Here is a 60,948-nt window from a genome sequence, read left to right on the forward strand (position 1 = left end):
AAATTTCAAGATTAAAACAAATTTTAATACGTTTTTCAAATATTTAAAGTTGTTAATTTTTGTGATTTATAGTGTTTTTAATTATGTTCTTTCAAATACTATATATTTTTAAAATTATTTCATTTTAAAATATATGTGCAACACGCAAGTACATATACTAGTTTACTTAATAAGGAACTGTGACAATTTTTTTTAAAAATTCGCTAAAACAAAGTGTATCATATAAATTGAGAGTCTGTTTGAATGAACTTATTTTAAGTAACTTATAAGTTAAAAACAATAAGTATGTGCTGCCCAACTTATTTTTATTGACTTATAAGTTGTTTTCAACTTATAAGTTGCTTAAAATAAAGAAAAATTTACATATCTATACATCCCTATTTATCATATTTTTTTATTATTCCCTACCATTTTAAATATTTCAAAATTTTCTCTTTTTCCTCCAAAACCCCACAGATCAGGATACATCACTTCTTATTCTCTCTTTCTATTTTCATTCCTATAATATCTCATATTTTTACTCCCTCAATTAATAGATACTTTATTCATTACAATTTTGAATTTCAAATTTATTCTCTTTCTAGTCAATCGATTTCAACTTTCTGAATAGATAGTTTTTCGTCTTCTCTATCTGAAAATTCATACATCTGTATTTTTATTTATTTTTTTATTTTGCATATTCAAAGTCTTGATACATATGGATGATGCTCCTTCTTTTAGCATTGGGAGTACTCACTTAAACTTACCTAATATTGATCGTGTTTATAATTGATCTGATGATGAAGATTGGGCTGAAAACAGATCAAACAATTGGACAATTCATTATCAATGACGAATCAGAAAGTTGAGAAGGCGAAGCCGAACAAGGATGTATCTTCGTTTTTTAAAGTGACTATGGTAAAGACCCCCCACCCCAAAAACAAGGGATAGAATAGTTGAGCTTTTTTCTTTTGCATTCAGCAGATCAGATTATTTTTTTTCCGATTTTTGTTGTTCATCTTTTTATGATACATATAGATTTGAATTTTTAATGTATCTAGTTGTTTTTGTTTCTTAAATTAATGTGTAATGTCTTCGTTTCAACATTATGATACATTAAATTTGAATTGTGTTTTCGAGATGGTTAACTTTATCATGATACATTACTATTTATGTATCTTATATAAATTGATAATTATTATATATGTACTAGATACATTAAATAAGTAATTATTGCCTATAAAATGTTAGATTTGAGATAGATACATTACTGTATAGTAGTCTCTATGTTTCAGATACATTTATTATAAATTTGAATTTACGTAGAATGTCCAAAAAAATAGTGCATGATACATTACTATCTATGTGCATTATTTTTTTTTGAAAACTACTATATTTTATAAAAGATACATTATAAATGTAATTGTTACCAATAACATTTTTTTTGTGTGATACATAACACAGCTGTGAGTTGATATGTATATGATACATGTAATAAAGTTTGAAACTGTTGAATTTTAATATATATTATGTATGAGAAAATAGCCAAATGTCCCCTCAATCTATTGCCGAATTTTCGACTACACCCATACTTTACGGGGGTCCTATTACCCCCCTGATTTTTTTAAAAACAGAATATATACCACCCTAAAACTAGACAACCACATTTTAAACATATAGTGATGTACACTCGTTGCCAGCTATCATTTTAAATTTTTTATATTTATTTTTCTCTCTTTATCAAATTTTTTATTAATTACAAAGAGATCTTTATTCTTATTTTATTTCTTTTTTTTCTCTCTTTTGTTTTTCATTCCCTTCTTCATTTATATTGTTTCATCACTTTATACCATCCTTCAAGCACCTTAACGAGTTTAATTACCTGTCTCTTTTTTTATTAATTTTTTTTGTTGTGTTCCTTCTTTTCCTTCATCACACCAAATTTGCAATACTTTATTTACGATTGCTGATGGTTATATTCTTGGGTCTCCACCAAATAATAATACAAATTGAAAATAAGATCGGAAGTTGATGAATATATGTTACTGATCCAAAATTTATATAGAATAACTAAAAAAAAGAGAGAAAAAAATTGCGTTGAAATTTCTTTTCCGGCGAGGAGGTATATTAATGGTGTTGATTTTGATCAAATATGAGTTTGATAAAATGAAAAAGAAAATGGATGAAGACTCATATCATACACCCCATAACTCATTTTTAGCTTACTTTATGAAATTCTTGATCAAAAACTTGTTTTACAGTCATGGTGATTTTAATTGGCTGAATTTCTTTGATAATTTTTTTTAAAAAAAAGACTTTAGGTATTAAGTAAATTTTATGATGAAAGGTGTCCAATAAATTTATTCTTTTTTTATTTGTTTTTCATTCTTTCTTCTTCTGATTTTTTTTATCTCTTTTTTGTGCAATTATTTTTGAAGCACTGAAACTAATGACGATTTAATTTTTTCGATAACATGAGTAATTATTATAATAATTATTTGATAATTTTAATAGTGATTTGTAGTGTTAGTTGTGGATAATGGCAAGGCAAATTATGAAAAAATGATAGGGCTGTTGTGGTGATGGTGGTTCAAGGTGGAGGAGATGGTAGTGGGTGAGTGTTGAATTGAGGAGAAAGAGAGGACAAAAAGTAAAAAAATGTAAGGAGAAGAAATTAAAAGAGAAAAGTAAAAAAAAATATGTTTAACAAAAAGTCAAATTTATTATAAAAATATTTTATAAAAAATTAAAAGTAAGATGAAAAATAAGGACAAAAGGAAAAAATAAAGTTTTAAGCCACATAAGCATTTAAGGAGGTGATAATTTCAATTTTAAATAGTTCAGGGAAGTTATATGACCCTCGTAAATATTGAGTGTGTAGTTGGAAATCTGGTTATAGCTTGGGGGGACTTTTGGCTATTTTCTCTATTATGTATCATGTACATATCAATTAATTTGATACACGGTGCTTTAGCTATAGAACATTAGGATTTATATATCGAGTGCATTTTTTGGGTTATGTGCACGGACACCTAACCTTCTAATTTGAATAAATATGAACAAAAATTAAAGACCACAGATACATAACAACAATTGATACGTGGTAGATTATACAATTTTTAATAATTATGTATCAGCTAAATATTTATAGGAATTAATACATAAGTTTAAATAAGAAAATTGACCCGAACTCTTATGTATCAGAAAAAGATTAACAACAAAAATCGCAAAAAAAATCAATCAGTTGCTCAATAATATGGAAAAAGAAAAGGTAAATTTTCATATAATCAAAAATTTGTAGATGAAAAGTTATAAAAAAAATTAAAAATTGATAACTGATGACTAAAAAGAAAAAAATGAATGAAGAAGAAGATGAACAAGAAAATTTGTTACGATTTGGGATAAAGTGGAGAGAAGACCATTTGAAATTTGAATTGTTTGAATTTGGAAGAGATTGATATCAATTTGTTTTGCATAATTTGTGAAATTAACATTTTATTTTACCTTTAATTTTCTTTTTAAACATATCAACCAAGTTGTTTAATGTATTAGAATTAATGTATCCGGATTGCACAAATTTGAAGGGATTTTTGTAAATTGAAAAAGAGTAGGGATATGAAGTAATTTGTTCCTTACACTATGAGATTTATGTAAGTTATGCTAAAATAAATCCATCCAAACAAACCAAATTATTTATTGAGGCTTATTTTAAGCATAAAATAACTTTAAGTTGATCAGACAAACACTCAAAAAAGCTTATAAATAACTTATAAGTCAATCCAAACGAGCTCTGACACGAAAAGCATATTATATTTTATTAATCGTTTGCGAAAAGACCATATTTTAAAATAATGAGTAATGAGAGAAAATTGATCTACCAGCAAAAGATAGTTATGAAGGAGTGAATCAATTTCGTAAAAGTGACCTCCACCCTTAAGTCAAAATAATATTAACAATTTGGTTATGCTCTTCAATTGTTGAGTGAATTGACCTTCTTCTTGGACACAAATTTAATGGTCTATAAAACATACCACAAGGATCAAAATAAGTCGTTTCTCCATATAAACGTTACTATTAGCACAACTTATTTTTGATAGATCTATTGGTCAACATTCCCCATCTTAGATGAAGCATAATTGATCCATTATATTCTACACTATTATTCTTTCTTCCCCCTAACAAACTTGCCACAGTATTCTGTTGATTTGTCTGTTTGATTGACACGTTAAGCATTAGAAAGTAACTGCAAATCCGATCTTAGAACTCATTCCATTTCAATTTACGTGACATTATTTGACTTTTGAAGAAAATTTGCATTCTAATACCTTAACACTTTGTTTGGATGGTTGTTAAGTATTATTTCATAATGTATCGTATTATATTGTATCGTATTGTATTAGTTTAATGAATACAATGTTTGGATATATTGTATCATTTTCTGTCGTTACATAATGTTACACATTCATAATTTTAATGATAAACTTACAAGAAAAGTAAGATACAGGGTAGAGCTTCTATGAAAAGATAGGGTAAAAGATGAAATATAAACAACAACAACAACAACATACCCAGTGGAATCCCACAGGTGGGGTCTGGGGAGGATAAAGTTTACGCAGACCTTACCACTACATCATAGAGGTAGAGAGGCTATTTTTGAAAGACCCTCGTCTTAAAAGTACCTGTTCCAAGAAAGAGAGAGCAATAATATATATATATATACCATATCAGCTAAAACAAAAAACGCTACAAATTCTACAAGATAAGAACAATATTAATAGCAAGAAAATGTTTGTTAGATGGCAGTAACAACACAACTAAATTGGCACGCCTAGGCCTAAGGCCGTCACAGGACAATACCACACTCTACCTCTACTAGACTTCTATCCTAATACGCGACCTCTACTTATTTATATCTAAGGTCATGTCTTCGGTGATATGAAGTTGCGTCATATCTTGTCTAATCACTTCTCTCCAATACTTTTTCGGTCTACCCCTACCCCTCTACGTATCCCCCAAATCCAACTGCTCGCACCTCCTAACTGAGGTATCGACACACCTCTTTTGCACATGGCCGAACCATCTCAGTCTTACTTTTCTTATCTTGTCTGCCATAGAGGTCGCTCTCACCTTATCTCGAATAGCCTCGTTCTTAATCTTATCACGCATAGTATGTCCATACATCCATCTCAATATCCTCATCTCCGCAATATGCATCTTTTTAACATGGGAGTTCTTGACTGGCCAGCACTCCACACCATATAACAACGACGGCCAAACCACCATTTTGTGAAACTTATATTTAAGTTCAAGGGGTACCTTCTTATCACACACGACTCTAGAGGCAAGCCTCTATTTCGTCCATATTGCCCCAATGCGATGAGTGATATCCTCATCGATATTCCCATTACTCTAGATGACGAATTTAAGATATTTAATGTCTTCTCTCTTGGTGATAGGTTGAGTGGTAAGTCTCACTTCCATGCCCTCTTTTTCCAATGCAATACTGAATTTGCACTCTAGGTACTCTGTCTTGGTCCTGCTCAATTTAACCCTTTCAACTCTAAAGTTTGTCTCCAAACCTCCATTCTATCATTGACTCTGTCTCGAGTCTCATCAATCAAAACTATGTCATCTGCAAATAACATACATCATGGCACTTCCTCTTGAATAGATCGTGTCAGCTCATCCATCACCAAGGCAAAAAGAAAGGGACTCAGCACGGATCCCTGATGTAGTCCCATCTCAACAGGAAAGTTCTCTGACTCACCTCGCATCGTCCTAACCCGAGTCTTGGCTCCAACATACATATCCTACATTGCCTTAATATAACCATCGAAACACTTTTAGCCTCCAAATACCTCTAGAAAACCTCCCTCAGCACTTTGTCATAAGCCTTTTCAAGATCAATGAACACCACATGGATATTCCTTTTTCTTTTCTTAAATTTCTCCACTAGTCTCCGTATAAGATGGATTGCTTCAGCAGTCAACCGCCCCGACACAAACCTAAACTGATTCTCTGAAATTGACACTTTTTTCCTTACCCTCATCTCTACCACCCTCTCCTAAATTTTCATAGCGTGACTCAATAATTTGATACTTTTGTAATTATTACAATTTTGGATATCACCCTTGTTCTTATGCAATGGGACCATAGTACTCCATCTTCATTCATCGGAAATCTTAGTTGTCTTCAAAATAACATTAAACAACCTAGTCAAACACTCTAAACCTGCCTCGTCAGCGCTCTTCCAAAATTCCACTGAAATCTCGTCAGGTCTGATCGCCCTCCCCTTCCTCATCCTACTAATAAAATGTCTAACCTCCTCAACCCTAAAGCACCTCAAGTACCCCAAACCCGAACACTATGGGAGTACACCAAATCACCCATTACAATATCTCGGTCCCCTCTTTCATTTAAGAGTTTGTGGAAGTAAGATTGTCACCTTTGCTTAATAGATATCTCATCCACTATGACTTCACCTTCCTCGTCCTTGATGCACTTTACTTCATCCAAGTCGCGAGCTTTTGATCTCTCTCACTTTGGCGAGCCTAAATAATCTCTTATCCCTACCCTTTTCTCCTAACTCGACATATAAATATTCAAAAGTTATCGTCTTAGCACTCGTCACCGCCGACTTTGCTTTCGTATTCACCGTCTTATAAATACCTTTAAACTTACACTTCTCAGCTTCATCCACGCACTCAAACCACTTAGTATCGGCCATCTTCTTAGCTTTCACTTTGTCTTGGACTTCTCTATTCCACCATCAATCTCCTTGGCGACCATCAAAGACTCATTTCGATACCCCTAGTACCTCGGTAGCTTCATTTCTAATGCAACCAGCGGTCATGTCCCACATGTTGTTTACATCTTCGCTAATACTCCAATACCCCGTACCAATTAACTTCTCCCCCATCTCTCGAGAAATGGTAAGGGGTTAGGCCTCCCCGTCTAATCCTCGGTCGATCATAAAGTGTCTTCTTTCTCTTATTCCTTTCAATCTCTAAATCTATCACCAAAAGCCTATGTTGGACAGTAATATTTTCGCTTAGGATAACCTTGCAATCCTTACAAAGGCCCCTATCCCTTTTCTGAAAGAGTAGGTAATTAATCTACATCCTAGCTACCTTGCTACTAAAGGTAACCAAGTGATTTTCCCTCTTCAAAAAACATGAGTTAGCAATTATCAACTCAAAGGCTTTAGCGAACTTCAGGAGAGATACCCCTCCACCATTCCTTTCCCCAAAGTCGAAGCCTCTATGGACATCATCAAAACCACCAGATATTGTTCCGAGATGACCATTGAAATTTCTACCAATGAAAATCTTTTCGGTGCTCGGTATACCTCTCACTACCTCATCCAAATTCTTCCAAAAGAGCCTTTTGACTTCCTCATCTAGGCCCATATGGGGTGAATACGCACCGATAATATTCACAATAAGTCTGCCTATAACCAGCTTAATAATCATCAACCTATCACTGATCCTTTTTACCTCCACCACACTCTCTTTAAGATCCGCGTCAACTAGAATACCTACCCCATTTCTATCTCTTGAGCTTCCTGAGTACCACAATTCAAACCCATCCACATCCCGAGCTTTGGTACCTACCCATCTAGTCTCTTGAACACAAGTTATATTAATCTTTCTCCTCTTAAAACTCTTCACTAACTCTATGGACTTCCCCGTAAGTGACCCCTATGTTACACGATCCTACTCTCAACTTAAGATACCCCGCCCCCCTCTTACCACTAGTTCCCCTTGCCTTCAACCATAATCAAGGATATGACCTTAGTCCACTAACAGTTTCTAACGCCACTAGAAACTATGAACTATAAAGTGAAAAATTGAGAGCAAATAAATCAAGAGGATACAAGCAACAAGATATATAACTGTATATAATGTATATATAACAATATATAATGTAGACTAGTTACAACACTTCCTAACTAATAGGCAAGTATGCTAACTGAAGAATACTAGCCAATAAGTGCTGAAAGCGGAAAGAAAAGGGAGGACAATAAAGGTAAGACTAAAACAAAACAAGAACAATAGTGGTAGGCAAACTAATCAGAGGCAAAAACAGTAGTTGGGGTTCAAGGGATCCGCTAGAAAAGGAAGATAGAACCTGGCCTTTTGGACGTCGCTGGAATATACTTGGAGTCGTGGAATCTGGGCATCTGTTTCACTAGAGAACGAGAGAAAACGACCAAGAGTTGGTCGGATTGGTAGCCGTTGGAAGCTTGGTGATGCTATGTGTGGTTGCCGGTGATGCTGCTGACACCTGTTTCGATAGTGATGCGCCGGTTCTCTCCTGTTTGTTGCCTAGGGTTGCGTCGAACAGGAAGAAGGGAAGAGAGAGAAGAAGAGGGGGAAGAGGGGAGAGAAGAAGAAGAGAGAGAGAGAATGAGGTAAGGAAGATACCTAGCTGATCCTCGCTGGTCTCCGACGGAATCGACAGTCGTTATCATCTAAGAAAGAGTCATTATCGAAAGAGAGAGAAGATTGTTTCAAACAAAAAGATGACCAGGGTGGAAAGTAGAAAGCAGAAAGCCTTCTAAAAGATGAAATATAATTATTAAATTAAAAATAAATATAAAATAAGAAGAAAATATCAAGGTAACGACGATGGATTTAAACGATACGATACAATAAAATTTAAGTAACAATCAAAACAAATATTGTATTTAAACAAATAATACAATACAATACAACAGGTAACAACCATCCAAACAAGGTGTAAGTAATCTTAAAGTAAAGTGTCATATTAGACATCAAGTATAAATTCACATAATACATACACCCTTTAGGCTCTATTCAACATGTGTGACACAGCAAACAAATCCTTAAATTTATTGGGCCAAAGCGAACAAAACCAACAAACAAATCGTTAAATTTATTGGCTCAAAGTGGACAATATGTACCAATCTTGAAAGTATAGCAGTAAGGGGTCATTTAGTTTGAATACAAGTTGTGATGGGATAAGTTGTGTTAAAATTAGTTATGCTGAGATTATTTCTTATTGAGTGTTTGGTTTGTTGTATTCAAAATAATTTGCATGGCATAAAATTTAAGAATAAATTATTTGTTTACAAAAATATCCTTCACTTTATTTAATTTTTTATATTTTATTTGCAAGCTTTGGTTATTCAATATCCATTTTTTAAAATAAAACATGAGTAATATTTTTTGTTTAAATATTTTTATGTGTGCATTTCATGATGTCCGTATGTATTTAAAAATAAAATTTTCTTCTTATTTAATTTTAAAATAGAATTTCTATTTTAAGTTTGTTAAAGTAAAAAATAATTTATGAGAAATCAAAATATAAATAAACATTAGAATTAGTCAAATAATTTTATAAATAAAAATTATATTATATTGTGTAATTTTTTAATAGAAAAAATATAAAAAATTATCATAAAAATAAAGAGTGAATGTTGTTAAATATGGTATTAAAAAATATATAAATATAGATGAACTTAAAAAGTGAGGTATAAAAAGAATTTAAAGGGATATTTTTGTCATTTCTCTCTTTTATCCCGCGATAAGTTATCCTGAAATTAGAATAATACCCAAGAGGAGAGTTAATTTATCCCATCACTAATTATTAATACCGAGATAAATTATCCCAAACTTGCCAACCAAAAAACATATTAAGTGCTACTATAATTTAATCTCATCACTATATGGTGTTAAACGACCCCTAATGTATTAGAGCCGGACTCTCATTATACGATGTTGAGTCGAATCTTAGCGAGGTTCCTGAAAAAGGGTATATGTGAAACAAAATACAAGTTCTCAAGGGAAAAAATGAACAATTCGTACCATGGTCTTGAGATGGAACAAATATGGCTTTTCTTTATCCTTTTGTCTTGTCCATAAATTAATATCAATGTAATTCATAGCTGTAGGCTGCTCTCCAAATCTATATACATGCTTAAGATTTACCCTGCAATCTATACTCGATTGTATAATGCCTCTTAGACATTTAACAATTTCAGGCCAAAAGACATGTTCAGAAAATTAGCTTATGATACTCAAATCATTCAATGCAACTGACAAAAGTTGTCACTTCAATATTTTCTACCAGGACTTGAAAAAATGTAAAATCTTGACATTTCCATTATTAAGATACCACTGCACCTGTAATTATATCAACAAAGCAAAGACTGAATAAAGCAAGATACCTTGTAATTATTGCTACATTTCTAGAATACGAAACAAATATACACTTAAAGAATCAAATGATGCAACAATTCCAAAATCACAATGGGGAGCTACTCAACACTTATTGCCGGATTCCTTCCTTCTTGTGTCATACTAAAGTGCTGAAACAACTATAAACGTCACTTCCTCAATCTAGGAATCAGGTATATGAAACAGTAGAATCTTGTTGAGTTGCAATGCAACAAGAATCTTTTCTTGTGGAACTTAACTTACCTTCACAATCAAACCTCACATGTCAGATGTTGCTCTACAGCACTGAGTACGTCACCTTGTTGTTGCTGCTAAGTTAAGAAAACGGCCATGAAGTATCTTTTTTCTTTGCAGGGAATTGTTATTAGGTTCATCAAACTCCATAAAGTGGTAACAACATTTTCACAAAGGAGTATGCCAATGCACCCGTAAATATGTAGCTGTCCACCCTGTCCAGTATTCCTCCTGCAAATGCATTAATTTGCTCAAGAAAGACCCAAGAGATTTGCCGCGACGCTAAGATAACAATGCTAAAGGATGATCATTTTGAATTGGGTAAGTATTTCATAAGAATCTAGTATAGCTCTACACAAGGTCATAGCAGATAGGATTTGAGAAAGTTAATAAAGTGAAAAAGACCCTAGAGGAAGTAGTAGGTTTACATTGATTGGACATCCCCTGGGGATTGTTATGCTCAAGTTTGACAACTCAACATATGACCATCAGTTTTTGGATTCTTAAACTACTCTTCGGCCATGCCGACACAAAAAGTTTCAGTTACTGGGTCCATGAGATGATAATGACACCATCCAGAAAATCATTAATTTCCTGTCATTATAGTCCTGTTTATAAGAAATTAAAGGGAAGTCTAAGTTACGCGGACTCTTCATTTTTGCTGCCGCACTCGTTTCGACATGAGACGCGTGTGGGTGTGGGATGTGTGTGGGATTTGGTCAACCCACATCAGATACTTTGACCAAAGAGTCCATGGGTGCAGGTGCAGGTGCGGGATACATGTGGGATTTGGTCAACCCACATCAGATACTTTGACCAAGATACTTTTCCTCTTGGCCAATATTTGTTGCTTCATGTTTCAAGCCAAACAGAGAGATGCTAAATATTCAAGCGGTTGTGTTCTGACTTATGGTAGACAGTAGCAATGATCTATAAGGAGAGTTGGTGGAAGGTCTTGAATGACTTTCTCTTTCTTTTCTGAGGGGAAGAATATATTTATCTTTGTAACTGTATTTTTATAATATTGAATATTTTTAGCCGAATCTCCGCACCCGTATCCATACTCGGATTCGTATACCTGAATCTTAAAATTTAAATTTTGCTGAATCCGACTCTCGGATTCGCATCCGTCTCGGACACCCGCACCCGAATCTGAGCAACTTAGATGGAAATTGATAAATGAAGAATACCAAAACTCCATTCATGACACATTAGTACATCAGCGATTCTTCATGGCTGAATGTCTACAATAGGCTTCTATAGTCATGAATCATCCTTCCATTCTCTTCGGAATACCGTCTCAAAGAAAATCTACTTAGTTCACTGTACTGAATACTGTGGACAAATGCAAGAAATGATGGTTCATATGACATTTATTCCATTGTCTAGGATATAATGACAGTCAAAATGTAAACAATCATATCCTCATACAGTTGTACCTGACTTCAGAGATAACTACATTTTCAAAGCGACATACCAATATCAGCCTATGATACTAAATATTTATATATTTGATATATAAAATTCATGAAGAAACTTATTGACAGGAAGCATAAATGACAAACTTGGTTACCTCTTCAATGAGCAAGGATTATTCTCTCAAGTTTCAAAAATTTATATAGCATCCCTATTTGAAATTCAGAGATTCACAAACTCCACTGTAACCATTGAACATACAATTTCTTGTTATCTCATAGAATGTGTGTTCAATCGCTATCTTTCAGCTACCCACAAATATTTATTTTTTCCATCTATTAAAGCACGGAAGAGAAACAAAGGAAAGAGGGAAATGAATTCACACCAGAGATCATAAACCACGAGAGTGACTGAGAATTATGGAATACTTTCAAGTATCTACACGATAGTCTTAATCTATTGAAATGATCCAGAAAAGTACAAAATAATGTTCCCTCCTTTCCAATTTGTTGCAACATTGTATACAGATTTTTTTAAAGAACGACTTTTGAAATATAACCTGAATATATATAAATTACCAAAAATATCCTTAGTATTAACATTTTGTGGGGTCTCCAACATGTCATGTCAAGGGTAAAATAGGGATATGAAATGTAAAGAGCTTCTAATTGGAATAGGAAGTATAAAGTGCCCGAAAGTCGGGTATAGTTATTGTCTTCATTGTTTAAGTTTGAAATTAAGTAGTGGAGGTGGAAAGCTTTGTCGATCAGGTGAAACAGTAGTGGGACTCCTTTGTGATCACTGAGAAAGCAGACTGCATTTTTGGCCCCAAAATTGGAGAAACTAAAGTTGAATTTGAAGGAAAGGAACAAAAACCCATATGGTAGTTTATAGGGGAAGCTCTGGGTGTCAGTAATAGAAAAAGATTGGATTGGGAAAGACCATGGAGGTTAAGTATTATACAGAGAAGTTACAGAGCATGCAAAGAATCAAGAGGACTGACTGATCTAAAGAGGAAATTGGAGAGAAACAGGAGTTGCAAAAGAAACTGCAGGATATCCTGGAGACAGAAGGTTAGTCGTCTGTGGTTACAACGTGGAGAACAATGAAAACTTTCAGTCAATGGATCACCCTCGTAGGGAGCACAACCATGTTGAGAAACTGAAAGCCAAATTGATAGGGAAAATGTTATAGAGACAAGAAACAAGAGACAGTATTAAAGACTAACACAAAGTTTGTTTCCATGAAGATGAACTATCTCAACCAACACTCAAATATGAAGGATTACCAGAGTTATCTGCATAGAGAAAAGAATGACTATAAACACCATTTTCTGAGGAAGGAGTGGAGAGAGCCACGACAATAATGGGGATGAGGTACAACATGGCTTTCGGATGTGTTAGGCAGTCATTAAAAGACCTGAGAAATGTATTGAATTTCTTTACACTTTGATGAGACTTTTGAGAAGAGTTCCAATACTACATACATATCATAGAAACCAAAGAGAAATAAGGTCACTAAGCTATAGAGAGTCTTCAATATCATTGCCAAAGGGCCACTGGAAGGCAAAAAGCAGTAATTAGTAATTTGATATCTAGTACACTACACATAATACATTTGTTAAAGGTAAGCAGACTACAAATGCGGTCTTGATTGCTAGCGAGTTCCTAGATACAAGGACCAAAGGAAAAGTTCTTGAAGTTAGACTTTGAGAAGGCATGTAACACCGTCAGTTGGGGATTTCTGAATAAATTCATCAAGGGCATGGGTTTTAGGAGGAAAATTGGTGAATTAAATTAAGATTTGCAACTCGAAAGTCAAGTTTTGTGTGCTTATTATGGGTGTCCAGAAGGATCCTTTCATTCTTAGAGGAGTTTGAGGCACAGTAACCTTATATTCTCATTTTTGTTATTTTGTTGGTGATGGAAGGACTAAGCTAAATGAAGAACACGACAAAAAATCCACACTGGTTCAATTATGCTTCAACTTGAAACTATCAGTGGTACACCAGTCACAATGACCCACGTCTTCTACACAGATGACACACTTACATTTTGTGAGGCTAACGAAGCGGAGTTGAGGAATCTCAAAGTATTACTGTTATAAACATCAACCTGAGGAAAAATAATCTCTATAGCTTAATGCATGCCTACAGCCAGTACTTCAAGTAGGCTCCAGGTAGATTCAAAGTTCTTTAATTGATCTCATCAATTACTTTAAGGCATTGGAGTAAAACCATATTACTTTTTTTTTGACAATTATAGTAAAGCCATATTACTTACGAGATGAATTCATCTCTGTTTGCTAAACATTTTGGCGTAGCATGGCTGATGTACATGATTGAGATCCAGCGTGTTTCCGTAGTTCGCTGCAAGTATTGTAGTAATTGTTTTTAGGTAACTGAAATTACGCAGCCCAGTGTCTCCTTTTCGCTGGGCAGTTCTTCAATCAAATAACCTTATAAAATAGGTACAAGAAAAAGCAGTTGAACTTACCTAAACTGTAATTATACTGCATATGTTTCTCGAATTTATACATATTAACCAATTCATTCTGAATAGAGATGTATTACAGCAAGTACTCGATGTGCTGAAAATGAACCCCAACAGCAAATTAGTGGGATGTCTACAGTGATGGAATGTGGGAATGGGACAAGCTGCAGATTCAACATGATGAAGACACTAAGGGGTCGTTTGGTTTGAATATAAGTTATGATGGGATAAGTTATGTTGGATTAGTTATGATGGGATAAGTTATGCTGAGATTATTTCTTATTGAGTGTTTGGTTTGTTGTATTCAAGATAATATGCATTGCATAAATTTTAAGATTATGTTGTTTGTTTACAAAAATACCCTACACTTTATTTAGTTTTTTATATTTTCTTTGCAAGCTTTAGTTATTCAATATTCATTTTTAAGATAAAACTTTCATCTTCTTTAGCTTAAATATTTTTATGTGTGCATTTCCATGATGTCCGTATGTATTTAAAAATAAAATTTTCTTCTTATTTAATTTAAAAATAGAATTTCCACTTTAAGTTTGTAAAGTAAAAAGAATTTATGAGAAATCAAAATATAAATAAACATAAGAATTAGTCCTTTAAATTAATAAATAAAAATCATATTATATAGTGTAATTTTTTAACAAAAAAAATATGAAGAATTATCATAAAAATAAGGAGTGAAGGTTGTGAATGTTGTTATATATGGTACTAAAAATAATGTAAATATATATGAATGTAAAAAGTGAGGTATAAAAAGGATTTAAAGGGATATCTTTGTCATTTACCTATTCTATCCCGCGCTAACATACCACCCAAGAGGAGGGATAACTTATTCCAGTACTAATTATTAATCCCGGGATAAGTTATCCCAAACTTGCCAACCAAACAACAAATTAAATGCCATTATAATTTAATCCCAAGACTTTGGTGTTATCCTTCATACGAAACGACCCCTAAAGATAAGATTAGAGATCTCAATATTATTTTGAATAATAACAGGAGAGACAAGCCATTTGGATCCCTAACACCAATGGTAACTTCACTACCAAATCCTCCTGGGACACTTTTAGACAGAAGAATAACAGTAATAGTTTCATCAAAAACATCTGGCATGAAGATACGCCCTTTAAAATCTCTTTCCTAAACTGGAGAGCAATTAGAGATAAACTTTATACCAATGAAAGAGTCTCCAGATTTGGGATTCAGATTGACCCTATTTGTTATTTCTCTAACAACAACAATATGGACCCTATCATACAAGACATTAATCATCTGTTCTGTCAGGGTGACCATGCTAAAAGAATTTGGAGTTTTTTTTGCAGGATCTCTTGGAATTGATCACACCAGCAGAAGCTACAAGACGATGTTACTCAACTGGTGGAACTACAGGTCCCACAACATCTTTGCAACCTATATAACCAAGATACTACCTCTAATCATAGTATGGGAGCTATGGAAATCAAGATGCAGCAAAAAGTTAGAAAATATGAGGGTATCCTTTTATAGAACCAAAACTAATGTTTTAAATACTCTTGTGCAGGTTCTAAAAAAGAAATTTAGAAGAGCTAACCTAGGAGAGGAATAGAGCACAATATGCAGAGATTGTGAAGCAGACATTGAGCAGAGACTAGAGAGTTTCAAGAGCTGTCAAATGGAGCAAACCTCCCCTTCACACTGTTAAGTTTAATAGTGATGGAAGTTGTTTACTTGGTATATGTGGAGGAGGGGGAGTAGTTAGAAACAACAAAGGAGGAATTATTTTTGCCTAATCTATTCCACTGGGACCAGGAACTTCTAACATGCAGCGGCAGCTTTAATGTTGTTTGGCATAAAGTGGTGTGTAAATAATGGACATAGTGTGATCTTGGGAGAAACTGACTCTGTCCTCATTACCAAATGCATTAGAAGGGAATGCAAAGTGCCTTGGACAATTATAAACATCATCAATGAAATCCAAGAGTTAGTTGAAGAGCATGGATTTGAAATCAACGTTGTTTCCGAGAAGCCAATAGACCTGCTGATAAGTTGACAAGCATGAGCCATAACTTTGAGTCAATCCACGTTTCAACCCTCATGACGAACTTCCCAATCAAGTAAAGGGACTACTTAATATGGACAAATGGGATATACACTCTTTCAGGATCAAAAAGAACAACCCATCCCGTATCAGTTATGATCCTCCATAGGTTTTGTTTATATAGTCACACTTTTGGCTAGGATAGCTTAGTAAACTCCCCTCAATGATCATGCATAAAGTTTGGTATGCCAAACTCAACTTGTAAGTTTTTGCACATCATCAATGACCAATGGAGTTTTTGGAAAAAAAAAAAGTACCCAATGTACTTCATAGTAGTGAGGCTAGAAGTCACCTTAAGATGGAAAATTGTTTAATAGATTAAATTTCCAGGGTGCCCATACTTATTGTTTAGGGACAAAACAGTATGCCTACTATGTTAAGGCATCACTAGATAGATCAATTTATCACTGAAAAGTACAATAAGAGGTACACAGGTAGTTACCGTGTCCAGGAATAAGAGATCCTGAGTCTTTCACGCCCGCATCACGTTTGATCATCGACTCAGTGAGGTCACCAAAGAGAGATCCAAAAAAGTTCAGAAATCCAAAAGCTACAGCACTGAAATGCCATTAAGACACAAAAATCAATTCAGAAAGCCATAATTTCCCAATTTAGAGGTTCATACAGTTTTAAGGCTCAAACTGCACCAACCTAGAATGTGAAAACACCCACAATAAAAGGAAAAAAAAGGCATTTCTTCTATATCATGTGATAGTTTAGAAATTAATGGATGGAATAAATACAAACATGAAATTTCAAAAAATAAGTTGAATTAATAGAACTCCTAATATGTTTTTAAGCGCTTGGCAACTAAAACGCTAATGTAATTACAAGTTCATATGACATAACAGTATCCCACTAGACCTGTAAAATATTCCAACTTTTACATGAATTTACATAATTATATATAGAGTTATAGACTTAAAATTACACTTGAGGAAATTCTATGGAAACAGAGCTTGTGCCAAAAGGTGAAAGAACAGCTGTATATCATTCCGTTCTTTAAATTTTCATCAGAAAAAGTTCTTTAGCTTACCTCCCTAAAATGGAATTAAGAATAAGATAAAGATGAGATCAATCAAATCCTTACACCACCCCTATCTATACTCCCTCCAACAAGGAGAATATTCCTTACTGCAGCTATAGACATATCAAAGGGTCTAAAACAGATGGCACTGCATAATAAAACCATTGAAAAGATTATTACCTTAATGTGGATGTAGGCCAACAGAATGTTTGTGATAACACCACAGAAGTGGCTATACAACCTCCTAAGCCTGCAAGAGCTCCCTCCCAAGTTTTCTTTGGGCTAATGTTAGTAAGTGGTGTCCGACCAAAAGCCTGAAAGGATTTCAACTCTGTTATATGCTTTCCTTCACAGGCCCACCAAAGAGATATCAGAATTACTTGGATTTGTTCCACTACTCCATATAAAAAAACATTTGAACTAACAAAAATTCATTGAACTTCCAGCATGCAATGATTAAAGGAAAATAAGAAGAACGAGATAAGCAAAGGGGAAACCAAGAGATGCATACATCTTCGTATAAGCATTATTACATTACTGTACTCATTTGCTATCATTAGTTTCTAAGTTTCTTAAAGGGTCAATGTCTTTTCCAGGCAACTGCCAGACAAAGCCAAAGAAAATATATCTTCAATATTCAGAATTCATCCAAAATAATCATTCAAATCTATATTAAATATAGCTATTACTTCCATGGTTAAGAACAGCAGAGGATTCAAGACGAGCCAATTCAACGTCTTATCAAGTCTATCACAGTTCTCATGATAGGATGACATCAAAAATAGAATGACATCAAAGACGGATGTACTAAAATTATGATAATGCCAGGTTAAGTTCTGCTTTTTTTAACAAGAAAAACACCGTCTTTGGAGGGTTAGTCAGAGACATCTGAACAAGGATAAAACTGATTTAAAGGAAGAACATCAACAGTGAAAAGTACCTTGCCTCCAATAAAAGCAAATGTATCTGCTGCAATGATACTACTGATTGAAATTAAGGTTGCCACAAGCCCCACGGTCCACTGAGTTGGGCCTCCCAGAATGATAGGCCATGATGCTCCCAGTCCTGTGTAAACCCATTGAAATGCCAATAAAAGTCAGAAGACCAGTAGCTGATCAGCTTGGAGAAACCAACTGCAAAGAATTTTCAAATACTACATCAGATATCAAGTTAAAATTCTAAATAACATATCTCAATTAATTCAATGGATACTTGTTACCTCCCCGCTCCCATAAATAGGCTTAAGATGAGGAGAATGCACCTAGTGACACCTTGCTAGGATTAGAACCTTGGTTGTCAATCTATCTCTTCAATCGTTGTGCTACCCTTTTGTGGGCTTAGATATCAAGTTAAATCACACCTGTAATAGCTAAATGCATGATTTCTTTTACTTCAAAGTCGTCTTTATTTTCACTTAAACAGTAGATTATGCTTTACTTTCATTTCTGTTTAGTATCATATGACTAAGATATGAGGTATTTACATTAAGTCATTTGAATCTGCCTCCCCCTTCTATACCATTGTATATTTCTTTTCTTAGATTCAGTCAATATTTCTTTGATTGCACATTTTTGAGCCGAGGGTCTATCGGAAACAGCCTCACTATCCCACAAAGGTAGGGGTAAGGTCTGTGTATAACCTACCCTCCCCAGACTCCACTTCTGGGATTACACTGTGTGTTGTTGTAGTAGATGATGCTGTTCTATACTTGGACTTGCTCCCCACCCCCCAAAAAATAGTATGATAAGAAATGTTGATAATAAAAACAACAATATTTTTGAAGGACGCAACACTAGTGGCTAAGTTAATATTATCAACAACAATAACTATGCCTTAGCCCCAAACAAATTAGGGTCGGCTAGATGAATCCTCATTAACCAGGTTACTCCATTTAAACTCATCTCATGGTGCTTCAGTAAGACCATTACTGCCATCTTTTGATTTCAATGGCAAGGCTGGCTTACTGATGCAACTGACTAACCATGCTATTCAGGAATTGAGAAAATCAACTATCGATGGTGGGGCCAAGTGGCGAACCCTCCAATATTGGATGATTGTCAAAGTCTTGAATCTCACTCTTGCTACTCCTATCGAAACTTTTCAAATCCATGCTGGAGTTGGATATAATGTTGAAAAAGTTATCTACTCTTGTCAGCCTAAAGAAGAGAACCTCGTGAGGACAGATGTTTATGGTGCTTGGGAGCAGTATTTGGATTAGAGCATGCTGACAATGCTCCTAAAAGGCCATTTGCTACCAACCAGGTAAGCTACTTTTTCTGTTATGCTGGTGATGAGGGGCATAGAAGAAAACCATCCAAGTCTTCAATCATTGAAATGCAAAAACATGACAGCTAATCTTTTTTGAGGTCCTTTTTTCTGAGATGTCTTTTGATGCTGGTTGAGCAACAATTACCCCCATCGGTCAACTTAAGAACTACTGGACCGGAAAACTTTTGTATACCGTATACGTGAATATATATTAACATTCGTGCTTTGATTACACTTTTTTTGAGATGTGGGTCTACCGGAAACAACTTCTCTACCCCACAAAGGTAGGGTAAGGTCTTTGTACACCCTACCCTCCCAAGAGCCAAGACCCTCACTTGTGGGACTATAGTGAGTATGTTGTTGTTGCCAATATCAAACAAAATAAAAATAATAATAATAATAAACAAGTAATGACTCCTATCAGATTATATTTATCCAATAAAGTATCATATCAGATTACACCATTAATATGTTAAATCTGTAATAATAATTTGATGCCTCACTCTTTTGTTCATGCTAAATTGTCTCAATAGGAAACTTGTCAGAGCCCTGGCCCTCTTAAGCTGGGATTTTAGCAGGAAAATTGTAATTTTCTTTAAAGAAAAAGGATATTTTTGAGAAGGCACTTTGTATAGAAAAAGAAGAATTTATTCATAAGAAAGGGAAAATGAGAAGGGTATTAAAGGAAAATCGAATTATATGGATCAAGACATTTTCTATTTTTCTCTATTTTGGAGTATGTATCAAGTGCCACTTTGTAGATTATTAGATGGAAGGCAGAGCTAATCATTCTGTATAACTTATATACAGGGGGTTTTCCCTTTCTTAAATAAAATCATTTACTGAAGATGAGAGAGAGAGAGAGAGAAAGACACGTACGTGATGATTTTGTAGAAGGACCTTCTCACTCTAGCTAACCATTTGGGGTTAAGACTTCCACGTGATGGTTTTTTATTTTTCTCTATTTTTGTAGCAGCATCAAGTGCCACTTTGTACAGATGACTTGATGGAAGGCGGAGCTAATCATTCTGTATAACTTAGATACAGGGGTTTCCCTTTCTTAAATAAAATTGTTTACTGAAAAAAAGAAAGAAGAGAGAGAGAGAGAGAGAGAGAGAGAGAGAGAGAGAGAGAGACGTACGTGATGATTTTGTGGAAGGACCTTCTCTCACTAGCTAACCATTTGGGGTTAAGACTTGCACGTGATGTTTTTTTATTCTAAAGTACTATAATAAAAAATCATGCAAGAGTTACAGTGGGTTCAATAGTCATTAGCCGTATAGAAATATGTATAAATATTCTCTCTTTTTAGAAGGTGAAGAGAAAATTATTTAGGTATACATTATCTTGGGATGACCAAAAGGCAAATTAAACATCATTTTGGGACTACTCAAAAAGGAAAAGTAGGAGGTAAACTTGAAATGAGAGGAGTTTCAAGAGTTCACTAATAACGCAAAATAGTTCCAGTATATTCAGAATAAGAGAAAATGTAAGTGTTTAACTCTAGTGACAATCTCTTTCACCTTTCCACTTTGTGGCTTTTCGACTAAATGAGTTTTAAAATTAGTATACTCACTAGAGTTTTCGGAAAAAAAAAATTAAAATAATGAACTTATATGTTTTTTTATGAAGTAAATTTAACTAAGAGCCCGTTTGGATGGGCTTTAAGTTGGTCAAAACCAACTTAAAGCCCCTTTTTAGCTTTTGTACGTGTTTGACTAATGCTAACTTTAAGCCATAAAGTTCTTAAAGTCAGTCAAAAATGAAAAGTTAGGATTCCTAACTTTTTTTTTCTAAGTGCTTAAAGTCATTTTCTTTGACCATGGAAATTACTTTTATATCCCTTATATTTTAACTAAATTTTCAAACTACCTTTTTTATTCTTTTAACCCTAAAATTCACATCATTTTCCTCATTTAAGCACTTTTATCCAAACACCCAACTGCTTATTTATAAAAATAACTTTCAGCACTTCAAAGTTCTAAAAGCACTTCATACATAAAAGTTATTTTTTTTAAGCCCATCCAAACGGGCTCTAATTTACAAAGTATGGATGTAAACACTCCATTGGAGACTACTCTTGCAGAAAGTTAATAAAAAACTCTACTAGCTGCTCTAGCTCAAAGCAACTATCCAGATTACCCCAAAAGCTACTAATAGAGGACATATAGAGCCTTAATTTCTCTGTAAGAACATTGTTTTTGTAACCAAAGAGAACACTTTTGGAAACAGCAAAAGCTTATTAGAACTCATGTGTGCCCAATAGGGTGACACTAGTGTCTCAATGACATAAGAAAACATACTCCATCAATTTATGGATTCTTAACATCCTGACAACAATTTTTCTTCAATATTTTCAGCTCGATCTAGTTTTTTCTTCATAACTTCAAAAAATTAAGTTAGGTCCATAAATAATAAAGGAAGGCAATACAACAACATACCAAATGTGATCCCATATGTGGGATTTGGGGAGGGTGGGGTGTATGCAGACCTTACTCCTACCTTGTGTTTGTGTGAGGTAGAGAGGTTGTTTTTGATAGACCCTCGGCTAGTAAAGGAAGACAATAAAACACAATATCCTTCGGATGGGCCATTTAGGCATACTTGAGAGAACATGATGCAAAAAAATGGTGAAGGAGAGGAGATTAAGGAACTTTACATTCTATGGAGGAGACACCATGCCTGTAATTTCTTAAGTACATACATGTATGCATGTCCAACACATGTCAGTGTCTCACTGGAGCACATTGATGAGTAACTTGAATTCAGATCATTGTGTGTGTAATTGTTTGCTAACCAAAAAATCCCCGTGAATTACGGTTCGCAGTTTTCGAATTTGTGACATGCACCTAACTCATACATAATGTCTTGTGCACTTACCACAAGATCAAAGCTATGGGGGCTAGCACATATGTATATACTCTACAATTTCTAAACAATAACAAAAAGGGCATCGATTCTTACTAGTGTTAAGAGCTGGAACCGCCAAACCACATCTCAACTTAACCCAGAAACAAGGGAGATAGCCACAATAAAAGAGCCCAAACATGGCACTAGTAAGTTGAGCAAAACGAGGAATTCGCCTTTGCATCAGCAGTGCCATTGCAACAACAAAGGCCGCAGAGGTAACAGAAACATCAATATGACCTAAATATCTGACAGAATTGGAAGAGCAATCAATAAGATCTTCAACTTAACAAATTCCAAAAATAAATAAATCATAAACAAACAAGCAGGAAATAATAACCAAAACAACTCTAAGATATTGCATGCTGCCTTCAAGATTGTTTATCAAGCTACTCGGCATTGCAACCGCTGTCCATTTACTGGGGGAAGAACAAAACCTAATTGTGTAAGAAAATCATATATAGAGTCTGACATTGGAGAAGCATGATGAAAGTATTCTTTCCTTCAAATATATAGCATAGAAAATTTGAAATGGAAGAATTTTGAATCCATCTCGCATTTATTATATATTGTTCTTTCTTTCCAAAATATAACATATACATCTCTCATCTATTTCCACCGTAGAAGACGTCATGCTACATCCCCAGGACAGTTGCAAGTAGAAACTGAGTCTAAATATGGCATATGAAGCATATCCAAAAATAGTGATAGTATGATCAAGAGAATTTCACTTGGTGCATGGAGAAGACCTTCAAGATGACATTCATAGCTCTGTAAATTTATATCTCTTACCTCTTCTTGAAGTGATAAATGACGCCATTTCTAACCTAAAGGGTAAAGCAAAAGATATGGACTGTCTAAGCAAGCAAGTTCAACCACAACAAAAGGGTTTAATCAAGTGGGCAGGTACAAGCCTCCGGGTTTATATTGAGAAGTATACAATGAGTCTCAATTCATAAACCATTGGAGCCCAAAAAGAGTAGAAAAGAAGAGGTTCCACCCAATATTGCCCAGAGCAATCTAATGTCTAATGCATAATGAATGATGGATCAAGTCATCATTTTCTAGCATTAATGGCCTAATTTTCTGAAGACTGACATATACAGTCAAAGTTATGCAGGCCTTTACATACGACCACAAGAAGGAGAAGAGTAAATGGGATGCATGGTGGACATTTTGTAAAATGCAAGGTCTTTCTGCTGCGCAAAATCATTGACCTAATGATAAGAGACTTTGTGTCGTCCATATGTTATGTCAGAATATCAAGATGGTTTAGACTTCTTTCAAAAGATGTTGAGTCTATCCCTTTAGGTTCAATGAGAGAGTACAAAATGAGGGATATGATGTACAAGAGAGATTCATGGGGTTCTATTCCTTGATAATACTGGCAAGGGTTAATGAGACAGCAAATTAATGCTGTGTTAATCTTAATTAACAAAGGATAGGCATAGATATCTAACACCAGATAACAGGAGTCTCTTAATGAAATGGCTTTGGAGATACAACATTAAGAGGCAAGCTTTATGGAGACAGGTCATCAGTTGCAGGTATGAGCATTTGGGACACTGGGGAACCAAACCATTAAGAACAATCATATGGAGTTGGCAACTGGAAATCCATCAGGAATCTTTGGGAGGTGTTTGTAGCAAACAGAGAGTTTCAAGATGCAAAATGGGAGGAGAATTTCATTCTATAATGATGACTGGCTTGGTCATGGAACATAGAAAGACCTCTTCCCTGATCTATTTATCCTTTCAAGTTTCATCTTCACCTAATGCCACAATAGAAGAAGCTTGGGGCTGAAGGGTTGGAACATATCTTTCAGAACAATTCTCAATGACTGGGAAATCACTAGTGTCACTGGATTCCTCAGAATGTTATAGGGCTTTACAGGATTAAATGAGAAGGACTCTCTTACATGAAAAGGACGCAGAAGCTCAAAATTCACCGTACAACTATCTATCATCTATAGGGCAGTCATAGCACCTTCTGGCACTGGAGACAGATTTGGAAGACCAAAGCACCTTTCAAAGTTGTCGGTTTTTCATGGCTAGTTATAAGAATCGCTTGCTCACACAGGAAATTCTTCAGAGAAGAGGCTTTCAGCAGAGTCCCAGATGCTTTCTATGCCAACAGGAAGCTGAAACCAATGGCCATTTATTTCTACATTTGGCCTAATATGCACCTGGAACAGTATAAGGGGAAAAATATGTAACAAAGGAATGGTGGAAGATTGTTCCAGTTTGCATATGGTGGACAATATGGAAGGAGAGGAATGCAAGATGTTTTGAAGGCAAGAGCCGCTCAACCCAGAAAATCAAGATACCTGCATTTCTCTTTTTCATTTTTGGTGTAAAGAACAGTTTAGAGATGATGAAGAATCATTGATATATTTTTGTGACTCCTTGTAAGAATTACAGGGGGGTTTGTGCTTGTAAATGTTAAATACCAGCCCTGTTTTGGGTGTTGATGAATATAACATGTTACCATTCTCAAAAAGAACGAATATTGAATTGGTAACATGAAAGTAAATGCCAAAAATATTTTTTGTCCATGCATATACAATTTTGTTTAAAGCGGTCTAGATAACAACAATGATCCATCGACATACAACAGATGATGCAGGCATGAAATCTTGCTGTTAATGTTCCAGGTTCTAAATATCTGTGGCAAGAAACTAATGGCAAAGTGTCTTCTGAGGTTTAAAGTGGTTTACCAGAAAATCAGAAGTATGTTTACTTATTATAGAGAGAAAATTGAGAAAGATCTTAATGACTTACAGTGTGAGTACAGGCATGAGAGCACAGATGACAGAGCAAACTCTTGATACGTATCGAGGAGGAGGAGTCATTCCATCAGCAATTCCACGACTCCTAACCAGTTCAAAGTACTCCCGTGCACCCACAAAAACAGCAGCAGCAAGGGCAACAGTGAAAACCCATCCTCCAGTCAATACCACACCTCCGACTAAAATACCCATACCAAGTCCAAAGACTACCCTTTTCTTCAATTGACTATTTTTCTCCTTAAGTTCAGAAGTGGGAATTGCCCCTGCCGGTGTACTGTTGCCTTTGTTAACTTCCTACAACATAATTATCCCAGTGGTTCCAATTCAATTATCTGAAAAGATCTGAACATAATACATGCTGTCTTGCCACATCGACTCTGATGCTAATCTTGGAAGTAGCGACCACAGAAGTTAAACAATGACTTGGACACTTAAGTGACCCCAAAAGCAAACAATGAATGCAGGATCAAAAAGCAAAGGCAGATCCCCATATTCAATGCCTTTCCCTTGAGCATTACAAAAGGGACAACAAACTAACAACTGACACAACCAAAGATACTCCAGAATAAAAAAATGGTTATAGTTTCTCTTTATTGGTAATAGAAATGGTTACAGACTTATCGATATTTATAGTTTTCCAGTCAGAAATCCACATTAGATACTCATACCATTCTAATTACAGTTTCCAGGAAAAGGTGAATGTTTATCACATTGCACTTCACCTAGTATCACACATGAATTTTAGGTGTATCAAGTCAGCAATTGCACTAGGCTTTACACCTTTTTTATAACCGATAAATCCCCGATGATCAATGGTGCACCATTCGAAACTTAGTGGATAATGGGCCCACTCCTCTACTCTTACGCATAGGCTTATACACCTACATTAAACACTACCAGTTTTCAGAATAAACACCTGTTGGTTCACTTTTTTCCTCCTCTATATAGGTTTATTTCACTCTGCTGCATCCCCCAATCACTCAGAAGCCTTTAGTCCATTTATTGTTATAATAGATCCCGAAAAATACCTTTCCCCTTCTTGACTGATAAGAGAATATGGCCAGTAAAAATATAGAAAACTTTTAATTTTTTTTTACTTTATTATTATTATTATTATTAATACTACTATTCATATATATTTAACTTATTTTTAAGTGCTACTATCATTTGGTATAAGATGACATAAGTTAAGCTTAAATTGATTCATATAGTTGATTCCAACTTTTTTTCTTTTTGATAAATGGTATTGTTGTATTCCTCAGCATCAAGGAATGCTGGCAACCTCCAAAAGTGTTATAGCTGACTCCAACTTATTTGGGACTAAGGCGTAGTTGTTGTTTTATACTCTCTCACCTCAAATTTCTCTCTCTCCAGTGAATAATCTTATCCTCAAAAGTGGTCCCCCCTCGTCTTTTCTCTTAACGGCAATTATACATTCTTTTTTTTCTCCAATTAGATACATCTTCGACTATCGACCTTCTCCTTATAAAAATCAAACTTTTGACTTCTAACACCACTAAAAATAACTGCTCTATAATCATAACATCATAAAGAAATGAAAGGGGGGAAAAGACAACTTTGATGAAAAAAAGTTTAACACACTAGCGGATAAATTACAAACCCTATATTAGTTCAAGTTCTGCTCTGCAAACTAACTCTCTTCTTAAAAGGAAGGATCTTTGGGAAATAAAAAAATCAGGTCATAGTTTATCCAACTACAAACCAGTTCTCCTAAACCATATTTCTCCAAAGCAACAGCACTCAAGTTGTACCCCTCTAACATTGACGGATTTGCCAGACAGTTTTGCTTGGACCATGACATGCATAGATCAAACCAAGATAAGAAAAGAAAACCTCATGTAGCTCCCTAATGTGATTAATTTGATCAAAGAGCCACCCATACCCATTGGTTAATGCAACAGTCAACTTAGAACTAGAGCTAATGTTAAAAGTTGTACCACTCAGTATCATCAAATGAGAAGTGGCAATTTTGTTTGGGCTGATAGACCACTAAAATAATTACAAACATGATATTTGCAGAAGTTCACTTGTTTCTTAATCTAAGAGACAATCAAAAGTAGAAGATAACTATATTGATGAAATCAACAACAACAACAGCAACCCAGTGAAATCCCACAACGTGTAGTCTGGGGAGGGTAAAGTGTACGCAAACTCCTACACCAATGTAGGACTCCTGTTTCCGAAAGACCCTCGACTCAATAAAAGCATAAAAAGAGGTTAGATAAGGCATATATGAGAAAGCAAATAACGAGAATGACAGGGATAAAATAGAGTAATCAAAGTACAGAAAGTAATAGATAATAACAGAAATCACAACACAAAAAATTATAGTGCGCTAATGCGCCTAATAATATTGATGAAATCAATGAACCAATTATACCTCAATGCCAAACAAAGCTAGGGTCCAATCATTCTATCACTATTTCACTTGCATGAAATTTGTCACATATCACGAATTCTCTAAAACTAGAGGCTCTCTAATATCATACTTACCCCTACACTGGTAGAGAACACGCTTGCCAAACTGAAAAGGACTACTGGAAAAAATTGATACAAGGCATAGATAATCGTTACCTCTTTGGATTCATCATCGAAAAGGTGTCCCGGTTCAGCACGAGCAACAGCTGTGATAATTCGAGGGTGTTTAAAGAAGACGCTTCTGGGTATACCCGAAACCTCTCTAACTCTGGACCCATCAAGAAACAACCCAATTCTTGAAATTGAACATCTGGGTCGGCTTAAACTTAAGGTTCTTGTCGAAGAATGATGAAATTGAGATGATGTAGAAGGAAGATGATGGAAGTGGCAATTGCAGATGGAAGTAAGGGAGAGTGGAATCAACTTGAATCTATCAAAATCTATAGAAGAAGCCATTGATGAAATGGTATAATGGGTATTCATTCATAAAAGTTGATTAAGCGATATTAGAAGCATGTTTGATGGAAGAGTTGGATGAAATCAAGATTCGCCATTGTCGATGGGAAGTGGTAACAAGAAGAGGATATTTGCATCACAGGTAAGTGATAAAAGAGGGGAAAGGTTCGTATTCTTGAGCCGTGTGCTGCACATAAGAATTTTAGCCCATCCTTTTTTGGTTTTTACCGGACATGCTTGTTTTGTTTGAAATTAAAATATACAATTTATTTTATTATATTCTTTAAAAATTTTCTATCATTTAAAAAAAATATTTTTTATTTTTAAATATATCACTTTATGCAATGTATTAGTCAGATACATCAAAACGTTAGATATATCACTTACGTAATATATTTATTGATCACTTTACGTAATGTATTTATCAGAAACATAACTTTACATGATATATCGATCGGATACATCACTTTACGTGATGTATCGGGACGTCGGATACATCATTTTACGCGATGTATCGGTCGGATACATCACTTAATGTAATATATCAAGACGTTTTGGGATGTATCCGAATTCCACCAAATTTAAGAAATTTTTATAATTTGGAAAAGAGTTATAGAATGTAATTAGCTCTTAATAATATGAGATATGTATAATCCTTCCCTTTTTATTTATCGGCCTTGTTAATTTGAATTGAATCTGTGCATTGCAGGCTCTAGTTAAAAATGGCTCACTGCCTTAAGTAAGAGTTTATTTCTATAATTCAAACCCGAAATTTTTAATTAAATATATCACTTTATGCAATGTATTAGTCAGATACATCAAAACGTTAGATATATCACTTACGTAATATATTTATTGATCACTTTACGTAATGTATTTATCAGAAACATAACTTTACATGATATATCGATCGGATACATCACTTTACGTGATGTATCGGGACGTCGGATACATCATTTTACGCGATGTATCGGTCGGATACATCACTTAATGTAATATATCAAGACGTTTTGGGATGTATCCGAATTCCACCAAATTTAAGAAATTTTTATAATTTGGAAAAGAGTTATAGAATGTAATTAGCTCTTAATAATATGAGATATGTATAATCCTTCCCTTTTTATTTATCGGCCTTGTTAATTTGAATTGAATCTGTGCATTGCAGGCTCTAGTTAAAAATGGCTCACTGCCTTAAGTAAGAGTTTATTTCTATAATTCAAACCCGAAATTTTTAATTAAAGATGAAGAAATTTCAATTATTCTATCACAATACATATTCATGCGGCCTTTAGTTCTTCATTTCTTTATATTGTGGAAAAAGGCATAAATTCACCCTCAAACTTGTTATGAAAAGTCAGTAAACGCTTAAATTATTGTGACGGCCTATTACACACTTGAATTACTTAAAAGTGAATTTATTTCAACCTTCAAAATTGACGTGAAAATAAAATTAAATACAAAATAAATAAGGCATATTTGAGTCAAAATAAAGTCAATTTTTTCCCACCCCCACCCTTCTCCTTCATGCCACCCTACCTTTCTTCTCATCACAAACACTCTTTTTGCTATGGCTAATGAGAAAAATAATTTTTTTCATGATAAATTTTCAAAAGAAAAACATAAAACAAGATTGAGGGATAGAAATCCACTGCAAAGATTGGCAATCCACTTCAAAGATCGGCGAGGTTGTTCAATTAATTAAGTTCATTTCTCGAAAAAAATTCGGCGAAACATCTAAAATTGGTCAATTATTACTACTCCCACATCAATTTCATCAAGTCGAGCTGTGATTATTCAGTTTATTTTTGTCTTTTTGTTAATTATGAGCATATGAAATAAGAAAATTTTCAGATCTTTCTTTTTCCGTGTAAAAAGTTTCTGAATTTTGCATAAAATCTATTTTTTTTAGTGTATGTTCATAGATTTTTTATGGCAGCGGGCTTGATAGAGATTTTGATGTGGATGCTAAAATTTATGGTTATGATTGTGATGAATTTCAATAGTGGTGATATGATTTCAATGGTGAATTTAGTCAAATTTATTATTGTTTTTATCAATTTTTTATGATGGCAGTGGTTGTGGAAGATTACGGTGCTGAATTTGATTGTGGATGATAAAATCTATGGTGGTGGAGAAGCGAATTTGATGATTATGGCAACAATGATGGTGGTTTAATGGTGAGTTTGAATGTGTATAAGGAAGAAAAAGCAATTGGGTGACATGATTTTTTTTTGAAATCTAACATAATTATTAATGTAATAGTGACAAGGTGATGACGTAGCGCTAGTTTGAAACACTTTCTCATCGTGTGATTGGTTGTGTGCGCGTCATGATCGAAATAAATTCACTTTTAAGTAATTCAGGTGTGTAATAGGTTGTCACAATAGTTTAAGCGTGTAACTGATTTTTTGTGACAAGCTCGGGGAGGAATTTATACATTTTCCCTTTATATTATACTAGTATAGGATTCCGCGCATTAAATTATAATTATAATTAAGATTTTATCTATTTAAACATGTTAGATCATATTAAAATCAATAAATACCTAACTATTATCTTATTTTGCAATAAAATATACCTAATAATAAATTAAAAAATTGAAGAATTTTTTTATAAATAAAATCATTAAATAACTTTTCGATGTACTCCAAATATTTGAATTAGATACAAACAATTTGAAAGTATAAAATGATTAAAAAATAAGGATATTATAATTTATAGAATATTTTAAAATCACTCAAAATAAGTTGTTCTATATCACCTTAAATTAATATTTGCTTGTTCAGTTATTCTTTTTGTGACTTCAATATTTCTTATTTTAGAAGAAAACATAATTTTTTAATTTTTAACTAAGCAAAAACTCTTTAGTGAGATTTTTTTTGTTGTGCTTATGGTTTATCAGAAACAAAATATTTATCCACAAAGATAGATAAAGATAAGGTTTAATTACATTTTACCTTCTTCAAACCCCACATATGAGATAATAATGATTATGTTATTATTGTTGTTACAAAAATATAAAGCGCAATTAATAATTAGTTTATTTTTATGAATTACTTTTGAATTTTAGCTTCAATTGTCTTACATAAGATTTATATTTTATTTTTAATTGTTTCAATCCATTCTCAAATTTTATATCAAATATTTTAAATATTTTTTCTCTTTCCATCTTTGCCTATTATTTAATTTTTTTATGTATTCTTTATTTATTTATCTTATTGGTCAAATTAATTCAATGAATATTTACATTATATCTATTATTCTTTTATAGATCAATTTCTCTATTATGATATCTTAGTTAATCTTTTTTCATTTAATGTACCAATAATAACCTAAATAATATCATAGTTTATTTTAAATTATAAATTTTGAATAACTCTAAATTTAAATAGAAAAGTCCTTTTCGCCATAAAATTTGTTGTTTGTCATTATTAGTGAATATCATTATTTTAACACATGCCATTAGTATGAAAAATAAATCTTTTAAATATGATGCATCACATATTAAAAGTTCTTACAACTCCAACAAAGTGAAAAAATTGGAGATAAAAAGTTGTTATGAAAACTTCTACTATTATGAAATGAATTATTTGAGATATCTTTTTCTTTCCGTATTATTTTTATGATTTTATCATTTTTTTATAAAATTATTTATGGACTGATCGATGCATATAACTATTCTTTTATAACAATTTCAGTCTATACATAAATGTTAACTAACCATAATTCATGTTTATCACTTTAGCAAAATTTGAAGAAAAAAAACTAAGAGGAAACTCAAACCAAAGATTTAATATCTTTCAACCACACATCATGGAGAATATTATAAAACTTAATTTACAGTAAAAAAAAATAAACTATTCAAATTTTACTTAAAGATTTTATGTCAAATAACATTCAATGCATGTACCTTGTATACTTCTTTCTTGCTTCTAACATAATGTTTTGTTTTTGATCTTATATAATTGCTTTTCATGTACCTACAATAATACAAATAGCATTAGATATTAAGAAGCATGCAATTCTGTGATATTATAAGGTGCAGTATATGAATTAAAAGAGAATAAAAATATACCTATTTTGATTGATTCGTAGATGAAGAATCCAAAAGGAGAAAAAAACCAACATAAGGCTTGTTATGGGAAAAATATGCTAACATTACTTTTGATATATTAAATCTAAACAAAAACACAGAAAGATACCTGCAGGCTACCATGAATGAGTGAATGAATCCCTTTTGTGAAGGAGGTAGAATATTGGTGAAGCAGAATGTTCATCGGAGAAAAAAAATGATTAGACTTCAAGAGAATTCTAGACAACAGTTATATGAATTTCATTAGTTATTATCCATTACTAAAACTGTGACCGTTCCGATGGTGGGATGCTTGCGGAAACCTTATTCAATGAATTTGATGTTTGATTTTTTTTTTTAAAAAAAAATAAATTGCAACTGCTTCCTACTTTCTTTGTTTTAATAAGTTACTATTTCTTTTTTTTGTTCTTTGTGGTTGTATTGATTTTATCCTAAAATAATTTTTGAATAAATAAATTTTACTTATGAAAAATGTGATAAAAAGATATGTATGTGTAGTTAGTTCATAGTTGCACCTTCTTTTTAAAAATACTTGAAACTTGTAAAAGAAAAACAGTTAAAAGAATATATATCACCTTTATCACGGTAGCAGTTTTTTTTAAAAAAAAAATAATTTGAAATTGTTAAAAAACGAAAATCAAATAAGTTGGTGGTTCCTAATTTTTGGTATTTATGATTACGGTAAAGATTTACTTCAAATCAAATAGTCACATAATTTAAAATAAAGATGTCAAGTAAATAAATATTATTTTTTTATGGTGCTGACACGTGATAGTTCTTGTCTCTCCTATATATATATATATTTATATGGAGAGAGAGAGAGAATTATTTATTTTTTCTAACTTATATTCAAACACATTTGATTAATTTTTGTTTTAGTTTGAGAGTTAATATTAAAAAATATGATGAATTAAAAAACAAATCCTAAACGTGCCTTGAATTATGGTCACATGGTTTTAGGCTTTTAGGACTCCAAATACATGCACCAGTTATTTTAATAATATATGTATTTCCTTTTGAAAATATATAAATTTAATTATTTTTAAATTTAAATTTAAATTTAGTAACTCAGTTTTCTAGTTTTAATTTTTTTTTAGCATTATCTTAAAAGTACCAAGTGGCTTAATCCTATGTTGTCACTTGGATTAAGGGGAATATTTTTTCCTCATTTTTAAAATAATGTATAAATAGTTTTGATTTTAAAAATATGACTAATTTTGAATTCAAAAGGATAATAGAAAATGATATAGTTTTGTATTTTATAATAATAAATATTAGTGTGTGTGATTCAATGGAAAATGGGAAATGATGGAATAACGTGCAAGTATCCACGGGACTGGGCTGCTTCCTTCTATAATTGTTCGTATGTTAAATTTTAAAGGTTAATTTTTAGTGTAGTAAAATATATAAATATTCATACACAAAATTAAATGAATGTTATAAATTTTTTAACGAAGTAATTAAATTTTTCAATGAGTCATTTAAAGAGTTATATTGATGTGTGTCTATTCAAATTTCATATTATAATATTATGACATGTGTCTTTTTAAAAAAAAATTCAAATTTAAAATTTTAATTTATTGTTATTTAAAATCTAAAATTATGAGAAATATTGTGGCCCTAACATGTAGTATTTTTGCCGCTCATATTAAGACACGTGTCTTTCTTTTTTTCAATTTTCTTAATTAAATTTTTAATTTTCTGTTATATAAAATATAAAATATGAATTTGTGAGAAAAATTGTGGCGCTGACATGTGGCGCTGACATGTGGCCCTTTGGCCTCTCCTATTATATATAGATAGATTTGTTTTTCTTTTGTCTAACTTTGTTTTCTACTTTACGTAGACTGAGTTTTTTTGTTTGAAATTTTTTCCTTGTCAAATACAAAGTTTTTTCACTTAATCATCATAAATAAAATACATAATATATAAACATGCCTTTTTAATTTAGATTCAACTAGTATTTATATTCTCTAATTTTAGGTGTGTCACAAAAAATATGTGTGTCTATTTATTCAACTTTATACAAATATCTATTTATACACACTCAAAATTGAATGATATATGTGCATAAAGTCAAAGCACATTTTATATATATATTATGCATAAATAAAAGGAGGAAGTATCATACTATATCCTTCAAAATTGATAATTGTAATTTGTTATAAAATAATATTAATATATATAAACAGCAAAATAAAAAAAGTATAATAAAGGAAGATAAAGAGAGAGAGAAATGACAAAGAAAAAGAAACGTAGAGTAGTAATGTTTTTGATTGTTTGTGTTTTCATATTATAGAATGCAATGCCTTTTTATAGGCAAAATTTGTTGAGAAAACTATTGATCTACAGTAACAAAACTATTGATCTACCGTAACAAAACTATTGATCTACCGTAACAGTGGGTCCTATGGATATCCACTTGTTTACAACACTCTCCTTGGATGTTCATGTACAAAAGAAAAAATATGTACATAATTATTTGTAATACACATTGATTGTTGTCTTATTAAAAACCTTACCAGAAAAATTCAGTGGGATAAAATCTTGGTTCAGGGAAAAATAGTGCAGCGCATATTTTACTCTCTTTGATGAGAACATCATTTAATATCTCGAAAATGACACATTCCAATCTTTTATCTCAATTTCTCAAAGGTTGAAGCTGTCAAGACCTTGATGAACATATCTGCTAAACTATCACTTGAACGAACTTATTGAACATCTATTTCACCTTTCTTTTGAAGATCATGAGTAAAGAAGAATTTTGGTGAAATATGTTTTGTTCTGTATCATTTGATTTATTCTCCCTTCAATTGAGCTATACATGCAGCATTGTCTTCATATAATACTGTTGGAATGTCTCTTTTCAATGAAAGATCACATGTATCTTAAATGTGTTGAGTTATTGATCTTAACCAAACACATTCTCGACTTGCTTCATAAATGACTATTATCTCTGCATGATTTGAAGAAGTGGCAACAATAGTTTGCTTTGTTGAACGTCATGATATAATTGTACCACCACATGTAAATAAGTTGCTTGTCTGCGATCGACCTTTATGAGGATCAGACAAATATCCTGCATTTACATAAACAATCAATTGTGATGTGGATTCATTTGAGTAAAACAATCCCATAGTGGTTGTCCCTCAGAGGTATCTGAATATATGCTTAATTCCATTCCAGTGTCTTCATTTTGGAGAAGAACTAAATCTTGCTAACAAGTTGATAGAGAAAGTTATATCTAATCTAGAATTGTTGGCAAGATACATTAATGCACCAATTGCACTAAGATATGATATTTCAGCACCAACAAGCTCTTCATCATTTTCATGAGGTCGAAATGGATTTTTATTAATATCAAGAGATCTCACAACCATTGGGGTACTCAGTGAATGTGTTTTATCCATGTAAAATCTCTTTAAAATATTTTCAGTATATGTTGATTAATGAACAAATATCTCACTTGTAAAATGTTCAATTTATAGACCAAGACAAAATTTTGTCTTTTCGAGGTCTTTCATTTTAAAAAAAAATTCCAGACATTTTACTGCCTTTGAAAGTTCTTCAGCAGTTCCGATAATATTCAAATCATCAATATATACAACTATTATGACAAATTTAGATCCAGACTTTTTCATAAAGATACAAAGGCAAATTGGATCATTGTTAAATTCTTCTTTTAGCAAATATTTGCTAAGACGATTGTACTACATTCGCCCTGATCGTTTTAACCCGTATAAGAATTTTTGAAGTTTTATTGAACAAGTTTTCTGAGAATTTTTACATATTTCAGTCATTTTAAACCTTCAAAAATTTTCATAAAAATATCGTTATCTAGAGAGCCATATAAATAGATTGTAACGACATCCATCAGATGCATGCCAAATTTTTTATGAACTGCCATATTTATAAGATACCTGAAAGTGATTGCATCCACCACAAGAGAATATGTTTCCATATAATCAATGTCAGGTCTTTGCGAATTTTTTTGTGCCACAAGTCATGCTTTATATCGTATGACTTCATTTTTCTCATTTCGTTTTCGCACAAAGACCCATTTGTACCCCACTGAATTTATACCTTTAGGTATTCGGACTATCGGTCCAAAAACTTCATATTTTTCAAGCGAAACTAATTCAACTTGAATTGCATCTTTTCATTTTGGTCAATTATTACTCTGTCTACATTCCTCGACAGATTTTGGTTCAAGATTCTCATTTTGTTGCATTATTTCAATAGCAACATTATAAGCAAAACTATTGTCGACAATTACATTATTTTGGTTCCATATTTTTTCTGATGAGACATAATTTATTGAAATTTTTTCATTATTTTCAGGCTTCTCAACCTCTTCTAAGGTTTTATCAATTGTTATGTCTCCTCACTCTTCTTAAGAATGTTCTTTCATATTATGAAAATTTTCATTGTTTGTTCCTTTTTTTGAGGATTTTTATCTTTGGAACCGATTAATCTATCACGTTTTAAGTGTGGTTTAGACTCATTTACATTAATTAATTATTCTACTGGGACATCAACTCAAATTTGAGCATTAACAGCTGGAATATGAGATTTAGTAATTTTTGATAGGTCAGTGAATGCATCTGGCAGTTGATTTGCAATATTTTGTAAATAGATTATTTTTTGAACTTCCGGTTCACATTTATTTGTATGAGGATCTAAACGAGACAGTGATAATGCATTCCAATCTATTTTTTTTCCAACTGATTATTTTCTCCCCCTAATGCTGGGTATACTGATTCATCAAAATGACAATCAACAAATCTTGCAGTAAATAAATCTTCAATCGTAGGTTCCAAATATTTTATGATAGAAGAAGATTTATACCCAACATATATCTCAGCCTTCTTTAGGGACCCATCTTTGTACGTTGTGATGGAGCAATTGAAACATATACCGCACATTCAAATATTCTAAGATGGGAAATGTTCGGCTCCTGACCAAAAACCAATTGTAATGAAGAGATTTTATGATAACTTGTGGGTCTGATCCGCACAAGACTTGCTGCATGCAAAATAGCATGACCCCATAATGAAATGAGAAGTTTTGTTCTCATAAGCATTGGTCTAGCAATTAATTGGAGTCGTTTAATCAATGATTCTGCCAGATCATTTTGAGTATGAATATGAGCAACCGGATGCTCAATTGTTATGCTAGTGGACAAAAAATAATCATTAAATGCATGAGATGTGAGTTTAACATTATCAAGACGATTTGTCTTTATTGCATAATCTGAAAATTGTGCTCTTAACTTAATTATTTGAGCAAGTAATCTCGCAAATGCCATATTACGAGTTGATAATAAACACACGTGTGACTATCTTGTAGATGCATCTATTAAAATAATATAATATTTAAATGGTCCACATGATAGTTGAATGGACCCACATATATTACCCTATACACTTCAGAAATGCTGGGGATTCAATTCCCACTTTCATTACTTGTGGCCTAGTAATCAATTTGCCTTGATAGCATGCAACACAAGAAAATTATTTAAATTGTAAAATCTTTTGTTTCTTCAAAGAGTGTCCATGTGAACTCTCAATTATTTTGCTCACCATATTAGAATCGGAATGGCCCAATCGGTCATGCCAAATAATGAAATCATTTGAGTTAGAAAACCTTTGATTTAGTATGACATGTATTTCAACCATGCTAATACTTGTGAAGTATAAGCCGGATAAAAGAGCGGGTAACTTTTCAATTATAAACTTCTCGCCCGACATCATTGTAGTAATATAAAGATATTCATTCTTTTCATCATTTGTAGTCTCAATATGATAGCTTTTTTGACGAATGTCATTGAAATTTAATAAGTTTCTTTGAGACTTATTACAATATGATGCTTCATTAATTATCAACTTTAGTTTTTTCGGATCCTTAATTAATCTTGTACTACCAGATATTGTATTAACATTAGCTTCTTTCATAACCAAATAAGAGAAATATTTTTTATCTCTTAAAATAGTGTGTGTTGTGGCACTATAGATAAAATACGTATCATCATAATTGATTTTATATCCAATTGATGACTGGAAAATTTCCATATTCTTCATAAAAAAGATACATTATAAGAACGTGAAAAACTAACAACATAAGAAACCTTAAAAATTTGTACTAAACATATAGAAATTAGTAAGACATAATGACTTAAGAAAAGCACTTAAGAAGGACAAATGGTAGCAAACATAATAGGAAAACAATAACTATTTTTTATAAAAATTTTTATCTCAGTTAGATGATCGGTTCTTCAATCAATATTCTCATAAAAGTTTTCAGCTTCTAAATGAGTAATATTTGGGAGTCCTTCAAAATCATCATCTTATAAGCAAGATTTGCCTCAATATCTTTATATTTTATTTGAGGGAGTTGATTCATTATCATAATCTAGCGTACGACAATCACGTGCCCAATGACCCTTCATACCACATTGGTGACAAATATTGATTTTACCTCTAAAGGCTTATTTTGACAAATTTTATTGTTCTCATGTTTATTTCCATCATGATGATGATAATTATTTCGTCCTCTACCACGACCTCACCCACGCTAATTATTTTGTTTTGATTCAAACTGATTATGTGCTGCTACAACATTCACTTCAAGGAATGGAGCAGACCCAGTAGGACGGACTTCATGATTTTTCATCAGCAAAGTATTATTTTGCTTAGCCATAAGTAGGCATGTAATTAATTCAGAATATTTCTTAAACTTTTTTTCACGATATTGTTGTTGTAGCAACACATTTGAAGCATGAAAATTGGAATAAGTTTTCTCAAGTAAGTCATCATCAGTGATAGTTTCTCTACATAATTTTAATATGGAACTTACTTTGTGAATAACAGAGTTATGCTCAGATATAATTTTAAAATCTTGAAATCGAACGTATATCCATTCATATCGAGCTTTCATAACACCGTAAGTTTTTGGTGGTCATATCGTTCTTTCAAATTAGTCCATAATTCAAGAATGTCTTTCACAGTTTAATATTGAGTTTTTAATCCTTCATAAAGATGATGATGGAGAAAAACCATGATCTTCGTTTTATTTTGGCTTGATGCTTTATTTCCTTGTTTAATAGTATCACCAAGACCTTTAGCGTCTAGGTGAATTTCAGCATCAATGATCCATGACAAATAATTTTTTTCAGTAATGTCAAGTGCCACAAAATCAAGCTTTGATAAATTTGACATGATGAAAACTGAGATAGAAATTAATTTAAAAATAACAAAGAAAATTAAAATTAAATTTCTTCAATAGATCCACTAGATATATTCATATAAAATAAAAACATATAATTCATGTGTTCATCATACCTGAGATATAAGTTAATTTATCCGGAGAAAATTAGAGTTTTGTGCTGATAATTTGTTATAAAATAATAATAATAATAATAATAATATATATAAATAGCAAAAGAAAGAAAGTATAATAAAGAAAGATAAAAAGAGAGAGAAATGACAAAGAAAGAGAAACATAGAATAATAATGTTTTTGATTTCGGTGTGTTTTCATATTCTAGAATGCAATGCCTTTTTAAAGACAAAATTTATTGAAAAAACTGTTGATCTACAATAACGAAATTATTGATATACAGTAACAGTGAGTCTTATGAACATCCACTTATTTACAACATAATTGAATTTATCATCCCTTAGCCATGTAATCAAAAACTATTTTGAAAATCAAATTTATTGTATATAAAATCATCACCAAACTTATTGAAAATCACATTAGACCTTTATGGATAAGATTATTAGTTCCACCACCACCATCACTCCCCTCCCTCGCACCAAACAATATTTCATACAATAGAGGTATTAGTGATTGTACAATCATTATTTAGGAAAATTATTTTAAGTATTAGTGATTGTACCATCATTATTTAGGAACATTATTTTGCACTTTAAAAATATAATAGACATATAGACTAATGTGTTTTTTAAAGTTTTTGACCACCTAGAAATCTTTCATCCATGGTACATTGGATTATTTCAAGTTTCTTCAAAAATCATTTATTTTTATTTTTAAGTAACTTTGTTTCTTAGAGTAAAATACTAACATGAAAAAATTGAAAGACATCTCATACACAAACACCCTAAAACTACTCAAGAGCATACTTGATGAACTACTTTTAAACCTAAGCCTAAATGTAAGTGACCATTTTAGTCATTATCTTTAGCAGCCTTTGATTTTCTCTTTTCGGTTGTCTTTTCTGTTCGCGAATTTGCTTTTGTTACAACTAACAAAGAACTCCCGCGCAGGAACCCTTCCACCGACCACTATAAACCCTTAGAATCCAATCGAAAATGGAAAAATCGAACGTCTCAGACTCAGAATCTGAAGAGAGAAACTCAGACTCAAAGGATTCCCCGGTGGAACCCCAAGGAACTGGAAAACTCACTGACTATGAGAAACAAAGAATGAAGAGAATCGAAGAAAACAGAGCAAGAATGGAGGCTATGGGTCTGCAAAAAATGGCAACTTCTTTGATGGGTTCTTCCCAAAAAACCCAGAAGAAAGGCAAGGACAGAAAGGGGAAAAAGAAGGTGATTGATGAAGATGAAGATTACGAGCCAGAAAAAAGTGAGGACCTTTCTTGTGATACAGGTGAAGATGATGACGTGGATTTTGAAGTTTCAATGTTGAAAAAGGTACAACCTTTTTCTTTTAAGCAAAAAATTTATTATTGATCAACTAAAACCTGCACTAAGATAATTTTTTTTTTGCATCTGAATGATTTCAATTTTTTTCAAAAGGTGCAAAAGCACATTATACAGCAAGGAATTGTAATGTTTTTATGTTTTACTTTGCTTTTACTTCTTTGTGTCATTTTGGGTGCAGTGCACACTGATTGTATTTTGATAAGAATATTGAATGCTTCGGCTTGATTTGGATTTCCATGTTGTTAGGTGTCTGTATTAACACAGAAAACTGCATAGTTTCTTGTTTGTGTTTTGGGATGAATCATTGTTTACGAGAGGACACCATTTATTCTGCTAGGTGATATGCTGAGTTAATCCTGTATACAGAAAAGGATCATAAAGTTTTCACCTTCATCTATCACTAAACACTTTTTACTATTCAAGATTATGACGTATAGAGCACTCACAATCGATGTTCAATTTTAACACTTTATGTTACAGGGAGGAGATTATACTGTCATTTTGTTTTTGTGCTTATAAAAGAAAAGTAAAGGAACACAACAATTGTCATACATTTCCTTCGATACTGTCTAGTAGATAATCTTAACTAAGAATCTAACCTCTTAGAACAGTTATGTTTGTGATTATTGTTAAATGAGGGAATTCTACACCAATGATGTCAAAAAACAACTACTATCAAAAGATTCTACTATATGCATCCTGGGCTCTGAATCATTTCATGAGAACAGACTGCATCCCTTATGTTATCATGTGTTGAACATTTAGAAAACTGATGTTTCTGAATGTTGTTAGCTGGGGCAAACAATACATGAATGATATGCATAACACAACTACTTAAAATTAATGAATCTAAGTACATCTGATCCTTATGGTGCACCTACAAAGTTCTTATTTGTATAGAATATTTGATGTCATTCGTAGAAGTGTCGTTTGGTACGGTTTTCCACTTTTTGGTGTGCTTCTTGTATGCAGGCGTGTTTTTGCCCTTCTTTTAATGAAATTTATTACTATCGAAAAAATGAATCCAAGTACATCTGAATTCTGGGCTGTGGAGCTGTCTGTTGGGAAAGGCCTCTATCTAATGCGCTTGCCCTGTATTTAACCCATTATATTTGCTTCCACAGTTGGATAGATGAAATATTCTAGCTTGGTATCCTGTTAATTTTCCTTGGATCTCTTGTTGCAGTCAAAGGAAAAAAATCAAATTCCTAAGAAGAGAGTTTCTAACACTACGGTGCCAACTGACCCGGATTTTGTCGACGATGATGTCGCCTTAATGCAGGTGACATATATTATTATTCAGTCTTATTAACATGCATACATATATAAAAACAGAGAGATACATCTGCATCACCCTTATGTGGGAGGCTGAATAAAACATTGCCTTGCCATTAAGTCTGCAGCTTTCCATCAGGCATCCAACAGTAATGTATTTATTTGTCTATATGCAGGCTATTGCTTTGTCACTACAAGATTCTGCAGGTTTTCTGAATCTTGCAGATATAGTGCCTATGCAAGGCACTGATGCCGATTCCACTAAATCAGACAGCAGCCAAAAGGCTTCTTTGAAAAAGGTCAGTAACGAAAAAGCTTCTTTGAAAAAGGCCAGTAACGAAAAAGAAGTAGGTACCTGCAATCAGAAAGATGCTACTGGTAAAAGGAAGAGAAAACAACAGGTATGTTTTATCATTTACTTTACTAAATCAATGAAAATTTTGAAACTTTCTCATACTCCTTCCTCTATACTTATGTACTTTACAATTGTTTTCAGCAGACAAGAAATCGAGTGCAGATGACTGAGGATAACTTGATTATGCATTTCTTTCAGTTTGATGGTAATGCTAAGTCTGCTTATAAGGTTTCATCTTGTACTTGTGAAAGTGATAAGCTATACTGTTTTTGGTCAACAATACTGTAAATCTTTATCTGATGTCACATGTACTTCTAGCATGTTCTAGCATCATTTTTTTGGCTCGCTGTTCTAGATTGATTGTATATGCCCATTTATTAGTTGGTACTCTCTCACAGAAGCTGGAAAAGGGAGTATAAGTTTCAGAGATCTACGGAAAATGGCAGTTTCCCATGATTTTACATGGTCAGATGAGGACATGGCAAATATGATTCGTTGTTTTGATTCTAATGGAGATGGAAAGGTACTTCTTTCCTTCTATTTTTGGGTTTAAAAAAGTATTCCCTATTCAATGAAGACCTAAGTGTTTGATAAGATTCAATATAGAACAGATCATGGAGAAGTAGTGCTACTAGTACCGAATTTTTATGGCTCTCATGCTTGTGTTGAATGTAGACAAGTCAAAGCAAATAATCATAAACTAGCCACTGGGGCACACTCGACAAGTGTTTAGTGTTTGAATATACTAAATATTAATTGCATATATTATATTTTATGGATTTTATCACCCAACTTTAAGGAATGAATCCAAAAAAATGATAAAGTTACTACCATAAGTTAGAAAGTTGAAACCTTCTTTTTTTATTTTGTATAACTGTGGTGTCCGGTTCAACTTGCACATACCACGACTAATTGCTCGGGTTACCTGCTATCCTCCACCAACACAGATATCGGGTAACTATGTACACCAAGGCGTGGACAAATAGAAGAAATCATCTAGTGTTTTTTGCCTCCACTGGATTTGAATTTGAGACCTCATGTTTGTCAACACACTTCGTTTACCACTGGGCCACATCTTTGGGTGCTAATACCACCTTTTATACAAGGGAAGTACAATATGTAACTCCCATGGTTTTTGTTCCTTGTTGCTACACTTATTTTATACATTGCTATTTTGTTGTTTCTTTTTCTTTCTTATTTCCTGAGTTGGTTACATTTCTTTGAGCTGAAGGTCTATCCGAAACAGCATCTACCCCATAAAGGTAGAGGTAAGGTCTTCGTACATCCTATCTTTCCCAGGCCCCACCTGTGGGATTACATAGGGTATGTTGTTGTTGTTATGGTTTTTGTTCCTTGGACACCAAACCATGTAGGTTACTATGAAGTGTTTGGGATATGAAAGATATTGACCATAAAACGCACAAAAAAATAGTTTTTTTGATACGTTAAAATTGACAAATAAAAATAAAAGTTTATTTTTAAAATATTGGAGAAATAAACGGAGAGAGTACTAGTAATAAAAATACTACAAAGTTACTATGAAGTGTTTGGGGCTTTATAGATTAGTTGGAAAGATTAAGTACTGTGGAGGTAGTCTATCAATCATCTGCAACTGAAAAGGAAAAAAAGTGGCTTATTCTGTTTGGTGTTTTGATGAAAAAAATTCCATGAACTTCAGTGGCAAAAAGCCAAAAACTCACTTAGAAACCTGAACAGTTATTTGTGGCCATTTTTATTTGGGTTCTTTTGGTGTAGCTATAATGTTATTTCATAAGTGCTGTTTACCAAGATCACAAAATGATGACAATATCATTTTTACTTATAGGATCGACCACTATCTGCCCTCAAATGTCTGTTTTAAAAGCTGTATGCTTTTTTAAGTTGGGTTCGTGTTTTCTCTTAGTACTTTCTACCTTTTGATACGGCATATTGCAGTTGAGCCTGGATGATTTTCGCAAGATTGTGGTCAGATGTAATATGATACAAGGTTCTCAAGATGCTCGTTAATGATGCATCCAAAGAGCACTTAAATCTTCTTAAGAAATAGAGGACTTTATGTCATATTGGACATGACTGACTTAGACTTCATGCTACTGACAGCGAGAAGGGAAATTGTAACTAAGAAGTTGACACCGTGAAATAGAAGGTACTCAGAATCTCGCACAAGATAAATTGACACTTGCAACGGGTTCAAATAATGGTTTTCGAGCTTGGATTCAGAAGAAAAGTGATATAATGGCTTTTGTTAAGAATGGAAAGAAAAGAAGGGTAGTCTATTTTTATATGTATATATTAGTACAGTAGTTAGTTTTTTCACTTCTTCCAGCTAGCATGTTTTCTTCAAGAAGATGATCCACTGGATATTGGAATGGGATGACCTCACATTAACTTTCTGTTCATAGATGATCATATCCTCCATTAATTGTATGTAACCAGTGATTCTTGTTTGGTTATCCTTCTTGAGAGAGGAGTTTTGCTCATTCTTCTATATGCATTATTGTGTAAACATATCAATGCCCCTTCAAATTTGATGTAATTGTTAGTTTATCGCATCTTACTATAATAGAGTATATTAGTCTGTGAGCCAATTTTATCTTCTATGGCTCGAGTTATCAGATTCAGTCCATCTTCATTTTTGGGGTTAGTTTGTAGGTTGCTGCTTTTTTCTCAGTCAATCATTGAACTAATTGGCCACTTGTTTGAATCCATCTCTATCCATTCTGCTCAATTCTATATAAAGATTGTTTTCCCTCTTAACGATAATAATTGAAAAGCTTACAAGCTTTGAGCTAAATTTTGTGCAATACTTAATCTAGTCTTGCTGGGGACTGATAAGTTTACCAATCAATCCTACCAGAATGAACTAATAACTCCCTTTACTCCTAGCAGCTCTGTACCATTTTCAAGTTTGTCCGCTTGTTTTGTTTATTAAATGAGATTCAAATTCTTACATCATTGGCATCTGGTCATATGTTTATAATATATCCTACTCGAGGAAGACAAATCAACACAGGTAACCATGGGTGTGTTACATATAATGTCCCGTTATGACACAGTGAAATTATCTATCTTGGAGAATTTACAGGTAAACCATCACCGATAACTCTTCATGTCAGTCGCCTAATTGTTTCACCCCAGAAACCTCAAAAAAGTCTTCAAGCCAACTTCTATCAAGTTTATCTCTCCCACAGTCATGTAGTATCATTGGCATACCGGTCTGTCGGAGTCAACATTTACTCGGTAGTGAAGTGTATTGTTGGCTGATAATAATTGCTGCAGTTTATATGTACAGATTTTCATATGCATACACAAATACACAATAGCAATATTCATGATATGTATGAACCTGCTTCTTTAGAAAAAGGCTATCCATCATCACCATTAAGCCATGGTATATACGCCTAAGTCAGACTGTGAAGTTCAGAAACCAGAAAATTGCACGACTTGCGAGGATGAAATCTCAAGAAATAAGGTTGTAATTGTAAAATGTAAAACTAGTCTACGTAAATCCAAGCCATAACTATTGGTGGACGGACAAACACTAGCTGCAGTCACAAGGTCCATAATCAGGAAGTATACTTAATTGGCAAACTAAAATGTCTCCTTCACATGTTGGCAAAGGATGTCAAATGCAGTTAAGTCACACGATGATACTCCCGAGCTCAGGCATTACAAAAACAGATTAAAACCTGTCTTGTACATTTTTAAGTCAACCAGACAACTAATGATACAAAGCTTTACCGGATTAGTCACCCTTTTCTTCAAGGTTCTAGAATTTTTTAAACACTTGGTTGCACTGACGATGTAGCAGCAATCTCTCTTAGCCATTATGTCTTCTTGAGAAGATAGCCGAGAATGAGGCCTAGCAGTCCAACAATAATAACATACATAAATGGGATTCCACCACGACTTCTGCTACTTTCTCGCCTCAATAACTCCTGCACCCAACAAGGTTCGTTAAGTTTAACGATAACATTCAAAAGGTCAAAATGAGTTTCTTGCAGCGCTAACGAAGGCAAAGATGCTACTCAGTTCCATCTCAAAACATTTTTCCAATACAATTTCAGTTCAAGAAATAGTGACTTCAAAATGCAGTAGCCTGACATTTATCTTATAAGCGCAGTAACAAAAATAGCAATTAATCAATTCATTGCCAAAATAATGAAAATATCTCACTCTCTAACCCACCCTTAATGGTAGATTTCAGTCATTTCAGGAAACATTAACTGATGACGAGGTTGTCTAATTATCTCCCTTTTTCAGGTCCAATGCACTGCTTATCAAGCTATAGCATCATTTCCCCCAATAAAAATAGACGTTTGATCACACTCGAATTAAAGGAAGAAGGCTGTGTTTTCATCCATGTCACTAAAAGAAAAAGGCAATGCTTACATATAGCAAGTAATCCAGCCTTATCCAATTGGAGAGGCGTGCAGTTATCAAACAAAGGAAACAACATATTTAATTCAAGATAGCAAAAATCAACCAGGAAGACAAATAAAACAAAGGAGGCTTGCCTCATCAGTGCAGGAAGGTTAGCAAGTAATCCAGCCTAATCCAATTGGAGAGGCGTGCAGTTATCAAACAAAGGAAACAACATATTTAATTCAAGATAGCAAAAATCAACCAGGAAGACAAATAAAACAGAGGCTTGCCTCATCAGTGCAGGAAGGTTATACAGTGGCTTGGCCAACTAACAGAATGGCTATCCTATGCATGTGTACAGACCTTAAGACCCATTTAGGTAGTAAACATATCTGACCATGTCAGTAGAAACATCTTATTTCTCTCAATCACCCTCTTTTTGAGAGAAAGGTAATTGTATTACAAGGCCAGCACCAATAAGGTGCTGAACAATTACAGGTCAGTAAAAAGCAAAAGGAGAATCCATTTCCGGTCTTATAGGGATTCTAAGAGGTGAAGTACTGATTCTGCTTCATTTAAAAAATTCCTCCTTGCACCAAAAGGAAAACGGAAGTATATAATTAAACTTGATCTCTATTATGTTGAGTTAGCTCTATCTTCAAAACATCTGCTATTCCTTTCTTTCTCAACCACCCTCTGTCATTGCCTACGTAAACGAACACCATTATACGTTCAGTGTAACTTAACCCCAGACGATCATCTCCTTCCAACCTACCTAGATCTCCGCTCTCTCTAAAAGTATGATTTTTAGTCCCTCTCTAATCATCAATGGAATGAAGCTCAATTCTTGTGAAACCTTGAATCTCTTTACAGGAGAAAGGGGACAAAAGAAAAAGAAAAAGAAAAACATAAACATTTCAAATCTGAGATTGCTGATGACTGAGAAGATGCAAAAATTCTGATAAAACACTGACAAAGAAACCAGTAAGATAAATTTATATATTAAGGCCCTTACCAATTCTTGTTGAAGCTTGTTATTTTGCTGTATTGCAGATTTTTTCTCCTCTGACAGCTTCAAAATTAGTGCTTTTGTCTGCAAATGAACAAAAGGAATCCTCAATATTCTTTTTCTTGAATAGCTATGCTGCATTTTTTTTTCCAGAGGGAATAACAGTGTACGATCTTGGTTTGGTTACAACAACCAACTTTACATAACCTCCACCTTGTATTAAACTAGTATTCATTGAACGAGTAGAAAGAAAAATAATAAAAAATGCATTTGCTGAAGCCAAAAGAATGTAGGGGACAAGCAGTCATTAGCTACTTGTAATATATAAAAGCCTAAGAAGTGACAAGAGCTTCAAACTGGAAGTTTCATATAGCTAACCATATGTGCAAGAAAATGAGAGTGTCTTATACCATGATAAAACCAAATGATTCCACTCAAAAACTTCAGAGAGAGATTTTAGGCTGACAAGTTTTATCCTACTTATCGTAAGGTGAGGTACAAAATCATATAAAGAGACTACAATCAATTTCATCAGAAGAAAAAAGAAGAGGAGACTACTCTCCATGCCCTTAACCAGTGTAAAAATCTTAACATCCTCGCACGCCCAAGACTGAATATTTGGAGCGTGGATAAGGCTCCATTGAGGATGTGTTTGACTAATAGACCTTGGACCTGAGCCAACCCCAACGTTAGCTCATAAGATGAGGATCACACTAGACCATATAAAGACAATATGGACCACCCTTCAACCAATGCCAGGCCAACACCTTGCAATTACAAACTCAATTAATTCAAATTTAATACACCGAATATTCCAAGATAAATTTCTGGCCACTGTATAAGAGCACAACACTGGAAAGGTGTAAAAAATGGACACGAACCAAACAAATTCTAAATGTTCAAATCACAGAGGCCCACGTTTTTTAAGAATGGTAACAAAGTCTTGCAGATTGATATGCTTAATATGCGTTTTGATATAACACCCCTCGGAATCCTTATTAAGATGCATCTAAAAACTGCACAACTACCTCCCGTTGTTTCATTTGGACTTCAGTTTTGGAAGTTTGGATTTGATTTAATCTTTAGCACTTTAGCCATTCTTGTCTCCCATCCCCTCTAAAATTCAAGCAATTTGATTCCATTTTGTATAAGGTAAATTAAGTTATTTGGCTCATAATTTCAGCATTTGCTTTAATTTGACAAATGAAGCATTTTGCTATTCATGTTCTCCATTTAGCAAGTGAGAACACAAAAGCTTTTTTACATATTGGTCAGGCATCATTGGATTATGGCAGATTTATAAGAGTAATCATACAAAAGAAACAAGTAGTAGTCAGGAAGATTTTGTCCAGTGCTAGCCATATTGCATCTTAATTCCCATCAAGGGATTGATTTCACTGTCCGGAACAACCAATATAAAATAAGAGTTTTCCTAATATCTTTATCTTCAAACAGCCTACACTGGATGACCAAAACAGACCAAAATCTATCTGTAATCCCCTCCGAGAACTAATTATTATATACGGATGTTCCCTATATAACATCTATAAAACATAGCATTTCTTTTTTCCTTTTTCTCTTTGAGAGGGTATAGGGTGTGCTCACAGTTAAAACAAACAAGACAGGATGAAAATACCTTCTCAAGCTAACCAAGGAACACAAGAATTTGTTAATCAGAGAAATCCCAGACAGTTAAAATGCAAATCAATGAGGTAAAAAAAAACTCAAACCAGACTCAAAGAACAACAAGGTTTACGATAAATAAACATCAATAGAAATTCTCCATAAATGCACAGAAAGAAATATGGTAGATTACAATGTGTGGAAGTTAATAAACAAACAGACACCAATAGCTCTACCATGAATGGAATGAGGAAAATTCTTGAAAACTGCAAATTCATGGAACAAGTGATATATACTAAATATCCAACAATGTGTTAGCAACAATAAGCAAAATGAATGCTAGCCAAGCAATTTTTGATTCCTAGATATTAGAAATTTAGTCGTTCCTGTTGGCATGCATATTGACAACATAAATAATAATACAAGCCATGGAACTTATCAGTCACCATAAGAAACATTGTAAATTCTGGAAAAGGAAATCTACCTCTGATGAGTTGTCTTGTGGCTCAGCATATGTCCTTGAAGCCTGCATAACAACCGGATATCTCATATTCCAAATGAATTCTGCTAGCTTTTTACCCCCAAAATAAATCTTTAATCTTCAATAACATGAGAGAAAGACACCTAAAAACTCACATTGTGAAACTCTGCTCCATTTTCAGATATTGAAGCCCTAGGTGAGGAACCTTCCTCGGACCCCTCCTGCACAGGGGATGGTGGTTGAGGTGGAACATAAGCCACTCTCAACTTGCACTCTTCAACATGATTCCCAGACTCCTTGTTGAACTAAAAGAACAAAAGAAATGTGTATAAAACAGTGCTAATTCTCATCAATTAACAATTCGCAGTACAGAAACAAAAACAAGAACAGATTTAGCTAACAATTAACACTTGAAACAACAAGAACACTACTTTAACAATCTTACCATTTCTGGAGTTATATCCTTAGCCATAGTTCCGGGGCTTGCCACGACACTTTGAAGCAGGAACTTATCCTTGCATTGCATGTCCGGTGGTGCCTCTTTTTGTGCTTGCATTGTAACTGAATCCATAAATTGTAAGAACAATTACAACAAAATCAACTAATACTACGTCTCAGTCCCAAACTTCTACTCCCTTAATTCACTTTTGGTTGTCCGCAATGGACATTGTACTACCCTTAAAAAAAAGTGCATATTTATCATAATTCTCATATTAATTGGTGTATCGTCTCAATGGACTTGGGAAATGAGTAGGTAATATTAAAGGTAAAATAAGAAGAAAAAAAGTGTTTCTCCCAATACACTGAAGTGGACAAGTAAAAGTGAAAAATTATTTTTAGCAGGTGTTTGGCCATGAAATCAAATATTATTCACTTTATTTGAAATTTTTAAAGTTGGAGTTGGAATTGTGTTTGGCCATACTTTTTGCAAAGAATTATTTAGAATTTGAATGTACTTTATTCTAAATATGGATTGTACCCCCAATTTCTAAAAACTAGCAAAATCACCCAAATTGACTGATTTGCCTAAAAATACAATCAAATCTGCTCTAAAAGAGTAATATATCAAAATAGATAGTCACATAATGTCATGAAAAATATACGAGCTAGTACATACTATTACAAATATTTTTTTCACTTTATTTGAAATTTTTGAGGTTGAAGTTATGTTTGGTTATAGTTTACAAATAATATTTGATTGCTTGAATGTACTTTTACTAAAGAACATGAAATATGATTTAAGTGAAGTAATTCTCATAAAAATATAAAATTTAGGATAAAATTTTGAAAAAATAATATAGTCGAAATGAAATAAATGAAAACAGGGTTTTGGTGTGCTTCAAATTCCATAAACGATCATGAACAAACGCTAATTTTTAAATAAAGTGAAATTTTTTTCCCAGAAAATAGTATATAATTCTCATGGACAATTATAAAAACTAAAAAGATAATTTATCAAGGTGAACAATCAAGCAGAGCATACTTGTTATAAGGAAGAGAGTGAGAGAGAGAGAAAGACCTATGATATCACAGGTCGAACGAGGCATCACAATTCCAGTATTGGGCCTTACACAGTACTTCTTTGGATTCGTCGTCTTCACCTGAAATCCAAAAGGTAAAATAAAATAGTAATCTCAAAAATAAATAAATAAAAGTAATTACAGTGAATTCCCATGATACCTTGAAGGCTACATAGTCATCTGATTTGTTGCTCAATTGCAAAGAACATGAGATCTGCTTCTTCAATTCGACTATTTTCAACATCACAATTAAAAAAAACAAATAAACAAAGGGAACAACAGATGGATCTGAAAAGTAGAAAATATTCTAGAAGTTTCTTACATGGAAACTGAAGTTCTACTGGGTCGATTTGAAGTAGCTCCCCGTTACTCATTTCGACAGTGATCTTTTCTATAATTTTAAGAAATCAGCCCGGAATACGCAGCAGCGGTTTTCCGACGAGAGAGGTGGGATTCGGAGATAGTTTGGCGGCGAGGATCTCGAGGAGATGGGGGTTAGAGTGATGCCAAGTAAGAAACGTGGGATAGTGTCGACTTCCCTGCTGGTTATGTTTAAATTCGGTAAGCGGCTTTTTTCCAAGTTTGGTGGACAAATTATAAGTAATATTTCCCCCTCTTTCCTTTTTTTTTATTTTCTATTTTTCATTACTCTACCTACTTGCATGATTTTTTTATTTTTTTTTATTCTTAAATAAACATGTGCAGTTACCAACATGGATTGTGTTGTGGTGAAAATTGAGATCTCGAATTCGAATTTTGAATATGAAGAAAATCATGTTGGGAGTATCATTTTCAAATAAATCCTGCAGTGCGATTCAAATTTAAGCAAAACTCCAATGCAGGCGAAACATAAGAAAAAAAAACATAGTGCAATTCACATGTAAATTTAACAATGATGAATGAAAACTAGTACTAATAAAAAAATCATTTTGCTGAAGTAGAATAAAAAAACAAATACTCTTTCCGTTTCAAATTCATTTTACTGCAGTAGAATAAAAAAAAACAAATACCCTTTTTATTTCAATTTATTTGTCATACTAATCTGTTTTTTAAAAAATGTATTTTTTTTTAGTAACTCTTTTCAATTTTACATGTGACATATTTAAAACCATGAGATTAAAGAATATTTTAATATATTTGATATATCTTTAATCCAAGGCTACAGAATTCAAAAGTTATTTTTTACTTTCTTAAATTATGTGTCGGATAAAAATAAGAAAAATAAATGAAAATAATTTTAAACAAAATTCAATAATGTATGATCTAAGAATCAATTTATTTGCGATGAGTAGCTGGATAAAGTTTACACACATGATACAACTCATATATTGTTAAATTATTTCATTGGGATAACACTAATACTAAAGAAATTATTGAATGGAATGGGGACGATCGATTTCGATGTTACCGACACCAAAGGTCCACTGGATTAGCATTAAAAAGCAAAGACAAAAGGTGATTGCAAAAGCGCAATTAACAAACTAATGTATTAAAATTTTACTAATGATTCCTTTTTAGCTATCTTTTCTTATGAAAGCAAACCATCATCTTTACAAGCTGTTATTGTTGAGAAAAAAACAAAAACAAGTTGTTAATTAAGAATTCAAGAAAAAATAAGTGATTTGCTTGTTTATTTATGGTATTGGGTTTGAAACTAAAAGGAAAAATATTACTACTTGTTATAAGGTTGATATTGACATCATAAAGTTGGATGGTGTTTGAATGAATAATAAAATATAAAGGTTAGTTAGAGATAATGATAAGAGTAATTAAGAATTAGAAAACTCTTATGAACGTAAATGACTTTATCTGTAACTGAGAAAATTGTTTCTCTTTTTTTTTTAATGGAAAAATGTGTTTCTCTGACCTATAACTAATACCAAGTAGCAATCAAAAAAATTGTATTTATAAAACTTTATTTCGGGAAAAAAAATGAAAGAAAGAAGAAAGATGCTAAATGTATCCTTTGGTAGCTGGTATAACATCCTAGTTGATTTAAATTGTACAAGTAGAATATAAATAATAGAATAAGGTAGAGAGCTCGATGCAATAATGATTTCTCATTTATTTTAAGTGTAAGAAAGATATAGTTTGGTCCTATTTCCACCACAAATAATGATTTCTTTCAACCTATTTAGAAATTTTGACTGATCAGTCACTAACACCCAACAGCAATCAGATCAGCCCACTAACTTTTAAACAAATTGTGTACTTTTGACTCAATCTTCAAAGTGTCCTTTATTTTTTAATGCTGTGATATATTATCTTATACGCACCTCGACTATCTCATTGGATAGGACATGAAAAAATAATATTAAATATGATATATCATAATTTGCATTAGTAATATACTAGATTATTATTTATGTAGTGTTTTATTTTGTGTATTAAAAATAATATATTTTGCATAAATTTTTTTTTAAAATATCCTCCACAAATATGAGGAAAAGAATGTGAAAAAAAAATTGACAGACAATTGTGTCTTTAACTATGCTAATGCATGCAATTAATCCTCTTATATTACTAATACCATGAATTTTTATGTATTAATTATATATACATTTATATCAAATATAGTCTATAACTAACACAGATTGAAAAAGTATATCAAATAAAATACTAATAATACACAAAGGTAATGCAGGTATGAGATAACCTTGCCTCCAAAGCAATGAAAACTATGCTTCCAAAATCTTAGCAATGAAAAGAAATTACTTAATATTACTAGAAATTTTGTGTTTTCTATAAGATTATTTCACCAATGCATCACATCTTTTGTTCAAAAGACTATTCTTCTTTTTTCTTTCTTTTCGCGCGGGGTGGGCGTAGGTGTTGAGGGGAGGCGTCTTCATAACATTTATCAAAATCATAGCAAGAACACCTCTACCGGAATTTCTTTTCACAGTTCATATGTAGAGAGAATCTGCAATCATCTTTAACTAAGCAAATATCTAGTTGTATAAGCTTTTTTTACTGTTTCTTTTCTAATATCATACATCATAGTTGTAATCTCTGAAGGCCAACTTCTTATGTATAACATAACAATAACAAGAAATGGGAAGAAAGGGGAGAAAGAAGGAAGTTTCTACTAATTGAATTCCATATACAACCATTTTCTGTAAACCTGAAAAGGAAGTTGCATCATTTGGACCTAATCCGCGACGGACAATGCATGCAGCTGTTTCTGATGAGCCCGAGCAGTGAAACCAGCATACCAAGCGACCCTCATGAGCTGCATGCCAAGAATAAGAACCCACCAGCAGACTAGCCCCCTAATGGTATGCATCATCCATGATGGTGCATCGAGTTCTGCGCTGAGCTTTAACCCCCTCATTAGTTGTAACACGCGATACACTTCATAGACTACTGGGGTCACCAACCATACTGGTGACTTCCAATGCCATGTCAGCATCTCTGTCAGAATCTGTATAGATAGAAGCAGAAGATAGGGACCCAAGAGCACAGCATAAGAAATGAAAGGAAGTTGAGGCTGAAGGAAACTGTTCTGAGAACCAATTAGTATTATCAAAGGAATGACTAGACCCATAAAGTTTGCTACCATGTTCCATAACTGATAACTGAAAGGCGGTTTGCTGCTGGAATCTTGACTTGTGTCTGGTGAACGAGAACAAGAATCGGCTAACAGAAGAAATAGGTTTGCTCCAAGATTGTAAATACAATCAAGTCCAGTCAAGGAAAGAAGGCTGGCTATGTTGGGACCAATGAAAACTGATGAAATAGGTAACCACAAAGTGGGCACCATCCCAGTGGCTAAGAGAATGGCAGGGCCAAGAAGCCACACAGGCCACTGAAGGTATTGGAGCTGCAATGGTGGCTGGCTTTTTACATCAGTGAGCCCTTCAGCTTTGGTTAATGAAGATTCAGCTGGTTTACTGGAAGACATGGTTTCAAATATATTGGTTGTCCCTTCCAGAAATTTATTTTCAATACCATCACTAGGAAAAGTGACAGGTGCCGGTTCCCATGGAGATGGATTTGAGCAGCAAATAGAGAATGGCTTATGGATAATACACGGAAAGATCATTCTATTTGGCACTCTTTGGGTTTTCAACAATTGCAGCTGTTTATGACGTACACGACGTAAAGTAACTGCTGATGTGGCAGATGGCAGGTGGGTTAAAGATGCCATTTCCCTCTGTTCATAAACTGAAGCTAGGTGACCAAGGGAATAACTGTGGCTGCAATTGCCTGGATGGAATAAATGGTTGCAATTCAAGTAAAGTTTGATCATCAACAGTCAAAGGACAAATCACCATATTATTTTGTAAAATAAAAAATGTATGTTTTAAGGGTTATCTGATAAGTGATTTAAGTTCGGATATAATCCAAACAAGAGATGAGTCAAAGGACAAATCACCATATTATTTTGTAAAATAAAAAATGTATGTTTTAAGGGTTATCTGATAAGTGATTTAAGTTCGGATATAATCCAAACAAGAGATGAGTAGTCTGCAGAGAACAAATTTCCCTCATCAATCATTGGGAAGAAAAAGGACCACTTTCACAAGATAATGCTACAGAAGTACTCACAAAGAGTGTCTGAACATGTACATGTCTTATCAATTCATATGGTCATACCAACATGTGAATTTTAATATTAGCGCTTCAGATATCAAAGAAATAATGTCTAAATTCATTCAAGGCATAAAAAGAAGAGAGGAGCAAACATCAGAGTTGGCATTTATCAGACAAGACGGAGCAGTTCGATGGAAACCAAATTAAAAAGAATAACGAGGTTAGACCCTTTTCAAACTAGGGCCAAGAAAGGTCTCATTTTGTTGAGATGTTCCAAATCAAAATTATCAGATGAATTAGCAAGCTTATGGAAAATTCGGAAGTTGAATACAGGAGGCATTTAATATGTAAAAAATTTGGGTCATCCCGGAAAAAGTTACAAATTTGTAACCTTCTACTTCATGTTTATGAGTTTATAATTACATCCAACATCTTCATTCTGCTGTCTACGAAATGCAGAGAACAAAAGCTCAAGAAGCAAATTTACTTGGTTTCCCTAAACTCAACTTGCAAAGTAGTATAATGAAACTTTTATTTAAATGAAGCTATCATGACATCTACATGTTTAATGTATTGAACAATTTCTGTTGACACAGAATCGATTTGTTAAGAAACTACAATATTCAGAACTTGCAGACCAACAACAGTGAGATCATATTTCCAGAGGGAAATAAACCAGATTGGATTGGACAATACAGGTTGGTACAAAGATACTATGGAGTGTAGATAGAGAGAACAAATAAGGGACAGAAATCGATTATGCCATTTATGAACCGCAAAAATAAATGCATTTCCATCTTTTTGTGACAAGTAGTACAGAACCTGCAGTTTTTTTCCGTACTTCTCAATGTAGACATATAGAGATTAGTAATAGAGCAATTTAATTTACCAATCAACAAAAGTTATATTACATTCAACGGAAAAACAAGCACATAAAACATAGGTAAAGTTCTTCACAATGGATAGAAAGGTCCCTGCCTCCCACAATTTATAATACTCACAATTTGTTTCAACTTCAAAAACTGCTAAAGTATTTTCTGTTTTTCAATTATTAATATATGAATATATATATATATATATATATATATATATATAGAGAGAGAGAGAGAGAGAGAGAGAGAGAGATGTGTCCAACTTGGCTGGAGTAATTTCTGCAGCACTCTATAGTAAAGGATTACTTGCTTCAAGACTCAAAGGTAGCACTGATAAGGTGGTTATCAGAATTGGGTGTAGCCACTTCATCAAGTATAAAGAGACATGCTAAATTAAGTTACTTATAAATAAAAAGTATAAAGGGTCATGTTAATCCAGTTGAATGAACCTTGTGAGCCTGTGGAGAAGAAGGAGGAATCCAGATGATGAAGGGATCATGACTCGTGAAGCATGTCAGTTTAAGGAGAATTTGAGGAGATCTAGGGTGTGTTTGGTATGAAGGAAAATGTTTTCTTGGAAAACAAGTTGGTTTCTAACTTATTTTCTCATGTTTGGTTGGTGAGTGGAAGATATTTTTCAAATAGGGGTGGGGTAAGAAAAAAACACTGTAATTTGATGTTAGAGGAGAGTTTTGTAAAATGTGTTCCTTTTAGTTTTTGGAGGGAAGTCATTTTCCTTAAATTTGAGGAAAATAAGTTAATTTGGAAAACATTTAAGCCAACCAAATATGAGAAAATTGGAAAACATTTTCCGGAGAATGTTTTCCTTCATACCAAACACACCCCTAATGAAAATAATAAATCTTGATCTCATCAAGTGATTCCTTCCATTTAAAACAAGAACAGCCTAGCAACAATCCTCAATCTGTCTTTTTGGGGAAGCTGCTATATCAGCTCTAGGAGTCATCAAAAGAAGCTTATTCATAGGATTTGAATTGTACTCGGTCTTTCTCTGGAGGATGAGTAAATTATTGTTTACCCTCGTGGCTTTGCAAGGAAATCCATTACTGAGTTGATTTCTACTAGAAAGATTTCTTTTTCCTCAACATTTCCAAATAAAGCTCATTGGGGGTTATAAAATATCATGTTATATGCATCACTTCTCATCATAAACTCTTCTCCATATGCAGTGAGAATTATAAATAACCCGACTACATCAATGGTCTAGGGACCTACGAGTCAAGTCGAATCCCCGGTGGAAGAAACACAGAGAATCATGCTATCAAGATAAATATTGACAAATAACGGTAGGCCGCAGAGTTGGGAGATGAAAGCTGAAATCTTTACACAAACCAACTTCCAATTTCCAGACACAAGAAAAGATAAATCAAACTAGCTGGTAAACGAAAGTAACACCCACAAAAATTGAAGAGAAAATAGGGGTACAATCTAGTTAAAGTATCAATCTTTTGCACTAGTGATTGAGAAAACAAAAACAAAATAGTAATTCGTCATACCTCTACTACTGCGGAGTGAAATTCGATATTGCAATCAATCAATCAATTGGGGTATTCAATTTCAAATTTCCCCATTATTTTTCAGTGCTCTGGAGAAAGAGTACATAAATAATAAAGGGAAATGCCACAGAGGAGGAAGAAGAAAAGCATCGAGGGAAGGGGAGGAACACGGAAAGGACCGAGCGCCTATGATGCGGAGGAAATTATTTTACATGTCTATTTTTTGTTGCTAATGTGTCAAAAGGTTAAAGGGTGTTATTGTTTAAATCTCATTTACTTTGTGAAAAAGTGACTATGTTTTAAATACTAGAATGGTTGAACTTTGAAGAGTAAAGTTTCAGCCCAAATATGTTTTAATTTGGAAAATTACCTAATTATACAAATTTTCCTACCATATTTACTAATGCTCCCTATAATTTAAAATAATTACATATTATCTCATTAATTAGTAATTTTATACCATATTTCAAGTCAAATACACCTAGATACATGTATTTTTGTTATCAAATACACTGAAATAGGGAGAGAGGTGAGCGGGGGAAGAAGAGAGGCGAGCAAAATAGTCTATGCATCCCAGATACATGCGAATCACACTAGATATATGTATGCATTTGGGATACTAGATACATTTTGAAATATAGATATATAGTGAGAGGCTAGTGAGAGAGGGAGAGAAAGAGTCAGATACATGAGAATTCACTTGGATATAGTGTATCTAGAACAACTTACACCTAATTTTGACCTATGTGTCCGAGATACATATATCTGGAGTCTAGGCGCGCCAGATACATGTATCCAAAGTCTAAATTCTGATAAGATTCATAAAATTGGGAACTCGCGTGAACAGAAATAATTTGCTCCTAAACTAGTGATTTTTTTGATGTTTAACCTTTGAAATTTCGACATGCAATAATGTGCCATAAACTTTAAAGTCTAATTGAATTCCTCTATTTTTCCTATGGAATTCAAGTCATATTATGTTTTAATGGTTCATTTCATTTCTCTTATTGCATTTTTTGTACCCTTTTAAATTAATGGGTAAAGTGTATATATATCTTGAAAACGACTTTTCAAGGATGAAATGATCATCTTTTTAAAGCATGAGCCATGACTACTTTGAGACTGGACCAAGTCATATATATATAATAGAAAAAGGTCATCTGTGGCACTACTAATTAAATGTACTAGGTCTTCTCTAATCAAAGATTGATCCGTTTCTCACACTATACAAACTATAACTCTAATCATTTTCCTAATATATATGAGGCTTAAATATTTTAAAAGCCAATTCCCAAAAAGATATGTAGACATATATGTAGAGTGCAATGCAACAGTTTAGTTTATTTCTATCAAAATAGTAGAAGAAATAATTTATCTTACTTTAGGCAGGAGATGAATTATATTTTCTTGGCCAAATTAGTTTGCTTGTATCCACAACAAATTATGTACACTAGTGAATGTTACTATTATTTTTGCCCGACCGACCAAATGTATTATAATATTTTCTACTGTCAACATAAAATTAAGAGTTACTTGATGGATAGTGAGATCTAATCTTAGACGTGGCAGATTACATATACCAGTTAGTCTTAAAGAAGCAGGAATTACATGCACAATAAGTTAATGTGTTCAAGATTTCCAATTAATTAATAATGTTTCAAAGTTGGACCAAATAGCGTATGATCCATGCCAAATTTTAAAGGGAAATGACATAAAATGGATAATTAAGAAAGACTTGATAAAACCATGCATGGGCGAACAAATTAAAGGGTCAAGTGCATGCAGTGAGGAAGAAAGTGGTAATAATAAAGAAAAATAAAAATCTATGACTATCAGTGGCCATTGTCAAATTAAAATTATATAAATTACTTTGTTATTTAACTCTCGTCAACAGAGTCATTAATTAAAGTATCTATCACTAATTAATTAAATTCATTTTTAATTATATAGGAGGGAAGATTCTATTTGGTGATGCTAGGATGTTTAGAAGGATATTCTTGAATTTCGTTTGCACCAAATGCTTTAATTTAGAGCTTGCTTAATTTCATGAATTTTTAATCTTATCCCGTAATTTGGCTAAATACATTTACCGCGCCTTTATTTTGAGAAAAAATAATATTTTTTCTCATAATATTATAAATTTCTTATGAAACTAATTAAACTGGATGTTCGCTGCTCTCTAGAAATAAATCTCTCATTGTGTCTCACTATTATGACATAATCATTTATATTTTACACACCTGAGAAACACTTGAAAGAAATAAGATCAAAAGCTCTCTACATCTTGTCTAACTTTATTGTTACCCTATTGTTATT

At 33.1% G+C, this 60,948-nt stretch overlaps 4 protein-coding genes across 9 annotated transcripts; 1 reads left to right on the forward strand and 3 right to left on the reverse strand.

Moving 5' to 3' along the window:
- Window positions 1-10,077: 10,077 nt before the first annotated feature.
- LOC129886708 (phosphatidate cytidylyltransferase 4, chloroplastic-like) lies at window positions 10,078-28,498 on the reverse strand. Of its 3 annotated transcripts, none has more exons than XR_008766245.1 (8): window positions 27,998-28,496; window positions 25,395-25,696; window positions 22,672-22,862; window positions 18,380-18,504; window positions 17,620-17,753; window positions 16,855-16,970; window positions 10,425-10,646; window positions 10,078-10,127 (listed from the first exon to the last, which is right to left on the reverse strand). XR_008766245.1 is itself a non-coding variant. In XM_055961505.1 (8 exons), the coding sequence occupies exons 1-7, from the start codon at window positions 28,322-28,324 to the stop codon at window positions 14,123-14,125; spliced, it is 1,272 nt and encodes a 423-aa protein (XP_055817480.1). In that variant the 5' UTR covers window positions 28,325-28,498; the 3' UTR covers window positions 10,507-10,646; window positions 14,114-14,122. The 3 variants fall into 3 exon arrangements, 2 of the variants coding, with proteins under 2 accessions (XP_055817479.1, XP_055817480.1); XM_055961505.1 differs by lacking the exon at window positions 10,078-10,127 and adding an exon at window positions 14,114-14,199 and having other exon boundaries at window positions 10,507-10,646; window positions 27,998-28,498; XM_055961504.1 differs by having other exon boundaries at window positions 10,078-10,646.
- A 12,032-nt stretch (window positions 28,499-40,530) lies between these two features.
- Window positions 40,531-45,197, forward strand: LOC129886709 (uncharacterized). 4 transcript variants are annotated; one of them, XM_055961509.1, is made up of 6 exons: window positions 40,531-41,067; window positions 42,266-42,361; window positions 42,531-42,755; window positions 42,851-42,914; window positions 43,108-43,232; window positions 44,535-45,197. In XM_055961509.1, exons 1-6 carry the CDS (start codon window positions 40,723-40,725, stop codon window positions 44,568-44,570), a joined length of 891 nt encoding a protein of 296 aa, XP_055817484.1. In that variant the 5' UTR covers window positions 40,531-40,722; the 3' UTR covers window positions 44,571-45,197. The 4 variants fall into 4 exon arrangements, with proteins under 4 accessions (XP_055817484.1, XP_055817483.1, XP_055817481.1 ...); XM_055961508.1 differs by having other exon boundaries at window positions 40,532-41,067; window positions 43,657-45,197; XM_055961506.1 differs by having other exon boundaries at window positions 40,534-41,067; window positions 44,645-45,197.
- A 1,058-nt stretch (window positions 45,198-46,255) lies between these two features.
- On the reverse strand, window positions 46,256-52,307 carry LOC129886711 (vesicle-associated protein 1-1). The gene is made up of 8 exons (XM_055961510.1): window positions 52,030-52,307; window positions 51,868-51,938; window positions 51,707-51,788; window positions 50,633-50,748; window positions 50,343-50,492; window positions 50,191-50,232; window positions 48,090-48,167; window positions 46,256-46,647 (listed from the first exon to the last, which is right to left on the reverse strand). The coding sequence occupies exons 1-8, from the start codon at window positions 52,079-52,081 to the stop codon at window positions 46,537-46,539; spliced, it is 702 nt and encodes a 233-aa protein (XP_055817485.1). The 5' UTR covers window positions 52,082-52,307; the 3' UTR covers window positions 46,256-46,536.
- A 2,352-nt stretch (window positions 52,308-54,659) lies between these two features.
- Window positions 54,660-58,851, reverse strand: LOC129886712 (uncharacterized). Its single transcript, XM_055961511.1, has 2 exons — window positions 58,633-58,851; window positions 54,660-55,916 (listed from the first exon to the last, which is right to left on the reverse strand). Exon 2 carries the CDS (start codon window positions 55,855-55,857, stop codon window positions 54,859-54,861), a length of 999 nt encoding a protein of 332 aa, XP_055817486.1. The 5' UTR covers window positions 55,858-55,916; window positions 58,633-58,851; the 3' UTR covers window positions 54,660-54,858.
- Window positions 58,852-60,948: the final 2,097 nt, after the last annotated feature.

This window comes from Solanum dulcamara, chromosome 4 (assembly GCF_947179165.1).
Source record: "Solanum dulcamara chromosome 4, daSolDulc1.2, whole genome shotgun sequence".
Lineage (NCBI taxonomy): Eukaryota > Viridiplantae > Streptophyta > Magnoliopsida > Solanales > Solanaceae > Solanum > Solanum dulcamara.

Bases quoted from the DNA above. Each gene is read 5' to 3' on its own strand.
- LOC129886708 (XM_055961504.1), bottom strand. From the start codon at position 28,324: ATGAATACCCATTATACCATTTCATCAATGGCTTCTTCTATAGATTTT. The intron at 22,863-25,394 runs GTAAGTCATTAA...CAATTCTGTCAG, and splicing joins CTCATGCCTGTACTCACACT to ATATTTAGGTCATATTGATG. The intron at 18,505-22,671 runs GTAAGAATCGAT...GGGTTTACACAG, and splicing joins GGTTCCAGCTCTTAACACTA to GACTGGGAGCATCATGGCCT.
- LOC129886709 (XM_055961506.1), top strand. From the start codon at position 40,723: ATGGAAAAATCGAACGTCTCAGACTCAGAATCTGAAGAGAGAAACTCA. The intron at 41,068-42,265 runs GTACAACCTTTT...CTCTTGTTGCAG, and splicing joins AAGTTTCAATGTTGAAAAAG to TCAAAGGAAAAAAATCAAAT. The intron at 42,756-42,850 runs GTATGTTTTATC...AATTGTTTTCAG, and splicing joins AAAGGAAGAGAAAACAACAG to CAGACAAGAAATCGAGTGCA.
- LOC129886711 (XM_055961510.1), bottom strand. From the start codon at position 52,081: ATGAGTAACGGGGAGCTACTTCAAATCGACCCAGTAGAACTTCAGTTT. The intron at 50,749-51,706 runs GTCTTTCTCTCT...TTATGGATTCAG, and splicing joins TTCGACCTGTGATATCATAG to TTACAATGCAAGCACAAAAA. The intron at 46,648-48,089 runs GTAAGGGCCTTA...TGTTGGGTGCAG, and splicing joins ACAAGCTTCAACAAGAATTG to GAGTTATTGAGGCGAGAAAG.
- LOC129886712 (XM_055961511.1), bottom strand. From the start codon at position 55,857: ATGGCATCTTTAACCCACCTGCCATCTGCCACATCAGCAGTTACTTTA.